The sequence below is a fragment of the Hordeum vulgare genome, chromosome 1H (assembly GCF_904849725.1).
Source record: "Hordeum vulgare subsp. vulgare chromosome 1H, MorexV3_pseudomolecules_assembly, whole genome shotgun sequence".
Lineage (NCBI taxonomy): Eukaryota > Viridiplantae > Streptophyta > Magnoliopsida > Poales > Poaceae > Hordeum > Hordeum vulgare.
Genome location: NC_058518.1, coordinates 448,968,638 through 449,040,726, shown reverse-complemented (window position 1 = coordinate 449,040,726; position 72,089 = coordinate 448,968,638). Strand labels below are relative to the sequence as shown.

General features: G+C 44.3%; 1 protein-coding gene across 1 annotated transcript; it reads left to right on the top strand.

Annotated features, from left to right (window-relative positions):
* Nucleotides 1-50,495: 50,495 nt before the first annotated feature.
* Nucleotides 50,496-51,175, top strand: LOC123413650. Its single transcript, XM_045106593.1, has 2 exons — nucleotides 50,496-50,612; nucleotides 50,703-51,175. The coding sequence occupies exons 1-2, from the start codon at nucleotides 50,543-50,545 to the stop codon at nucleotides 51,053-51,055; spliced, it is 423 nt and encodes a 140-aa protein (XP_044962528.1). The 5' UTR covers nucleotides 50,496-50,542; the 3' UTR covers nucleotides 51,056-51,175.
* The last annotated feature ends 20,914 nt before the right edge of the window (nucleotides 51,176-72,089 follow it).

Sequence of the window (72,089 nt, the reverse complement as noted above, 5' to 3'; positions counted from 1 at the left end):
TAGTGCAACCATGAAAAAAAAGATGACCGTTGGGCGAGAAAAAAGGCCTAGCCCAAACATGGTGGTCCTCAATATCCCCTGTATCATAGGAAGAAGAAGAAGCTAATGATGAAGTACTTGGTGAATCATTGGAAACAAGCAAGAGAAGGTTGCACGGGCCAAAGGCACCAACATTCCCCTCATGCTGGATCCAAAGGTGGTGTTAGACTTCATTGATCTCTAGTATAAAGATCCTCAAACCCCTATTGATGACTTGAAGCTTCCACCTGGACCAAGTCATGTGCTGACGGCTTTCATAAATGAAGAAAAATGGAAGGTTAAGAAGGCCAAACGGGCCAGAAAAGCATAGAATTAGAAAGAAAAATTTCTACAGAATAACATTCTATCTTTGACCCCCGATTAGCTCGTCTCCACACAAACTAAGATCAAAAACCTTAGTGAAGCATTCAGTCGCTTTCAAGCGGACTAGAAGGGTGCAAAGGTCAGATTTGTCAACATGGCTACCAAAGCCATCACAGACCACAAAAAAGGGTAGCAGCTTCAACGCAACAACAAATTCCTTAGGCCAGCTACACTATTGAACTGCCTAAAGAAACTAATAGGGCTGAAGAAATTCAAGCGCGTGAAGAATCTACACCTCACTAACATGTCAAGCCAGCCAAAGAAACTATTGCGCATGAAGAAACTGCTACTGCCACGGCGACTGCAATAGCCGTGCCTGAAGTATCTGCACCGGCACCAAAGTCTTCAAAAGTGAAGAAAGTGACACTTCCTTATGCATTAGAAGTGAAGAAAACTAAGGCTACTGAAAAGGAAGCAGCTAAGAAGAGAAAGGCATCAACAAGTTCAAAGTCCTCTGAAGCAAAACGCTTGAGGACTTTGACAAGTTCCTCAACTACACCTATTGACGCCCCTCCTATCAGCATGATACGCTCTTACGAGGTGGTGCCATTTGGTGTCGAACACGTCATCCTAGAAGGGGATGAAGAAATGGGAGATACTCGATCTGTTGCTTCCACACAGCAGGTTGGTGACGAAATTGAAAATAACCAAATCCTTCAATTCCTCAAGTCTCATCTCCTCTGCCTCAGCAAGGAACAGAGGCAAGAGATGAATAAAAATATGAAGATGTGGACATTGGATGCCAAACACCTATTCTGAACAATGAATATTGGGAATAAGCTCATCCCAACTCACCACTAGCGACACCACTTCCACAAAATCCTCACACCCCTGCAGTTACTGAAGAAATTCATACCGGGTATGATGACAAACATACTTCGATGAAGTCTATTTCGGAGAATGAATCAGCTGCATCAGTTGAAGAAACTTTGAATCAAACCACCACTAAAGAGACTGCTGCTCAAGAAATTGATGAATCTGCACAACATATTCCTCACGCTGATGAAAATGTGGTTGAAGAAACTGCTACTCCTCAAGGTGAGGACAATGCTGCTGAACCTCATGTTGAAAATCCCCAGTCTGCAGTGGTCGTGGCTGAAATTCCTCAAACTAAAGATCTCCAAAGACTTGTGGGCCGATTCAAGTCAAATCTTCAACCCAAGTATCGTCAGCCTTACGTGGTATAAAAATACCAAAATTCCAGAACGAGAGATTCTTTGATGCACATCGTTTCTTCATCGGTGCAAATCCGTATGATTCTCCAAGAATAAGGTGCAAGAGATTCTGGACTGGTGCACAGATGAACTACTATGGTGATGTGCTCTTTAACAAGAACAAGCTCTTTCAACACCAAAAAATTCCTCATGCAGACATGGAACTCACCCTGCTTTGGGTCAGTCCTCAGTGTCATGTTTGATGCTGGCCTACTGTCATTCTGCATGGACATCTGCGACTGGAATGAAGAACTCAGTCTTCAATTATGCGCTAGTTTGCATTTCTCGAGTGAAGCATCAAATGTAAACACTTGGGTTCTCGATTGTATGACTGAACACACTCATTACACGGCTCCTGCAACGGAATTACTTCGTGTAGTCCCAATTCCAATTCCTTCAGAAGGAGCTTGGTGCATCTATGATGAAGCTGAACTACCTGATCACCTGACGCAAGTGTTGATGAAGCATTTGGCTCCTGGCAAGCCACCCAGGACCACATTCCTCGTCAAAGAACTGATCTATGTGCCCAAGACAGTATACCCATCTTGACCAAAACCCTCAGTACCATCAAGGGACATAACTCTAAATAAGAAGACATTATGGGAATCATGAAGAATCTTCTATTCAACATCATTGATGGGATTCCAATAAATCTTCATGATTTCTTCATGAGGACTTTGGCCAACAATACTTTGTGACCTTTTGATCTTAAGCCTTATGCGTCGTGGATTATGAAATTCATCATGGCGAGATCCTCAATTCCTTACAAGGCTGACTTTCAGGATCACCTTAGCTATTTGCCCCCACTCGAAGTCTTCAAGAAATCCTTCGAGCTAATTGAAGGCAAGGGAAAATCAGTGATTGATGAGGGATCTCGGCCCCTTGATGGCCAATTTCGCAAGGCTTCATCCTACTCTACAAATGATGGCACTCCATCACAAGACTCAGCTGCAAAAGCCTCACCTAAAGCTCCTTGCGATTCTGCCCCGCGTGTGATGACTGGCCGTGAGCTACTACTCAGTCTTCATCAAAAGGTTGATCACAATCACAAGTGGGTAAAGCATCAGTTTGGAGCCATTGTGTGAAATATAAATGCGACGCAAAATGCAGTGAAGAAAAAGCAGTATTATCTTCATGAAATATTCGACCGCGCATGGGCCATTCTGTCTCACCTCAAGACTCCTAAGGAACTCACTGAAATGGAGTTTTAGCAAGACTTTGATTGGTCCTGGCCGCCTAAGAAGAAAATCAAGAAAATTCCAGTTCCTCCTTTGGTGGCTAGTTCATATTCTTCATCACGCACAACTCATGAAGCTGGAGATCTTGATGACACTGCTGCCGGTCCAATCACGACAAACGACCCCGACAACGATGGTGCTCCTCCTCCACCAACAAGCTGATATTCTTCAGGGGTGTTAGTCCTTGGTTTCATCCTTTTTCATAACTTCATGAAAAAGGGGGAGAAATCTGAGTTAGTCTTCAAGCGGGTCTACCTTATAGGCTTATGAACTATATTTCCTTTAAGGTGTAACTCTCGTTCTTCTGAAGTGTTTGGTTGTATGAGTTGTAAACTTATGCCCGGTGGTGGTTTGAAACTTTTGAATCATTTTCTTCGTATGCTTATTCCTCACGTTGATTAATGCACGCATGCTAAAAAATTTCAGACACCACTTTCCATCATGCATTTCAATTTCCTCATGATATATGTCAAATGCTTGCATGGATTACAAGATGTAGGGGGAGATCTCCATGGTATAAACCTACAATGTGCATTTCAGCCCAAAGCAAATTCCTCAAATATGCACATCTTCAAGGGGAATCTTTCTATATCTTGCAATCAAATTCCTCAAACAATATACTTACACTTCATATTATTATCCCCGTTGAAAACTTAACCTATTTGACATCAATCACCAAAAAGGGGGACATTGGAAGTGCATCTAGTGCCCCTTAGTGACTTTGGTGTATTGAATACTTATAGGTTAACAGACTAATGTGTTTATGAGTGTACACGGGCTCTATAAGTCGCTGGGGAGTTTGAGTTATTCAAAGAATATCGACCCCTAAAAATGTATGTCTTCGGCTAAAGACTTTGGTATTTCCTCGAAGACTTTGAAAGTGAGGAAATTGGTGTGTACGTGAAGAAATTGATGCGGGGACTTCGAAGCGTGAAGACTTTTGTTTTCATAGTTTCATTTCAAAGCCTAAGTAAAGGGGCACTGTCACTGAAGAATTTCTCAAATCTTTAGTGACTTATAGAGCCCGTGTAAAGGGGGTCACATTACATTTGTTTAAAGGGGGGCGAGGTAAAACTAAGGAAAGGTTTCCAAGTGATGCTCATCTCAAAGCCTACACATACCCAATCCTTCGAGTGAAGCCTTTGGAAATCTTTTACAGTTTAGTCAAATTCCTCAGTGACAGAGCCGAAGATCTTCTGGTCTCTGAGGAATTTTCTCTAACTGAGGAGTTAGGTTTTCGTCAGTGTGAATTACCTACCAGTGAGGAACATGAGATACATGCGTACTTTAACAGTTGAAACGTTCCGACCATTGCTGCACCGCGCGCCAGCTGTCCCCAACCTTATCTACATAACGGTCATATCATTGGGGCATTTATGTCAAATCATCTTGGGGATGCTCCCAGGCTATAAATAGCTGCCCCCCCCCCCCAAAAAAAACCACTAGCTGGTTGGTTGCTCTGCGAGAGAAATTGTCACTTGTCATTTGAGAGCAACCCATTCCTCGAAGACTTTGAGAGAAAATCATCAATGGGGAAAAAACACCAAAACCCAAATTAAAACCCAAAAACCCCAAAGTAATTGAGCATCAATGAAGAGATTGATCTTGTGTCAAACCGACGCTTGTTACCTTCGAGGAATGTGCATCCTCTAGACGCTTAGGCGTCATGGTCTAGAGCATCCAGCAGTCAATCGTGGATCGTCGGGTGACCGAGTTTGTGAGGGTTTGGAAGTCTGCCCTGAAGACATACCACGAGTGTTGTGCGAGGACTATGTGTTCTTAGATCAAGGAGAATACGGTAAGGACTGTGTGTCCCTTGTTTTAAATACCAAGCCGCTCCAAACCAGAAGTACAACTGCACAACAGTTGGAACTTGGTCATCAAATCACTGTCTTCAGCGAGTACCTGGTTCTATTTCCTTGACCCCTTCATTTACTCAGTTGTATGTTGATGAAATTGACCGTTACTATTTGAAGAATTTAACTTAAGACTTTCACAATTTTCTCAATCCAAATTCTTCACTTCACTTGTTCTTCACCTGCATATCCTGAACATGCTACTTGTGCAAACTGTCTGTTTCATTTCATCATGAACACTATGATATTGTTGTGTTGCACGCTTGACTGAATGCTTAATCTGCTGCCGCCGTTCGTGACTGAGGAATTTCCTCACGAGGAATTTTCTGAGTGACGAATTCATAAAAATCGCCTATTCACCCCCCCTCTAGTCAATATAATACACTTTCAGTTTATAAGTTGTTGCTTGTCGTGCACATTTCAATACATTATGCCTTCAAAATTTGATTCGGTGCAGCCATGAATATGCTAAAAGTAATACATTTGTGTTCCAAAATAAAAAAAAAAAAAATTTGCATGTCTTGAGTGTGCAACCTTCATTGTTATCGCTTCTATGAATATGTGAAGATTCAAAAATATTTTCATGAAAAATCTAATGGTGCAATTTCTAGATGACTAATATATATATATATATATATATATATATATATTAATTGATAATCAAAGATAAAGATGTTTCAGTTCATGTTTTACAAAGGAAAATTATCTTTTCTGAATGAAGGTACGTACATACATACATACATACATATGTGTGTCTTCAAAGTTTATATTTCCATGATATTATCTTCTTGCAATATGTTTCATCCTGCAATCAAATATGCACACATGTCCTATATAGAATAATATTGAATATCTACAGAGGCCATACTATTGTTAGAAAAAAGCATCATGTCAAATGCTCATATATTTACATAGGGCACTATGCTAGTTTGCATAACAACAGCACACATGTGAATTCCAATTCATTCCTCTCATGATGATAATTAATGGAGAAATGAAGGAAAAAAATAACTACTCCATTAATTGTTTTGCCAAGTAGTATATAGTATATTTTGGGCAGTATGAACAAACTGCGCATTCTTCTTGGGAAAACAAGACCCAGGTAACTAGGATGTCTAGGGAAATCGCCAAGCATTCCCTAATTTATCACCTCGTCTCCATGTAACAATCATTGTAGATCAAACTCTTGTTGACCATCGATACCAAATTTGAGGAAGAAATACAATAACAAACATTTAGATGATTGCATCTTGTGTGTGGCAAAGATTCTCAAGGCTTCTTGGCAGTGGAGACATGCTCCATGGTGGGCCTACATCTATGGAGTGTAAAATAACCCCTACTCATCGTATTTCGCTTCAGCATGACCTGATGGAATTGCAATCAACATAAATAAATGTTGTTATTCGTAGATTATTAAGTAAGCAAAAGAAACAAAAAGCTCAATTTGTTGGAATGTATTGGGAAAAGTTTCGAACACAACTCATATGTTCGACCACATGCACCCCACAAATGGATGGATAAACTAAATTTGTGAATTGCCGGTTCTTAAGAAGATTCAAATCAACAAATATATTTTTAGACATGCTTTAATGAGCACACGGTGAACAACTCGTTAATGCACCTCTGATTAGCAAGTTCGAAGATAACAAAAACCATTTTTCAAGGATACACCACAAAGAGGTGTACCAAAATCATAGAAGAAGAGGATGTCTCCTACAATGCCAAACAGTATACAACGCAACCCAAGAGGATAGCAACCATAACACACTACCACTATAACGACATACAACTCATAGTGCCCAACCTCCAACCACGAATGGCGAAGAGACACAACACATAAGAGAAACTCTAGCAGATGCGATATATCTTTATGTCTTGCAACATAACTGCCCGTATACAGGACCGGGATGACAAATCGTCCCGACTAGGTCATGTATATGGGTGCACGAGTAATTGTTTTGCGGTGACCTCCATATTTCGGCCCGCAGCCGCCAAATCTGAGCCCCCCTCATTTTTCTGCTTGCGTTATTCCCTCGCACAACTTGGCGGGAGGGAAACTACCTCCCCTTCCGCGCCACCACTGTGAATCCCTCTAGCCCAAGCCGTCACACGCCTCGTCGCGCCCCAACCGCTGTGATGGAACCATCGCAACCCCGACCTATGTTTTCCATGCGTCAGCAACCTAATTAGTGCAGCCTAATCCCACCGCTGGTCCTGCAGCCTTGTTCCCCGCTAACGAGCCTACTCCTTCCACTGCATGCGTGAAGCAAAAGTTGCAGGGCAACCACGTCATCCATGGAGCCGTGCCCGTTGGTGCACCAACCTCCATTGCGGCCATAAATATTCCCATCACGGCAACCGGCTTGCATACGGCCACCTCCTCCACCCCCTCCGTTGGACAGAAAAATACCCAAGAAAAGGGCCCAAACAAGAAGGTGGTGGCAACGGGGGGATGGGCCCCACCTCCAACCCCTGTGGCAAGCAATGAGCCATGCGATCCCATCGACATCACCGATGCTCGCAACATGCTCGATCAAACGTTGGAGAGGTAAAAAATCATTTTGCTCTGGTGAACTTTGATTGAATTTTTCTTCGGGTTCTTAGTGTTTCGGCCATCAGATTTGGTAGCTACCCCATTGATACATCATATACTGAGTTGTTGCAGGAGAATGAAGTGGACTTGGATGCTTCAGCTGACGATTTTGAACCGGGCATGCATCCGGAGGTTGAAGCCGAGGTTGAGGAGGGGATGACGGTAATGATGAAGTGGAAGAGCTTGAGGAGGAGAAGTTTGATGCTAGCCAAGCCAAATTTGGGGAAATAACTGGTAATTACACAGAGCTAGAAGACATTTGCTTTATTTGAACATGGGAGAATGTGTCCCTTGATGCGGTGACCGACAAAGATCAAAATGGCAAGAAGTATTGGCAACACATCAAGGATAAATATAACAACCTCTTGCCATTCCCATTGAGCCATTCCTTGAAATCAATCCAAGATTGGTGGGTAATGAACTAACGATCAAGAAAACTTGTAGCCGTTGGAGTGGTTGTTTGGAGCAAGTTAAAAATGCACCTCCAATTGGATGCATGATCAACAACTACGTGAGTTGCTTGTGTTTGTATTTCACGCTTGATAATCTTGATTTTGTTGATGACAAGTTGAACTCATCCTTTCTTATTTTCCAAATGTAGGATCACATTGCCAATGACTTGTTTAAGCAAAACCCGGGATTGAAGGGAAAGTCATTTGTGCTTGGACATTGTTGGCTCTTGCTTAAGGATATTGGGAAATTGAGGTTGAGGAACAAGGAGGCTCCTCCAAATAAAGGTGCACTTGTTAACTTGGAGGACGAATATGATAGTGCACCATGGTGAAGAAGAAACAAGGGCAAACCAGGTTGAAATAGGAAGGAGAAAGAGAGGGGGAAGAGGATGCCTGAGGCATCTACTTTGAGGGAGCAAATTAGTGACATGATGAAGGTCAAAGAAACTTTGTTGACCAAGCATTTGGATACCAAGGTTGCCTTGTCCAAGAATAAATACAAACATAAGGAGGAAAACCGGGAGAGAAGGTGTGCCTTTGAGTAGTGTATGACCTCCCTAGAGGAGAAGAAGAGGATGGACGAGAAGACAACCAAGGAGGACCGGTTCATGGTGATAAAACTGGATGGCATGGATGCAATAGAGTTTTGGTGGATGGGAAGAATGGATATCATGTGCTAGAGGAGGATGGAGCTTCAAAATCTTATGGTCGATGGTGGTTTTTCTTTCGGCAATGTTAAAGGGGGGTAGAGGTGGTGTTGGTGGGGTTTTTGGAGGTGGGATGACTTCGGCAATGGTGTTGTTGTTTGGATTTTTTAGAAGGTTTTCCTTTCGGTCATGATGGCCATCGCCCCCTCCTTCTTGAGGCATTTGCCTCTCAAGAGCGTGTTGTTTTTTGTTTGCTTCTCTCCAAGTTAATTTCTCTCTGTTTTTTTTTGTTTCTTCACAACTTGCAGTGTCACCCTCACCATGACGTGTTTTAATGTCTCATTACACTTTGTGGTACCAAGAATTATGTTTTTCTGCATGTTTTTTGGCCGACTGGGGCGGTACTACCGCTGCCCTCAATGGTACTACCGATGATAATAGGTAGTACCGCTGGCCGCAGCGGTACTACCGCTTATGTGACTCCGTGAGGGGGTTATGGGGCATGGAAAGGGGCATTTTCCACTCCCCATACCCATTCATCCCCACTCCTCCTCATGGGTGTCTCTCTCCAGGTGACCCAAGGGCTCCGATGGTTGCTGCTGATCTCTATTTTATGTCTTTCGTCCATGATTCCAATCGGTGGAATCTATCTCCACCCCTTCCTCTTCCGATGGATACCGGTATTGCCCCCGTCCTTCTCTTCGTTTGGTATATTTTTCAGATCTAGGTTATGGTCAATATGGGTTGTATCCCTCATTTTTAGTCCTGATTTGCAGCATGTGAAAGGTGTAGAAGGTGGCTATGGAGTAAACTTGATGTTCTTGTAGGAATTTAGTTCTCGTGGCATCCCTCGTAGTCCCATATCTGACCACTGGTGGTTTTCACCCCACAATCTCTGCCTTGAGCGGTACTTCCAATCTTTCGGGCGGTACTACCGCTCATAAGAGGTAGTACTACTCTTGGCAGCGGTACTACCGCTTTGGGATGGCATGTGCACTTCATTCCTACTATTTCATCACCTCTTTCTCACATTTATTGGTTTCCTATATCTTTTGCACATCATTCACTCTTGTGTTTTCCTCTGGTTATGTTTTGGATGTCAGGAGGTGGCAGCTTTGCTCATCAGGAGTGTAAGATGAACCCCAGCCATGAAAGCCGGAAGCATTGTTGTTCATCTAAGGCGGATAGCTCAAGTCAACCGCAGGGGTCTGTTCCTGAGGAAAGTGCTAGCCAAGCTGCTTCCAAGTCAAAGGGGAAGCGCCCTGCTGTCAGGCCCTTGAAGTCCCAACCCATGGCCTCTCTCGATGCTAAGGACTTCTGGATGTCCCGCAAGGCATATCCCTATGGCAAACCCCAGGAGCCATCTATGTGCAACCGTCCCTTTGGAATAGGAAGCAACCGCCAGTATATAATGACATTCTGAGGACAAGGGAGAACCTGTATGTTCCACATGTCAAATCCATTGATGTTGAATATTTGCAGCTGAACGCGAGGTACTTCGAGACTTCTCTTTCTGTCTGTGAAAAACTGGGCATTCTCAACATTATGCAGTTCAACAAATACTTCGATGCCGAGATTATTGTTGTCTTCTTTGCCACAGTGCATCTGGGAACTGATGAGGACATGACTTTGACTTGGATGACAAACGACAGGTTACTTTTTGCTCCCTGGAAGACATTTATGAACATGCTTAACATTGAGGACAAGGGACTTGAGAACCCTCTTGGTTTCCGTACCCACAAAGAGACTGCCGCAACCCACAAGCAAGCACTCTACAAGTACAGTACTGAGAAGATCTCCTTTACAACAGGCAAGTCCATTTGGGTGCTGGAAACATTTTTAGATACCATGCACCGCATCTTTCGTCACACTCTATTTCCTCGAGTTGGGAATCTGGATCAGGTTCACTCATACTTGGTGGATATGCTTCTTTAGTGCGAATTTCATAAGTTCAAGGTTAATGTGAAGCCATTGGATGTTTCTCATGTTATGTGGTCTGAGCTCCATTCTGCTGTTTTTGACTGTAAGTGCCCCGTCTATGGGCCCTTTCTGATGCTTCTGATTGAGAATACATGGGCAGAAACCTTCATTGGTGAGTTGTTTGAGGCTGGGGAGCTGGTATCACACAAGGTTGTGCAACTTCGGCAGAAGGACAAGTGGGCTACTCCAACTTCCCTTCAGCAGGATGTGCCAGAAGGTATGGATGAGGATTCTGATGATGAAGAGGCTGATGAGGATTTTGTGGCTTAAGATGACACTACATCCCGTGTTGTGCCCCCTACTGAAGAACCATCTTGGGCTAAGAATCTCAAGAAGAAGATGAAACACCTCTTCTGTCTGCACGCCAAGGGTCGGTACAGGGCTCATGCGGCTAAAAAGGCGGCTATCAATCATCACAATGTTCTTGGTAGGCATGTTGGTTTAACGATTGAGAGCAGTTCTGAGGATAGACTCACTGATGAGGACACCTAGATTGCTCGTCACTACCCATGGGATTCCAATGATGAGTTATCTGGCTCTCCTGCTCCTCCTGGCACCGTTCAGCGCAGCTCTGAGTCTGACGATTATTGATGTTCAGCATTACCGCCCTTCCTGGATCCTTGTTGTTCTCCCTATCCTTTTTGGCGTCCTGCTACCAAAGGGGGAGAGAGTTTGGATTTGCGAGAGTCACAAGTGCTCTTTTCATTGCCCATCTTTATTCACTCGTGAACTCTTTTATCATTTGCTTTGCTTTTTTATGTTTGTGAGACTCTTGTGAGAATATGTCATATGGTGTGAGACATATGTTGCCTTAATTTTAACATATGTCTTAAGTTTGTGAGATGCTTATCTTGTGCCCTATTGTTAATGCTGACATCACTTCTTGCATCTATATTACTTTTAGTTTCCCCTAAGTGCAAGTAGTGTCTGTCTATAAAATATAGCGGGGTGTTGATCCTAGTGTGTGCACTTTGCATTCCAAAAGCATACTTAAATAGTGCACACATCTAGGGGGAGCCTGTCCATATTTTGTAGAGAGTGGGGTTTGCATTCTATCTCATATTTATCTTCTATGCAAATCTCGTTTTGTCATCAATCCACCAAAAAGGGGGAGATTGTAAGGGCATATTTATACCCTAGTGGTTTTGGTGATTGATGACAATGCGTTTGCGGACTAATCGTGTGCACTAAGCCTTTCAGGTATTTTTTTCATTTGGCACAAAGATGATTCATGCCCCTCGATGTATTGATATGAAGACGGCTTTCTCTCTTATGTTTCATTGTCGGTGGACTTGACTCGTAGGAAAAGTCATGCTATTAAGAGGGGGTCCGCTTCGGAAAGGTTTGCGTGGAATCATCATGTACACATTCCTTCGCACACTCATTCCCGCCTCATTGGAGCATCATTCCTTGCCCTTTCCTCCCTAAAAAGATCCAAGTGGTAGTACCGCTCTGGTGAGTGGTACTACCTCTTATCATCGGTAGTACCATCCAAGCCAGTGGTAGTACTACTCCAGGGCAGAAGTGGCCTAGCTAGTGCCGCTGCTCATGGGTCTCGACACTTTTTGTGTCGGACTGAGCGGTTTCTGGAGCGGTAGTGCACGAGGTAGTACTGCCGGCGGTAGTACCGACTTTTACTACTATTCAGAAACCCTCGGTACTTCTGGGCCAGGTCCGCAGCATATCATGAGTGGATATTGGAGGCAGTACTACCTATTATGAGCGTTAGTACCGCTCCTGGCAGCGGTCATACCGCTCCGGCCATACTACTGGCACATGCCTTCCTCTCTGGTTGTTGCCCTATCCCACAACGGTAGTACCTCCCCTCTCTGGAGCGGTACTACCTCTTATCATCAGTAGTACCGCTCCCTCGAGCATTAGTACCGCTCTGGTGCAGGAAGAGAAAGTGGGTAATGGTTGGATTCATTCCCCCGCTATATAAAGGGGTTCTTCTTCCCAAAGAACCTTACCTTTTCCTAACCCTAAGCTCCATTGTTGCTCCAAGCTCCATTTTCACTCGATCTCTCTCCCTAACCAACAAAACTTGTTAATACTCTAGGGTTTGCTTGAGAGGGCCTTTCTCTACACTTCCACCAAGAGAAATTTGATTCCCTCGTTAATCCCTCACGGATCTTGTTACTCTTGGGTGTTGGAGCACCCTAGACGGTTGAGGTCACCTCGAAGCCATATTCCATTGAGATGAAGCTTCGTGGTCTTGTTGGGAGCCTCCAATTCAGTTGTGGAGATTGCCCCAACCTTGTTTGTAAAGGTTCGATCGCCGCCTTCAAGGGCACCACTAGTGTAATCAAGGCACCTCACATTGTGTCGGGGCGTGAGCATAATACGGTGGCCTTAGTGGCATCTTGGGGAGCATTGTGCCTCCACACCGCTCCAACTGAGACGTACTTCCCCTCAAAGGGAAGGAACTTCAGAAACACTTCCTCGTCTTCATGGGTTCCACTTGTGGTTACTTCTTACCTTTACTTGTATTTGTTACTTACTTGTTATTCTTGTTGCTAGCATCTTATAGGTTGCTCACATTAGTTGCATATATAGACAACCTATTTGTTGCTAATCTTAATTTATTTAAGAAAATCTTAAAAATTATTAGTTGCCTATTCACCCCCTTCTAGTCAACCATCTTCATCCTTTCACCTGTGCCTAGTGCTAGTTGTTGTTTTCTGTGTGTTTTTGGATTTCAGGAAATCAATACCAAACGAAGTCCAAATGGAATGAAACTTTTAGATGATTTTTTCTGGACAAAAATAGGACATGGAAGCTTCGGAGGGAGACCAGACGCCACAAGGTGGCGCCAAGCCAACAGGACACGCCGATGGAGGTAGGTGTGCCCCGATGGCTTGGGACCACCTATTGATGCCTCTTGCCCTAACTTCGCCTCTATAAATACTAATATGTTGTGAAAACACGAGAGAGACGCCCAAAATACTTTTTCCGCTACCGCAAGTCTCTATTCCGCCATGATACCATCTGGAGCCCTATTTTGGTGCCCTGTCGGAGGGTATGAATCTTGGAGGGCCTCTACATCAATCTTGTTGCACCCATGGCGATGTGTGAGTAGTCTACCACAGATCTACGAGTCCATAGTTAGTACCTAGATGGCTATTTCTCTCTCTATGTTCTTCAATGCAAAGTTCACCGAGATTCCCGCGATGATCTATCCTATGTAATCCTCTTTGTGGTGTGTTTGTTGGGAACCGATGAATTACGGGTTTATGTTCAGATTATTCATGAAAAGTATTTGAGTCATTTCTGAATTCTTATATGCATGATTATGATAGCTTCGTATTTCTCTCCAATCTATCGGTTTGGTTTGACCAACTAGGTTGATTTATCTTCAATGGGAGTGGTGCGTTGTGATGGGTTCAATCTTGCGGTGCTCAATCCCAGTGACAGAAGGGGACATGACATGTATTGTATTGCTGCCATTAAGGGTAAAATGACAGTTTGGTGTTTTCAGCCATGATGACTTCAACAAACAAACAAGCACACAAGCAAGCAAGAGAACCGGCAAAGGAAAACGACAAAGGAAAAAGAAAACGGCGAAGGGGAAAGGCAAATGAAAACAGCAAATGTGAAGTGGGGGAGAGGAAAACGAGAGGCAACTGGCAACAAAAGTAAATGCAAGAGAAGAATTTGTGAGACCTACTTGGATAGATCTTGATTTCTCCTCCCCGGCAACGGCGCCAAAAATGCTTCTGATGTCAGCTATGCTAATGCACAAAAGTCCTTCCAATGGCGCCAGAAACAGGTGTGTCGACGGCACGAGGAATCCTTCAGCTGCGGCTACGCCTTAAGGTACTTCCTAGGCAAGTATGCAAAGGATTTCCCCCGTGGCCTTGGAGCCTTGCGTTGGTGTTCCCTTGAAGCGGAAAGGGTGATGTAGCATAGCGACGGTAAGTATTTCCCTTAGTTTGAGAACCAAGGTATCAATCCAGTGGAGGAGTATCTCAAGATCCTGCACAAACACAAAAGCTTGCTCCCAACGCTATGAAGGGGTTGTCAATCCCTTATAGATTGTTTGCCAAGTGAGAACTGAAAGCAACAAAGTAACAAAGCAAAGTAAAAGCAGAGGTGTAAACGATGGATGTGAATAGACCCGGGGGCCGTAGTGTTTACAAGTGACTTCTCTCATGAAAGCAAGTAGACGGTGGGTGAACAAATTACTGTCGAGCAATTGATGGAATCGCGCAAAGTCGTGACAATATCTATGCAATGATTATATCTATAGGCATCACGTCCAAAACAAGTAGACCGATACTTTCTGCATCTACTACTATTACTCCACACGTCGACCGCTATCCAGCATGCATCTAGTGTATTAAGTCCATAAAAACAGAGTAACGCCTTAAGCAAGATGACATGATGTAGAGGGATAATCTCAAACCAATGATAAAAACCCCATCTTTTTACCCTTGATGGCAACTACTTGATGTGTGCCTTGCTTCCCCTACTGTCACTGGGAAAGGTCACCACATGGTAGAACCCAAAACCAAGCACTTCTCCCATTGCAAGAATCATAGATCTAGTTGGCCAAACAAAACCCAAGACTCGAAGAGACTTACAAGGATATCAAATCATGCATATAAGAAATCAGCAAATACTCAACTATATATCATAGATAATCTAATCACAAATCCACAATTCATCGGATCTCGACAAACACACCGCCAAAGAAGGTTACATCGGATAGATCTCCCTAAAGATTATGGAGAACTTTGTATTGAAGATCCAAGAGAGAGAAGAAGCCATCTAGCTACTAACTACGGACCCGTAGGTCTGAAGTGAACTACTCACGAGTCATTGGAGGGGCGATGATGATGATGATGAAGAAGCCCTCCTACTCCAAAGTCCCCTCCGGCAGGGCGCCGGGAAGGGTCTCCAGATGAGATCTCGTGGAAACGGAAGCTTGCGGCGGCGGAAAAGTATTTTCGAGGCTCCCCTGATTTTTTTGCAGAATATTTGGGAATATATAGGCCAAGGATCTAGGTCAGGGGGCGGCCAGGGAGGCCACAAGCCTGCCCACCGCCGCCTCCCCCTGGTGGCGGAGTGGGGGCTTGTGGGCTCCCTGGAGCCCATCTGGCTTGGCCCAAAGGCCCCCTCATCTTCTTCCGTTCGGGAAAAAATCATTTCGGGGTTTTTCTTCCGTTTGGACTCCGTTCCAAAATCAGATCTGAAAAGAGTCAAAAACACGGAAAAAACAGGAAGTGACACTTGGCACTGAATTAATAAGTTAGTCCCAAAAAAGATATAAAAGGTACATAAAACAACCAAAGAAAACAAGATAACAGCGTGAAACCATCAAAAATTGTAGATAAGTTTGAGACGTATTAGTAACCCTACGCCACCCTATGTCTGGCGAGAGGAGGACCGACCCCCTCCTCTAGTAAATCTCGCATGGGCTTTGCTTGACGGCGCATACGACAATGGCGAGGGGAGGGGGTGGGGAGAGAAGCCTAGCCGACATCTAGGTTTTGGTTTCTAGGTCCCCCGCGGGGAGCGATCCACCAAGGAGCAGGAGAGAGTCTCCTCGTTCTAACCACAAACCATGGTCGCTTGGGTACCAAGAATAAAACACGAGATTTTGGTAAACGAGTTTTTGGAATACTGGTTCGGTTAGTTCTTTTCTCAAGGTAAGTATATGAAAAAAAATGGATGGGTCATACATTGTTGCAATTTACTATACACAAAGGTTGATTCCATAAATATGTCTATTAGTACTTTTTCTAAAAGCTAGCTTTTCTTTCTTCTGTAAAACCAAGTTTTACATGTCCATGGGTTGGTTAGATAACGCAAGCGAGGTTTGAGTTTGTTACACCATAGATCATGCTTACATAGAACTTATTCTTATAATCCTTCAAATTTTAACATGAAAAACAATAAATGTCAAGATTGCAAACCTATCATGTAGTTGCCCATTATTCAAACACTGCATAATATTGATGATATACCGTGGATAGTTATCCTACTAGAAAATGTTGTATGTGCAATGCACGTTGATATTTGAAAAAATTAATTGTATGTATATTCAATGCACGTTGGAGTAGGATATCAATTACGTACATGTTGATGACGTGGATAATGTGGTTGTTGACATGTGGCATGATATTAATTGCATGCTAAACATGTTGATCACTCATCATTGAAGCAATATAAACGTTGGGTCAACATGGCTTAATGGTCTAGATTTGTTGAATCTATCCCCTTGGGTCTTTTTATATTGGTAATTTGGTATAGATATGGCCATGATGAATCAAATTAATACTTCACAATCACAATCTTACATAAGATTTAAATTCTCGCGCTATGTAGCAATAGCGGTACTTCCTAAAATTAATACAACGTTTATCCATGGGTTATAATAACACAAATAAAAGACTTCCTCAATTTCACCACACGGTGGGCTATAAAAATTGGCTGTGATGCAGAAAAAAACATACTAATACAGTAGTAGTATAGGTCAACCGTGACAACATCTCGGTGATCAGCATGGAGGCCAAGATCATGGTGGTCCTTGCGACCTGCATGCTGATTTCCTTCAGCAATACAGGTACATGAACTATTTTTGCACACAAGGAACTTGGTATATCTATCCGGACACCAAAACAGGAAGTAACAATTGGATGATGAAGGTGATGCACAACCGTGCACACTGTCGGATCTCCTCGTCAACCACACCACCATGTCGGGGAAGTTCGGAGGGCACCCGCATTACGTGGTGACGGTGGAGAACAGGTGCATGTGCACGCAGCTCATCGTGAAGCTGGCGTGCGTGGGGTTCAACTCCATCGTCAACGTCGACCCAACAGGCGTGGTCGCGCCCAACGGGGACGACGGTCAGATCCCGTTGGTGATTTCGCAAGAATTGAGTAGATCGAATGGGGAGAAAAGAAAGAGTATCGGCTAAGCATTGGAGCCATCGTATATATTAAGCCTATAGGAGTATATTCGCTAGTCTTAGCAATAGGATAGAAATGACGGGATACCCCTTTCCAGCCACAGCCCGACTGTTATAACCATAACCGAGCAACATGTGTAAAGTAATCTAATCTCTACCGTACATAGATACGAGATCCAACGGTAGGAACGCCCCAGATGTAAGTCAATTTTTACATTGCCCCCTTCTAAAGAACCGACGAGACCTCACGGCATTCTTGATCTGCTCTCCACACTTCGGTTCTTGTTTTGAAAAAGTCTGGGAAGGTATACTTGATGAAATCTTCATCTTCCCATGTGGCTTCCTTTGGTTATAAGTTGATCCATTAGATGTGCCATTGTACCACTAGTATCTTGTTCCTAGGTACCTACCTTACCTGCAACACTGCCTCAGGACCAGTCTTTATAGTCCCATCATTGTTGACCATTGGCAGATTAGGACTAGGTATGGACTTCTGCCCAATATGTTTCTTCAGCTCACCGACATGAAACACTGGATGTATCAGTTGGAAATATGCCCTGGAGACAATAATAACGTGGTTATTATTATATTTCCTAGTTCATGATAATTGACTATTATTCATGCTATAATTGTATTAACCGGAAATTGTAATACATGTGTTAATATATAGATCACAATGTGTCCCTAGTGAGCCTCTAGTTGACTAGCTCGTTGATCAATAGATGATCGTGGTTTCCTGATCATGGACATTGGATGTCATTGATAATGGGATCACATCATTGGGGAATGATGTGATGGACAAGACCCAATCCTAAGCATAGCACTAGATCGTGTTGTTCGTCTACTAAAGTTTTTCTAATGTTAAGTATCATTTCCTTAGACCATGAGATTGTGCAACTCCTGGATACCATAGGAGTGATTTGGGTGTATCAAACATCACAACGTAACTGAGTGATTATAAAGGTGCACTACAGGTATCTCCAAAAGTATCTGTTGGGTTGTATGAATCGAGACTGGGATTTGTCACTCCGTGTGATTGAGAGGTATCTATGGGCCCACTCGGTAATAAATCATCATATTGAGCTCAGTGTGACTAAGGAGTTAGCCACGGGATGATGTGTTACGGAATGAGTAAAGTGACTTGCCGGTAACGAGATTGAACAAGGTATAGGGATACCGACGATCGAATCTCGGGCAAGTATCATACCGGTAGACAAAGGGAATTGCATACGGGATTGATCGAATCCCCGACGTCGTGGTTCATGCGATGAGATCATCGAGGAACATGCGGGAACCAACATGCATATCCAGACACCGCTGTTGGTTATTCACCGGAGAGGTGTCTCGGTCATGTCTGCATGCTTCCCGAACCCGTAGGGTCTACACACTTAAGGTTCGATGACGCTAGGGTTATATGGGAATAGTATACGTGGTTACCGAAGGTTGTTCAAAGTCCTGGATGAGATCTCGGACGTCACAAGGATCTCCGGAATGGTCCGGCGGTAAAGATTCATATATAGGAAGTGAGGATTTGATCACCGGAAGTGTTGCGGGCGTCACCGGTAATGTACCAGGACCACCGGAAGGGTTCCAGGGGTCCACCGGGAAGGGCCATCAACCCCAAAGTGATACGTGGGCGAAGAGTGGAAGGGAACCAGCCCTAGATGGGCTGGTGCGCCTCCCATCTCAGCCCAAGGCGTGCAGGGGGTGGGAGGGGCAAAACCCTAGGCGTGGAGGGGCTGCCTTGGGCCTCAAGGCCCACCCTAGGGCGCCTGCACCCTTGGCCGCCGCCCCTTGCCCATCTAGGGCTGCCGCACCCTTTAGGGTGGAAACCCTAAGGGTGGTCACCCTCCTCCCTCTCCTCCTATATATAGTGGGGGTGTGGGGCTCTTTTGAGACACAATCTCTCTCTCTCTCTCGGCGCAGCCCTACTCCTCGTCCTCCGTAGTGCTTCGCGTAGCCATGTCGGAGTACCACAAAGCTTCGCCGTCACCACGCCATCATGCTACCGGAGCTCTGCCTCAACTTCTCCTCCCTCCTTGTTGTATCAAGGCGTTGGAGACGTCACCGGGCTGCACATGTGTTGAACGCAGAGGCGCCGTTGTTCGACGCATAGATTGGAATCCACCGCGATATGAATTGCTGCGAGTACGACTCCATCAACCGTGTTCTAGCAACACTTCCGCTTAGTGATAACCCACAAGTATAGGGGATCATAACAGTTTTTCGAGGGTAGAGTATTCAACCCAAATTTTTTGATTAGACTCAAGGGGAAGCGAAAGAATATTCTCAAGTATTAGCAGCTGAGTTGTCAATTTAACCACACCAGAAAGATTTAGTGTATGCAGCAAGGTATCAGTAGCAAGGTGGTATGATAGCAGCAGTAGCAACAGTAACCAGTAGCAGTAGAGTAATAGCAGTAGCAACAGAGTAATAGCAGCAGCAACAAAGTAGCGTAGCAAGGACCAGTAGTAAAAGACTCGCAGGCATTGGATCGGTGATGGATGATTGTGTGGATGTGATTCATCATGTAACAGCTATAACACGGAGAGATAAGTAACTAGCTCCCGTTCGTCAATCTAATGTAGGCATGTATTCCGTATGTAGTCATACGTGCTTAGGGAAAAGAACTTGCATGACATCTATTGTCCATCCCTCCCGTGGCAGCGGGGTCCTAATGGAAACTACGGGATATTAAGGTCTCCTTTTAATAAAGAACCGGACCAACGCATTAACACTTGGTGAATACATGAACTCCTCATACTATGGTCATCTCCGGGAGTGGTTTCGGTTATTGTCACTCCGGGATTGTCGGGTCATAACACATAGTACGTGACTACAACTTGCAAGATAGGATCAAGAACACACATATATTGACGACAACATAATAGGTTCAGATCTAAAATTATGACACTCGGGCCCTAGTGACCAGCATTAAGCATGCCAAAGTAGTAGCAACATCAATCTCAGAACATAGTGGATACTAGGGATCAATCCCTGTCAAAACTAACTCGATTACATGATAGATCTCATCCAACTCATCACCGTCCAGCAAGCCTACGATGAGATTACTCACAAACAGTGAAGAGCATCATGGAATTGGCGATGAAGGAAGGTTGATGATGACGATGGCGACGATCTCCCCTCTCCGGAGCCCAGAACGGACTCCAGATCTGCCCTCCAGATGAAGAATAGGAGGTGGCGGCGCCTCCGTATCGTAAAACGCGATGAACTCTTCTCCTTGATTTTTTTCGGGCGAGACAGACTAAATAGAGCTGAGTTTGAAGGCGGTGGAGCAACATGGGCCCCACAAGCCTGGTAGGCGCGACAAGGGGGGTGGTCGCACCTCCTGGGCTTGTGGCCCACTGACTCACCTCCTCCGGTGGATCTTTGCGTAGGTATTTTTCATTAATTCCAGAAAAAATCTCCGTAAATTTTCAGGTCATTCCGAGAACTTTTATTTCTGCACAAAAACAACAACATGGCAATTCTGCTGAAAACAGTGTTAGTCCGGGTTAGTTCCATTCAAATCATGCAAATTAGAGTCCAAAACAAGGGCAAAAGAGTTCGGAAAAGTAGATACGACGGAGGCGTATCACTTAGCGATCTTCAAAGGTATGAAGATGCTCTACCCCTTTGCTCGTTGTTGGTTTCTCCATAGATAGATCCTTGTGTGACGTAGGATTTTTTTTGAAATTACTACGTTCCCCATCAGTGGCATCCGAGCCAATGTTCTATGTGTAGATTGTATGCACGAGTAGAACACAAAAGTTGTGGGCGCTGATTTGTCAATTGCTTGTCGTTACTAGTCTTATCTTTTTTCGGCGGTATTGTGGGATGAAGTGGCCCGGACCGACCTTACACGTACACTTATGTTAGATTGGTTCCCCGACTGACATGCACTTGGTGTATAAGGTGGCTAGTGGGTGTTTGTCTCTCCCACTTTAGTCGAATTGGATTCGATGAAGAGGGTCCTTATGAAGGGTAAATAGCATTGGCATATCAACGTTGTGGCTGTCACGTAGCTAAGAAGCGTTCTTGCTAGAAACCCTAATCAGCCACGTAAAACTTGCAACAACAATTAGAGGACGTCTAACTTGTTTTTGCAGGGTATTCTATGTGATGTGATATGGCCAAAAGGATGTGATGTTACATATGTGATGTACGAGATTGATCATGTTCTTGTAATAGGATTCACGACTTGCATGCCGATGAGTATGACAACCGGCAGGAGCCATAGGAGTTGTCTTAATTTATTGTATGAGATGCAACGCCATGTGATTACTTTACTTTATTGCTAAACCATTAGCTATAGTAGTAGAAGTAATAGTTCGCGAGACGACTTCGCGACGACACAATGATGGAGATCATGGTGTCATGCCGGAGACAATGATGATCATGGTGCCCCGAAGATGGAGATCAAAGGAGCAAGATGATATTGGCCATATCATGTCACTATATGATTGCATGTGATGTTTATCATGTTTTTCTTCTTATTGCTTAGATCGACGGTAGCAAAGATAAGATGATCCCTCATTAAAATCTCGAGATGTGTATTCCCCTAAGAGTTCACGCTGCAAAGGATCATTGTCTCGAAGCACCACATGATGATCGGGTGTGATAGATTCTAACGTTCGCATACAACGGGTGTAAGCCAGTTTACACACGCAAAACACTTAGGTTGACTCAACGAGCCTAGCATGTACAGACATGGCCTCAAATACGGGAGACCGAAAGGTCGAACATGAGTCGTATGGTTGATACGATCAGCATGGAGATGCTCACCATTGATGATTAGTTCGTCTCACGTGATGATTGGACACGAGCTAGTCGACGTGGATCATGTAACACTTGGATGACTAGAGGGATGTCTATCTAAGTGGTAGTTCATTAGTAATTTGATTAGATGAACTTAAATCTCATGAACTTAGTCTAAAATTGTCTTTACAAATATTGTAGATCCAATGGCCAATGCAAATGTCTCATTCAATTTCAACGCGTTCCTAGAGAAAACCAAGCTGAAAGATGATGGGAGCAACTATGCGGATTGGGCTCGTAACTTAAAGCTCATCCTCACTGCTTCCAAGAAGGCATGTGTACATAATGCACCGCTAGGTGAGCCTCCCAGTCCCGCGGCAACCCAGGATGTTAGGAACGTCTGGCAGTCGCGGAGTGATGACTACTCTCTAGTTCAGAGCGGCATGCTTTACAGTTTAGAACCGAGGCTCCAAAGGCGTTTTGAGAAACACAGAGCATATGAGATGTTCGAGGAGATGAAACTTGTTTTTCAAGCTCATGCCCGGGTTGAGAGATATGAAGTCTCCGACAAGTTCTTTAGCTGTAAGATAGAAGAGAATAGTTCTGTCAGTGAGCACATACTCAGAATGTCTGGGTTGCACAACCGCTTGACTCAGCTGGGAGTTGAACTTCCGGATGATGCGGTCATTGACAGAATCCTCCAGTTGCTTCCACCTAGCTATAAAGGCTTTGTGATGAATTACAACATGCAAGGGATGGAAAAGACTATTCCCGAGTTGTATTCAATGCTGAAATATGCAGAGGTAGAAATCAGGAAAGAACATCAAGTGTTGATGGTTAATAAGACCACCAGTTTCAAGAAGGGCAAGTGTAAGAAGAACTTCAAGAAAGACGGCAAAGCAGTTGCCGCGCCTGGTAAACCAGTTGCCGGGAAGAAGCCAAAGAAAGGACCCAAGCCTGAGACTGAGTGCTATTACTGCAAGGGAATCGATCACTGGAAGCGGAATTGCCCCAAGTACTTAGCGGATAAGAAGGCCAGCAACGTCAAAGGTATATATGATATACTTGTTATTGATGTGTACCTTACCAGTGCTCGTAGTAGCTCCTCTGTATTTGATACTGGTGCTTTTGCTCACATTGCAACTCTAAACAGGAACTACGGAACAATCAAAGGCTGTCAAAGGACGAGGTAATGATGCGCGTCGGGAATGGTTCCAAGGTCGATGTGATCGTCGTCGGCACGCTACCTCTGCATCTACCTTCGGGATTAGTTTTAAACCTTAATAATTGTTATTTAGTACCAGCTTTGAGCAAGAACATTGTATCAGGATCTAGCTTGATGCAAGATGGCTACTCATTTAAATCTGACAATAATGGTTGTTCTATTTATATGAGTGGTATGTTTTATGGTCATGCCCCGCTGGTCAATGGTTTATTCTTGATGAATCTTGATCGTGATGTTACACATATTCATAGTGTGAGTACCAAAAGATGTAAAGTTGATAATGATAGTCCCACATACTTGTGGCACTGCCGCCTTGGTCATATCGGTGTCAAGCACATGAAGAAACTCCATACAAATCGACTTTCTGAGTCTCTTGATTTTGAATCATTTGACACATGCGAACCGTGCCTCATGGGCAAGATGACCAAGACTCTGTTCTCTGGAACAATGGAGCGAGCAACCAACTTATTGGAAATAATACAAACCGATGTATGTCGTCCAATGAGCGTTGAGGCTCGCGGTGGCTATCGTTATGTTCTCACCCTCACTGATGATTTAACTACATATGGGTATGTCTACTTAATGAAGCACAAGTCTGAAACCTTTGAAAGGTTCAAGGAATTTCAGAGTGAGATGGAGAATCAACGTGACAAGAAAATAATGTTCTTACGATCAGATCATGGAGGAGAATATTTGAGTCATGAGTTTGGCACACACCTAAGGAAATGTGGGATTGTTTCACAACTCATGCCGCCTCGCAAACCGTAGCGTAACGGTGTGTCTGAACGTCGTAATCGCACCCTATTGGATATGGTGCGATCTATGATGTCTCTTACGGATTTACCACTATCATTTTGGGGATATGCATTGGAAACTGTCGCATTCACTTTAAATAGGGCACCGTCTAAATCCGTTGAGACGACACCGTATGAATTATGGTTTGGCAAGAAACCTAAGCTGTTGTTTCTGAAAACTTCAACCCAAAGCGGAAAAATGTGTCTTCATAGGATACCCTAAGGAAACTATTGGGTATACCTTCTATCTTAGATCTGAAGGCAAAGTCTTTGTTGCCAAGAACAGATCCTTTCTAGAGAAAGAGTTTCTCTTGAAAGAAATAAGTGGGAAGAAAATAGAACTTGATGAGGTAATTGTACCTCCTCTCGAACCGGAGAGTAGCACACCGCAAGGAAATGTTTCTGAGGCGCCTGCACCGGCTAGAGAAGAAGTTAATGATGATGATCATGAAACTTTAGATCAAGTTGCTATTGAACCTCGAAGGTCCACAAGGGTACGTTCCACACCAGAGTGGTACGGCAACCCTGTCATGGAAATCATGTTGTTGGACCATAGTGAACCTTCGAACTATGAAGAAGCGATGGCATGCCCGGATTCCAACAAATGGCTTGAGGCCATGAAATCCGAGATAGGATCCATGTATGAGAACAAAGTATGGACTTTGGTGGACTTGCTTGATGATCGGTGAGCCATAGAAAATAAATGGATCTTTAGGAAGATGACTAACGCGGATGGTAATGTGACCGTCTATAAGGCTCGACTTGTTGCTAAGGGTTATCGACAAGTTCAAGGGATTGACTACGATGAGACCTTCTCACCCGTAGCGATGCTGAAGTCGGTCCGAATCATGTTAGCAGTTTTTGCATTTTATGATTATGAAATATGGCAAATGGACGTCAAAACGGCATTCCTGAACGACTTTCTTAAGGAAGAATTATATATGATACAGCCGGAAGGTTTTGTCGACCCTAATAATGCTGAGAAGGTATGCAAGCTCCATCGCTCCATCTATGGGATGGTGCAAGCATCTCGGAGTTGGAACATTCGCTTTGATGAGGTGATCAAAGCGTTTGGGTTTGTACGGACTTATGGAGAAGCATGTATTTACAAGAAAGTGAGTGGGAGCTCTGTAGCATTTCTTGTTGGGGAACGTCGCATGGGAAACAAAAAATTTCCTACGCGCACGAAGACCTATCATGGTGATGTTCATCTACGAGAGGAGATTTCCGATCTACGTACCCTTGTAGATCGCACAGCAGAAGCGTTAGTGAACGCGGTTGATGTAGTGGAACGTCCTCACGTCCCTCGATCCGCCCCGCGAACCGTCCCACGAACCGTCCCGCGATCCGTCCCACGATCTAGTGCCGAACGGACGGCACCTTCGCGTTCAGCACACGTACAGCTCGACAATGATCTCGGCCTTCTTGATCCAGCAAGAGAGACGGAGAGGTAGATGAGTTCTCTGGCAGCGTGATGGCGCTCCAGAGGTTGGTGATGATCTAATCTCGGCAGGGCTCCGCCCGAGCTCCGCAGAGACGCGATCTAGAGGTAAAACCGTGGAGGTATATGGTCGGGCTGCCTTGAAAAAGTTGTCTCAAATCAGCCCTAATAGCTCCATATATATAGGAGGAGGGGAGGGGAGGCTTGCCTTGAGGCTCAAGGAGCCCCAAGGGCTGCGCCACCAAGGGAGGAGGAGTCCTCCTCCAATCCTAGTCCAACTAGGATTGGAAGGTGGAGTCCTTCTCTCCTTTCCCACCTCCTTTTTTTTATTTTCTCTTTGATTTTCTTCCTATGGCGCATAGGGCCTTCTTGGGCTGTCCCAGCAGCCCACAAAGGGCTTGTGCGCCACCCCCAAGGCCTATGGGCTTCCCCGGGGTGGGTTGCCCCCCCCCCCCCGATGAACACCCGGAACCCATTCATCATTCCCGGTAACTCCAAAAACCTTCCGGTAATCAAATGAGGTCATCCTATATATCAATCTTCATTTTCGGACCATTTCGGAAACCCTCGTGACGTCCGTGATCTCATCCGGGACTCCGAACAACATTCGGTAACCAACCATATAACTCAAATACGCATAAAACAACGTCGAACCTTAAGTGTGCAGACCCTGCGGGTTCGAGAACTATGTAGACATGACCCGAGTGACTCCTCGGTCAATATCCAATAGCGGGACCTGGATGCCCATATTGGATCCTACATATTCTATGAATATCTTATCGTTTGAACCTCAGTGCCAAGGATTCATATAATCCCATATGTCATTCCCTTTGTCCTTCGGTATGTTACTTGCCCGAGATTCGATCGTCAGTATCCGCATACCTATTTCAATCTCGTTTACCGGCAAGTCTCTTTACTCGTTCCGTAATACAAGATCCTGCAACTTACACTATGTCACATTGCTTGTAAGGCTTGTGTGTGATGTTGTATTACCGAGTGGGCCCCGAGATACCTCTTTGTCACACAGAGTGACAAATCCCATTCTTGATCCATACTAACTCAACGAACACCTTCGGAGATACCTGTAGAGCATCTTTATAGTCATCCAGTTACGTTGCAACGTTTGATACACACAAAGCATTCCTCCGGTGTCAGTGAGTTATATGATCTCATGGTCATAGGAACAAATACTTGACACGCAGAAAACAGTAGCAACAAAATGACACGATCAACATGCTACGTCTATTAGTTTGGGTCTAGTCCATCACATGATTCTCCTAATGATGTGATCCCGTTACCAAGTAACAACACTTGCCTATGGCCAGGAAACCTTGACCATCTTTGATCAACGAGCTAGTCAACTAGAGGCTTACTAGGGACAATGTTTTGTCTATGTATCCACACAAGTATTGTGTTTCCAATCAATACAATTATAGCATGGATAATAAACGATTATCATGAACAAAGAAATATAATAATAACTAATTATTATTGCCTCTAGGGCATATTTCCAACAGTCTCCCACTTGCACTAGAGTCAATAATCTAGTTCACATTACCATGTGATTTCAACGAATCCAACACCCATATAGTTCTGGGGTCTGATCACGTCTTGCTTGTGAGAGAGGTTTTAGTCAACGGTTCTGAAACTTTCAGATCCGTGCGTTCTTTACAAATCTTTATGTCATCTTATAGATGCTGCTACTACGTGCTATTCAGAAATGCTCCAAATATCTACTCTACTATACGAATTCGTTTCACTACTCATAGTTATTCGGATTAATGTCAAAGCTTGTATCGACGTAACCCTTTACGACGAACTCTTTAACCACCTCCATAATCGAGAAAAATTTCTTAGTCCATCAGTTACTAAGGATAAATTTTGACCGCTTCTAGTGATTCAATCATGGATCACTTTCTGTACCTCTCAACAGACTTTGAGTCAAGGCACACATCAGGTGCGGTACCCAGCATGGCATAATTCAGATTCTACGGCCAAGGCATAGAAGACGACCTTCGTCTATTCTCTTTATTCTGCCGGGGTCGGGTTTTGAGTCTTACTCAAATTCACACTTTACAACGCAACCAAGAACTCCTTTGCTGATCTATTTTGAACTCCTTCAAAAACTTGTCAAGGCATGCACCTTGTTGAAACTTCTATTAAGCGCTTTCGATCTATCTCCATAGATCTTTGATGCTTAACGTTCAAGTAGCGCAATCTAGGTATTCCTTTGAAAACTCCTTTCAAACAACCTTGTATGCTTTACAGAAATTCTACATAACTTCCGATCCACAATATGTCAACCACATATACTTATCAGAAATTCTATAGTGCTCCCACTCACTTCTTTGGAAATACAAGTTTCTCATAAACCTTGTACAAACCCAAAATCTTTGATCATCTCATCAAAGTGTATATTCCAACTCCGAGATGCTTGCACCAGTCCATTGAAGAATCGTTGGAGCTTACATACTTGCTAGTATCTTTAGGATCGACAAAACCTCCTGGTTGTATCACATACAATGTTTGCCCAAGGAAACCGTCGAGGAAACAATGTTTTGACATCCTATGTGCAATATTTCATAAATAATGCAGCAACTACTAACATAATTCTAACAGACTTTTAGCATCGCTACGAGTGAGAAAGTCTCATCATAGTCAACTGTTTGATCTTGTCGGAAACATTTTTGCGACAAGTCGAGCTTTTCTTAATAGTGACTTATCACCATCATCGTTTGTCTTCCTTTTAAAGATCCATCTTTACTCAATAGTCCAATGACCATCAAGTAGTTCTTCCAAAGTCTACACTTTGTTTTCAAACATGGATCCTCTCTCGGATTTCATGGCTTCCAGCCATTTGTCGGAATCCGGGCCCACCATTGCTTTCTCCATAACTCGTAGGTTCACTGTTGCTCAACAACATGACCACCAAGACAGGGTTACCGTACCACTCTGCAGTAGTACGCGACCTTGTCAACCTACAAGGTTTGTAGTAACTTGATCCGATGCCCGATGATCACCATCATCAGCTTTCACTTCAATTGGTGTAGGCGCCACAGGAACAACTTCCTGCGCCCTGCTACACACTGGTTGAAGTGATGGTTCAATAACCTCATCAAGTTCTACCACCCTCCCACTCAATTCTTTCGAGAGAAACCTTTCCTCGAGAAAAGGATCCGTTTCTAGAAACAAACACTTTGCTTTCGGATCTGAGATAGGAGATGTACCCAACTGTTTTGGATATCCTATGAAGATGCATTTATCCGTTTTGGGTTCGAGCTTACCAGACTGAAACTTTTTCACATAAGTGTCGAAGCCCCAAACTTTCAAGAAACGACAGTTTAGATTTCTCTAAACCTCAGTCTATACTGTGTCATCTCAACGGAAATACGCGGTGCCCTATTTAAAGTGAATGCGCTTGTCTCTAATGCATAACCCATAAACGATAGTGGTAATTCGATAAGAGACATCATAGCATGCACCATACCAAATAGTGCATGGCTATGACGTTCAGACACATCAGCACACTATGATGTTCCAGGTGGCATGAACTGCGAAACAATTTCCACATTGTCTTAACTGCGTACCAAAACTCGTAACTCAGATATTCATTTCTGTGATCATATCGTAGACCGTTTATCCTCTTGTTATGATGAACTTCATTCCGAAACAGAATCGAACTTTTCAATATTTCAGACTTGTGATTCATTAAGTAAATACTCTTGTATCTACTCAAATCGTCATTGAAGTAAGAACATAATGATATCCACTGCGTGCCTCAGCACCCATTGGACTGCATACATCAAAATGTATCACTTCCAACAAGTTACTATCTTGTTTCATCTCAATGAAAACAAGGCTTTGCTCATGTGGTATGATTTGCATGTCACTAGTGATTCAAAATCAAGTGAGTATAAAGATCCATCAGCATGGAGCCTCTTCATGCAATTTATACCAACATGACTCAAGCGGTAGTGCCACAAGTAAGTGGTACTATCATCATTACCTCGTATCTTTTGGCACCAATATTATGAACATGTGTAACACTACGATCGAGATTCAATAAACCATTGAAGGTGATTTATTCAAGCAAATAGAGTAACCATTATTCTCTTTAAATGAATAATCGTATTGCAATAAACACGATCCAATCATGTTCATGCTTAACGCAAGCACCAAATAACAATTATTTAGGTTTAACACCAATCCCGATGGTAGATGGAGTGTGCGACGTTTGATCATATCAACCTTGGAAACACTTCCAACACGTATCGTCACCTCGCCTTTAGCTAGTCTCCGTTTATGCCGTAGCTTTCATTTCGTGTTACTAATCACTTAGCAACCGAACCGGTATCCAATACCCTCGTGCTACTAGGATTACTAGTAAAGTACACATCAACATCATGTATATCAAATATACTTCTTTCGACTTTTGCCAGCCTTCTTATCTACCAAGTATCTAGAGTTGCTCCGCCTCAGTGACTGTTCCCCTCATTACAGAAGCACTTAGTCTTGGGTTTGGGTTTAATCTTGGGTCTCTTCATTAGTGCAGCAATTGTTTTGCCGTTTCACGAAGTATCCCTTCTAGCCCTTGCCTTTCTTGAAACTTAGTGGTTTTACTAACCATCAACTATTGATGCTCCTTCTTGATTTCTACTTTCGCAGTGTCAAACATCGTGAATCGCTCAAGGATCATTGTATCTATCCTTGATATGTTATAGTTCATCACGAAGCTCTCACAGCTTGGTGGCAGTGACTTTGGAGAACCATCACTATCTCATCTGGAAGATTAACTCCCACTTGATTCAAGCGATTGTCGTACTCAGACAATCTGAGCACATGCTCAACGATTGAGCTTTTCTCCTTTACTTTGTGGACAAAGAATCTTGTCTGAGGTCTCGTACCTCTTAACAAGGGCACAAACATGAAATCACAATTTCATCTCTTTAGAACATCACTTATGTTCCGTGACGTTTCAAAACGTCTTCGGCGCCTTGCTTCTAAGCCATTAAGTATTTTGCACTGAACTATCGTGTAGTCATCAGAAACGTGTATGTCGGATGTACACAGCATCCACAGACGACGCTCGAGGTGCAGCACACCGAGTGGTGCATTAAGGACATAAGCCTTCTGCGCAGCAACGAGGACAATCCTCTGCAAAGTTTGCTACTATTAACTTTCAAGTAAATTTTCTCTAGGAACATAAAAAACAATAGACCTATAGCGCAAGCTACATCGTAATTCGCAAAGACCATTAGACTATGTTCATGACAATTAGTTCAATTAATCATATTACTTAAGAACTCCCACTCAAAAAGTACATCTCTCTAGTCATTTGAGTGGTACATGATCCAAATCCACTATCTCAAGTCCGATCATCACGTGAGTCGAGAATAGTTTCAGTGGTAAGCATCTCTATGCTAATCATATCAACTATACGATTCATGCTCGACCTTTCGGTCTCATGTGTTCCGAGGCCATGTCTGCACATGCTAGGCTCGTCAAGCTTAACCCGAGTGTTCCGCGTGTGCAACTGTTTTGCACCCGTTGTATGTGAACGTTGAGTCTATCACACCCGATCATCACGTGGTCTCTCGAAACGAAGAACTGTCGCAACGATGCACAGTCGGGGAGAACACAATTTCGTCTTGAAATTTTTAGTGAGAGATCACCTCATAATGCTACCGTCGTTCTAAGCAAGATAAGGTGCATAAAGGATTAACATCACATGCAATTCATAAGTGACATGATATGGCCATCATCATGTGCTTCTTGATCTCCATCACCAAAGCACCGGCACGATCTTCTTGTCACCAGCGTCATACCATGATCTCCATCAACGTGTCGCCATCCGGGTTGTCGTTCTACTCATGCTATTACTACTAAAGCTACGTCCTAGCAATATAGTAAACACATCTGCAAGCACAAACGTTAGTTTAAAGACAACCCTATGGCTCCTGCCGGTTGTTGTACCATCGACGTGCAAGTCGATATTAACTATTACAACATGATCATTTCATACATCCAATATATCACATCACATCGTTGGCCATATCACATCACAAGCATACCCTGCAAAAACAAGTTAGACGTCCTCTAATTGTTGTTGCATGTTTTACGTGGTGACCATGGGTATCTAGTAGGATCGCATCTTACTTATGCAAACACCAGAACGGAGATATATGAATTGCTATTTAACCTCATCCAAGGACCTCCTCGGTCAAATCCGATTCAACTAAAGTTGGAGAAACCGACACTCCCCGGTCATCTTTGAGCAATGGAGTTACTCGTAGCGATGAAACCAGTCTCTCGTAAGCGTACGAGTAATGTCGGTCCGAGCCGCTTCGATCCAACAATACCGCGGAATCAAGAAAAGACTAAGGAGGGCAGCAAAATGAACATCACCACCCACAAAAACTTTTGTGTTCTACTCAAGATTACATCTACGCATGAACCTAGCTCATGATGCCACTGTTGGGGAACGTCGCATGGGAAAAAAAATCCTACGCGCACGAAGACCTATCATGGTGATGTTCATCTACGAGAGGGGATTTCCGATCTACGTACCCTTGTAGATTGCATAGCAGAAGTGTTAGTGAACGCGGTTGATGTAGTGGAACATCCTCACGTCCCTCGATCTGCCCCGCGAACCGTCCCACGAACCGTCCCGCGATCCGTCCCACGATCTAGTGCCGAACGGACGGCACCTTCGCGTTCAGCACACGTACAGCTCGACGATGATCTCGGCCTTCTTGATCCAGCAAGAGAGACGGAGAGGTAGATGAGTTCTCCGGCAGCGTGACGGTGCTCCGGAGGTTGGTGATGATCTAATCTCGGCAGGGCTCCGCCCGAGCTCCGCAGAGACGCGATCTAGAGGTAAAACCGTGGAGGTATGTGGTCGGGCTGCCTTGAAGAAGTTGTCTCAAATCATCCCTAATAGCTCCATATATATAGGAGGAGGGGAGGGGAGGCTTGCCTTGAGGCTCAAGGAGCCCCAAGGGCTGCGCCACCAAGGGAGCAGGAGTCCTCCTCCAATCCTAGTCCAACTAGGATTGGAAGGTGGAGTCTTTCTCTCCTTTCCCACCTCCTTTTTTTTCTTTTCTCTTTGATTTTCTTCCTATGGCGCATAGGGCCTTCTTGGACTGTCCCAGCAGCCCACAAAGGGCTGGTGCGCCACCCCCAAGGCCTATGGGCTTCCCCGGGGTGGGTTGCCCCCCCCCCCCCGGTGAACACCCGGAACCCATTCGTCATTCCCGGTACATTCCCGGTAACTCCGAAAACCTTCCGCTAATCAAATGAGGTCATCCTATATATCAATCTTCATTTACGGACCATTTCGGAAATCCTCGTGACGTCCGTGATCTCATCCGGGACTCCGAACAACATTCGGTAACCAACCATATAACTCAAATACACATAAAACAACGTCGAACATTAAGTGTGCAGACCCTGCGGGTTCGAGAACTATGTAGACATGACCCGAGTGACTCCTCGGTCAATATCCAATAACGGGACCTGGATGCCCATATTGGATCCTACATATTCTACGAAGATCTTATCGTTTGAACCTCGGTGCCAAGGATTCGTATAATCCCATATGTCATTCCCTTTGTCCTTCGGTATGTTACTTGCCCGAGATTCGATCGTCAGTATCCGCATACCTATTTCAATCTCGTTTACCGGCAAGTCTCTTTACTCGTTCCGTAATACAAGATCCTTCAACTTACACTAAGTCACATTGCTTGCGAGGCTTGTGTGTGATGTTGTATTACCGAGTGGGCCCCGAGATACCTCTCTGTCACACAGAGTGATAAATCCCAGTCTCGATCCGTACTAACTCAACGAACACCTTCGGAGATACCTGTAGAGCATCTTTATAGTCATCCAGTTACGTTGCGACGTTTGATACACACAAAGCATTCCTCCGGTGTCAGTGAGTTATATGATCTCATGGTCATAGGAACAAATACTTGACACGCAGAAAACAGTAGCAACAAAATGACACGATCAACATACTACGTCTATTAGTTTGGGTCTAGTCCATCACATGATTCTCCTAATGATGTGATCCCGTTATCAAGTAACAACACTTGCATATGGTCAGGAAACCTTGACCATCTTTGATCAACGAGCTAGTCAACTAGAGGCTTACTAGGGACAATGTTTTGTCTATGTATCCACACAAGTATTGTGTTTCCAATTAATACAATTATAGCATGGATAATAAACGATTATCATGAACAAAGAAATATAATAATAACTAATTATTGTTGCCTCTAGGGCATATTTCCAACATTTCTCATATTATATGTGGATGACATATTGTTGATGGGAAATGATACATAACTATTGGAAAGCATAAAGGCCTATTTGAATAAGAGTTTTTCAATGAAGGACCTTGGAGAAGCTGCTTACATATTAGGCATCAAGATCTATAGAGATAGATCGAGACGCCTCATAGGTCTTTCACAAAGCACATACCTTGATAAGATATTGAAGATGTTCAATATGGATAAGGCTAAGAAGGGGTTCTTGCCTGTATTACAAGGTGTGAGGTTGAGTACGACTCAATGCCCGACCACGGCAGAAGATAGAGAAAAGATGAGTACCGTCCCCTATGCTTCAGCGATAGGCTCTATTATGTATGCCATGTTGTGTACCAGACCTGATGTGAACCTTGCCATAAGTTTGGTAGGGAGGTACCTCAGTGATCCACGAGTGGATCACTAGACAACGGTCAAGAACATCCTTAAGTACCTGAAAAGTACTAAAGATATGTTTCTCATTTATGAAATGCAGGTGCCGAAGAGCTCGTCGTAAAGGGTTACGTCGATGCTAGCTTCGACACAAATCCGGATGACTCCAAGTCACAAACCGGATACGTCTATATTTTGAATAATGGGGCAGTTAGCTGGTGCAGTTGCAAGCAAGGCGTCGTGACGGCATCTACATGTGAAGCGGAGTACATAGCTGATTTGGAAGCAGCACAGGAAGGAGTCTGGATGAAGGAGTTCATCACCGACCTAGGAGTGATTCCAAGTGCGTCGGGCCCGATGACTCTATTTTGTGACAACACTAGAGCTATTGCTATTACAAAGGAGCACAAGTTTCACAAGAAGACCAAGCACATCAAGCGTCGCTTCAACTCCATTCATGGATACATCCAGGATGGATATATAGATATTTGTAAAGTACATACGGATCTGAATGCCGCAAATCCGTTGACTAAACCTCTTCCACGAGCGAAACATGATTAGCACCAGAACTCTATGGGTGTTTGATTCATCACAATGTAACTAGATTATTGACTGTAGTGCAAGTGGGAGACTGTTGGAAATATACCCTAGGGGCAATAATAAAGTGGTTATTATTATATTTCCTAGTTCATGATAATTGTCTATTATTCTTGCTATAATTGTATTAATCGGAAACTGTAATACAGGTGTGAATATATAGATCACAATGTGTCCCTAGTAAGCCTCTAGTTGGCTAGCTCGTTTATCAATAGATGATCGTGTTTTCGTGATCATGGACATTGGATGCCATTGATAACGGGATCACATCATTGGGGAATGATGTGATGGACAAGACCCAATCCTAAGCATAGCACTAGATCGTGTTGTTCGTCTGCTAAAGCTTTTCGAATGTCAAGTATCATTTCCTTAGACAATGAGATTGTGCAACTCCCTGATACCGTAGGAGTGCTTTGGGTGTATCAAACGTCACAACATAACTGGGTGATTATAAAGGTGCACTACAGGTATCTCCTAAAGTATCTGTTGGGTTGTACGAATCGAGACTGGGGTTTGTCACTCCGTGTGATGGAGAGGTATCTCTGGGCCCACTCGGTAATTGATACGTCTCAAACATATCTATAATTTCTGCTTGTTCCATGATCTTTTGGGTCACATTATTATATGTTTTGCTACACTTTTATATCTTTTTACACATATTTGGACTAACCTACTAATTCAGTGCACCCAGTGTCAGTTTCTGTCTGCTGATGTCTTTTTTGCATGGGCTTTTACCCAAATTTCCAGAGCCCCAAAAATCCTGAGAAAATATATATAAATCAGCGTGACGGAAGCTTCCATACGCCCAAAGGAGAGCCGAAGGGGGGCCACCTGTCACCCAGGCGTCCTGCCCGCGCGGCCTAGGGGGAGGCCATGCCAGGAGGCCGCCTGAGCGACTGGGACGACCCCTGGTGCCCTCCTTTGGCCTATAGTTAGCCCCCGTCGAGGAAACCCTGATTCCGGAACCCTTTTTTCCAGAAGCAATGCCGATCTCCACCGCCATCGCTGACAAGTTTCGGGGGACGGAATTCCTGTGCCGGCACCCTGCCGGGACGGGGAAGTGCCCCGTGATTCATCTCCATCGATGTTGCTTCCTCCATCCATGAAGCGGGAGTAGTTCCTCCTCGGGGCCGAGGTATTCTACAGTAGCTATGTGGTTAATTCTCTCTCTCTCTCATGATGTGATCTTGATTGTGATCATGGGATATGTTAATCTAGGATGATCCCATGATGTTTCCCCTTCTTCTATGTATTGGATTGATGTACTCACTTGATCTTATCTAGTATAATCCCCGAGACCATGGTGACAGCGGTCTATTACACATGGGTTTAGAAGAATATTTTCATGAGTGATTTCCTCTTTTGTGAATTGATTGAAGATTGAGAGTCTCTTGGTGCTTGTCTTTGACTATACTTGAGATATGTTCTGGTGATTGTGGTACTCTCTTTGGATAGCCGCGGTGACATTGGGAAATCCATAGAGAGAACTACGAACTCTGAGGTGTGATTTTGTAGCCCTACATAATTCTCGTCCTCTCTTGATCACAAAGGAACGACCTCCGAGTACGTCTCCATTGCATGTTTTAGTGGAAATATCATGTGATTAGACTATGTTAATATTGTTGGGAGTTGCCACTAGTGAAATTATGAAGCCTAGGCCCTATTTCTCACCATTATTACACCATTTATGCTCACTTTTGTCACTTGCTACCTTGCTGCCATTTTTACTTCAGATTTATATTACCTTGCTTTGCCACACCTATCACCCATATTTTACCATCTGTTCGCCGAACTAGTGCACCTATACAATTTACCATTGTATTAGATGTGTTGGGGACACAAGAGACTTCTTGTATCTTAATTGCAGGATTGCTTGAGAGAGACCATCTTCAACCTCTACTTCCCTGAGTTCGATAAACCTTAGGTCATCCACTTGAGGGCAATTGCTGCTGTCCTACAAACCTCTGCGCTTGGAGGCCCAACATAGCCTACAAGAATAGAAGTGTGCGTACACATCAGTAATCCACCATCATATTGAGCTCAGTGTGACTAAGGAGTTAGCCATGAGATGATGTGTTACGGAACGAGTAAAGTGACTTGCCGGTAACGAGATTGAACAAGGCATAGGGATAGCGACGATCGAATCTCGGACAAGTATCATACCGGTAGACAAAGGGAATTGCATACGAGATTGATCGAATCCCCGACATCGCGGTTCATTCGATGAGATCACCGAGGAACATGCGGGAACCAACATGGATATCCAGACCTCGCTGTTGGTTACTGACCAGAGAGGTGTCTCGGTCATGTCTGCATGCTTCCCGAACCCGTAGGGTCTACACACTTAAGGTTCGATGATGCTAGGGTTATATGGGAATAGTATACGTGGTTACCGAAGGTTGTTTGGAGTCCTGGGTGAGATCTCAGACGTCACGAGGAGCTCCGAAATGGTCTGGAGGTAAAGATTCATATATAGGAAATGAGGATCTGATCGCTGGAAGTGTTTCGGGCATCACGGGTAATGTACCGGCACCATCGGAAGGGTTCTGGGTGTCCACCGAGAAGGGCCACCAGCCCCAAAGCACTACATGGGCCAAGAGTGGAAGGGAGCCAGCCCCTAGATGGGCTGGTGCGCCTCCCATCTCAGCCCAAGGCGCACAAGGGGTGGAGAGGGGCAAAACCCTAGGCGTGGAGGGGCTGCCTTGGGCCTCAAGGCCCACCCTAGGGCGCCTCCACCCTCTACCGCCGCCACTTGCACATCTACAGCTTTCGCACCCTTTAGGGTGTGTCGGCGGATGCGAGGTCTACACCTATGGGAATCAACGTGAAACCCCTGTGATCGTAGGGCGAGGATAGGTGACGTGAAGAGAAGAGCTAACAATCAGCACCCGGCAAGCCTTTTTACCCAGGTTCAGGCCGTTTACGTGTAAAACCCTACGTCCTGCTTGTTTGGTTGTATTAAGAGTTTTGATGTTGACCGTTACAATGACCGTTGATGATCGCCTTATGGGTCGATGTCCAAAAAGTCTAACCCCTTTTATAGGCAAAAGGGTCACCTACAGTGCTTGGTGGTAGGTTCATGAGGAATTACAGTGAACCTAGGGCGGTGCTTATCCATCTACCGTTGTCAGGTGCATTAAATCCACGTCTTGTCCTTGTTTGCGATGTGCTGGTGAAGACACGTAGCCAGGTGTTTCGACACCTGGACATTGTGCTGGTGCATGCGGAATGCGCTGGAACTTTGGGGGCGGTGGCACTGTGGCAAGGGCGGTTGCCCACCAGTGTCCAGCCCCTTCATCCCGGCAAGGAGCTTGACAGGGCCTTGGGTCTTCGTCCTGGCAAGGGAGCTTGTCGGGGGCTTCAGTCATCATCCCGGCAAGGGAGATTGTCGGGGTCTTGTACTTGGCGAGTTCATCACCCCCACTGAATGGGCGCGGCCTTCGTCATCTTCCCGGCAAAGCGGTCTTGCCGAGGCCTTGATAATCTTGGGGGATGTATCTTGACTGGGTCCTGCCACGCCCTGCCGGCAGGGGCTCTTCGCGCGTGTGCACAAGTCTGGGGCACTAGGGACCCCAGTCTTTAGTGCATCGACAGGGTGGAAACCCTAAGGGTGGGCACCCTCCTCCCTCTCCTCCTATATATAGTGTAGGGTTTGGGGCTGTTTTGAGACACAATCTTTCTCTCTCTCTCTCTCTCGGCGCAGCCCTACTCCTCCTTCTCCTCGTCCTCTGTAGTGCTTGGCGAAGCCCTGTCGGAGTGCCACGTAGCTCCACCGTCACCACGCCGTCGTGCTGCCGGAGCTCTCCCTCAACTTCTCCTCCCTCCTTGTTTGATCAAGGCGTTGGAGATGTCACCGGGCTGCACGTGTGTTGAACGCGGAGGCACCGTTGTTCTGCGCATACATCGGAAGCCACCGCGAGCTGAATCGTCGCGAGTACGACTCCATCAATCGTGTTCTAGCAACGCTTCCTCTTAGCGATCTTCAAAGGTATGAAGATGCTCTACCCCTTTGCTCGTTGATGGTTTCTCCATAGATAGATCCATGTGTGAAGTAGGAATGTTTTTGAAATTACTACATTCCCCAACAGTATCTTCACATGTTGAGGAAATTGGAGTTTGTAAGCAGATTTGCCCACTTTTTGAATAATCAAAAATGGGCCATAGTATCTATGTTGTAATTTGAGATCTCCTCTTAACCCAATGCTGCTAGTGTGTATGGTGCCATCTTGACATAGACCATGTCCCCGATATCAAAAACTCTTTCCACTCTTTTTAAATCAGCATAGCACTTCATTTTGTTCTGAGCTTTGTGCCAGTTTTCTTTCAAATGCTCCAGCATCTATTGTTTAGCTAGCAAGAAGTTTTGTGCCTCTTCATCTTCACAACCAGGTAGAGCCAGTTCAGAAATTAATGGAGGGGCAAAACCATGCAAAGCTTGAAATGGTGACATTTTTATAGCAGTGTGATATGTGGTGTTGTACTAGTATTCAGCTAGAGAAATCCATGAACTCCATTTGGTTGGATGTGAGTGAGTCATGCAGCTGAGATATGATTCCACACATTGGTTCACTCTCTCGGTCTGTCCATCAGTTTGAGGATGATAAGAAGTATTGTATCTGGGCTAACTTTTCCACGCAGAAAAGATATCTTTCCACAGTTTGCTAGTAAAGTTTCCGTATCTATCTGAGATAATGAGTTGTGGAGGTCCATGAAATGTGAGGATGTTATCCACAAAGGCTTGAGCAACAGTCGGCACTATGTAAGGATGAGACAATGGGATAAAATGTTCATACTGTTGGAATTATGCCCTAGAGGCAATAATAAATATAGTTATTATTATAATTCCTGTATCAAGATAATCGTTTATTATCCATGCTATAATTATATTGAATGAAGACTTATATACATGTGTGGATTCATAGACAAAACACTGTCCCTAGCAAGCCTCTAGTTGGCTAGCCAGTTGATCAAAGATAGTCAGTGTCTTCTGATTATGAACAAGGTGTTGTTGCTTGATAACTGGATCACGTCATTAGGAGAATCACGTGATGGACTAGACCCAAACTAATAGACGTAGCATGTTGATCGTGTCATTTTATTGCTACTGTTTTCTGCGTGTCAAGTATTTGTTCCTATGACCATGAGATCATATAACTCACTGACACCGGAGGAATACTTTGTGTGTATCAAACGTCGCAACGTAACTGGGTGACTATAAAGATGCTCTACAGGTATCTCCGAAGGTGTTCATTGAGTTAGTATGGATCGAGACTGGGATTTGTCACTCCGTGTGACGGAGAGGTATCTCGGGGCCAACTCGGTAATACAACATCACACACAAGCCTTGCAAGCAATGTGACTTAGTGTAAGTTGCGGGATCTTGTATTACGGAACGAGTAAAGAGACTTGCCGGTAAACGAGATTGAAATAGGTATGCGGATACTGACGATCGAATCTCGGGCAAGTAACATACCGAAGGACAAAGGGAATGACATACGAGATTATATGAATCCTTGGCACTAAGGTTCAAACGATAAGATCTTCGTAGAATATGTAGGATCGAATATGGGCATCCAGGTCCCGCTATTGGATATTGACCGAGGAGTCTCTCGGGTCATGTCTACATAGTTCTCGAGCCCGCACGGTCTGCACACTTAAGGTTAGACGTTGTATTATGTGTATTTGAGTTATATGGTTGGTTACCGAATGTTGTTCGGAGTCCCGGATGAGATCACGGACGTCACGAGGGTTTCCGGAATGGTCCGGAAACGAAGATTGATATATAGGATGACCTCATTTGATTAGCGGAAGGTTTTCGGAGTTACCGGGAATGTACCGGGAATGACGAATGGGTTCCGGGTGTTCACCGGGGGGGCAACCCACCCCGGGGAAGCCCATAGGCCTTGGGGGTGGCGCACCGGCCCTTAGTGGGCTGGTGGGACAGCCCAAGAAGGCCCTATGCGCCATAGGAAGAAAATCAAAGAGAAAAGAAAAAAAAGAGGAGGTGGGAAAAGGGGGAAGGACTCCTCCTTCCATACCTAGTTGGACTCGGTTTGGAAGGGGAGGGTTGCCCCCCTTGGCTCGGCCGAAGTCCTTGGGGGTCCTTGGACCCCAAGGCAAGGCTCCCCCTCTTCCCCCTATATATACGGAGGTTTTAGGGCTGATTTGAGACAACTTTGCCACAGCAGCCCGACCACATATCTGCACGGTTTTACCTCTAGATCGCGTTTCTGCGGAGCTCGGGCGGAGCCCTGCTGAGATAAGATCACCACCAACCTCCGGAGCGCCGTCACGCTGCCGTAGAACTCATCTACCTCTTCGTCTCTCTTGCTGGATCAAGAAGGCCGAGATCATCGTCGAGTTGTACGTGTGCTGAACGCGGAGGTGTCGTACGTTCGGCACTAGATCGTGGGACTGATCGCGGGACGGTTCGCGGGGCGGATCGAGGGACGTGAGGACGTTCCACTACATCAACCGCGTTTCTTAACGCTTCTACTGTGCGGTCTACAAGGGTACGTATATCGAACATCCCCTCTCGTAGATGGACATCACCATGATAGGTCTTCGTGCGTGTAGGAAATTTTTTGTTTCCCATGCGACGTTCCCCAACACATACTTGGTCAATCTTTCAACCACCACTAATATCACTTCCTTTCCCTATGACTTGGGCAGTCCTTGAATAAAATCCATTGAAATATGTTGCCATGCCATGTCAGCTATAGGAAGAGGGTCCAATAACCCAGGTTGCAAACACTTTTCATGTTTAGCTCTTTGACAAATGGGGCAGGCTGTAATAAAAGTTTCCACTTCATGTTTCATACCAGGCCAATAAAAGATGCTCTTAACTCTTTGATATGTAGCTCTCAAGCCTGAATGACCCCCAACTGGAGAGATGTGCAGAGCTTCTAGTAACCATATTTTCAATTCTTGGACATTACCAACTAAGATTCTTCCTCTGTATCTGATAATACCTTCTACCAATTAGTGATCCTCAATAGTATGTGAAGGTTGAAGCACAAGTTTTTCCAGCAATTGTTTTGATACAAGGTCATGTTGGTAGCTATCCACTAACTCTTGTGCCCATAGAGGTGTTACAGTAGATAATGCCATGCAAGATGGTATTACTTTGTATAGAGCATCATCCACTTTGTTCATCACTCCTTTCTTATACTGGATCTTGAAATTAAATTCCAACAATTTCATCATTAACTTATGTTGAACCCCTTCAGTGATCTTTTGATCTGTAATGAATTTGAGAGATTGTTGGTCAGTCTTTATCACTAATTCTCTTCCTAACAGATAATGTCTCCATCTTTTCAGGGCTTCCAAGATTGCCAATCATTCTTTTTCATATGTGGACATAGCAGCATTTCTTGGGCATAAGGTTGCGCTGTAAAAAGCTATTGGTTTGCCTTGTTGCATTAATACTGGTCCAATGCCTTTGCGTGATGCATCAGTTTCCAAAATGAAGGGTTGTTAAAAATCAGGTAGAGCTAATACAGGAGCAGTAATGAGTGCTTTTTGGACTTGGTGGAATGCTTGAGTATGAATTTCTGACCAACAAAATTGGCCTTTCTTCAATAAGTCGTGCAAAGGTCTACAGGTCAGGCCATAATTTTTGATAAATCTTCTGCAATACCTAGCTAAGCCCAAAAAACTTCTCAGCTCGGTAGCATTATCTAGAGTAGGCTAGTCCATTATAGCTTGTATTTTCTTTGGATATGTTGCCACTCCTTCTGCATATATAACATGTCCTAAGTATTCCACTTGTTCCACACCAAACACACATTTGGACAATTTTGCACACAACTGGTTATGTTTGAGAATCTATAAAATTGTTTGTATGTGTGCTAAATGATCTTTGAGTGTTTTACTCTAGATGAGTATATCATCAAAGAAAACCAAGACAAACTTCCTCAGATAAGGGCCAAATATATCATTCATAACTGCCTCAAAGGTACCTCATGCATTGGAAAGACCAAATGGCATGACCAAATATTCAAAGTGGCCTAAGAATGTTCTGAAAGCTATTTTAGGGACATCTTCAGGGTGCATCCTTATCTGATGATAGCATGCTCTGAAGTCCAATTTGGAGAAGTATTTAGCTCCATGTAGTTCATCCAACAGATCCTCTATGACAAGTATAGGGAATTTGTTCTTGATTGTAGGAGCATTTAATTTTTTGAAATCGGTACACAGCCTCATTGAACCATCTTTCTTTTTTACTAATAGAACAAGGGCTACATATGGACTCTCGTTGTGTCTAATAAATTGAGCAGCTAGCAATTTCTTGATTTGCTCTTCCATTTCTTGCTTTTGATGCCGAGGAACACTATAAGGTCTTGAATGGGGAGTAGTTTTAGAGGAATTGTGTGGTCAAACTCCTATGAGGAGGGAGTGATGCAGGCTCTTCAAACAGATCAGCATAGCCAAGAGTAATTTTTGTAGCTGAGGAGTAGTTTGGAAACCCTTTGGTGCTTCCAAAACTATATTGTGCATTTGCAAAAAAAATCCTTCTGCTCCTTTTTCCAAGATTTTACTAGCTGTTTTGCTGGCACTTCTTTGACTGTCTCAGCATTGTTATAGATAGCAGTGGATATAGTTTTCTTTCCTTGGAAAGTGAAACTTAAAGTATTTGCTAGAATGTTGAAAGCAACAGGACTGAAAGTGGCAAACCAATCATACCCTAAGATTGTATCATGACTAGGGAGTGGAAGTACCCTGAAATCATGGAAAATTTTGAGCTTAGCTAATTGAAATGCACACTTTGGAGCTACAGGAGTAGACATGAGTTTGCCACCTCGAACAACAGCAATAGCTCTTGGTTTAACTAGAATTAAGTCACAGTTACATTTGATAGCAAAATCCTGGCTAAGGAAAGAAGTTGTACTGCCAGAATCCAGTAATGCTACTCCTCTTTTTCCATTGATGTGCACAATGACTGTTGGTGTTGTGGTAGGAAACTGATGCCCAATAGCATGAGCAAAAACAAACATTACATGTTCCTCCTCTTCATTGATTTCTTCTTGTTGTATGATCTCCTCAGCCATATCCTCATGATCTGTATTTTCTTGTTGCATTAAATGGACATTGGGAATTAGCTTACACTTGTGACCATGTACCCATTTGTAACCACATCTCCAACATTCTCCAGGTTTTCTGAATGTTTGGTTGCTGAAAAAAGTTGTCTCACGTTGTTTTGCCGGTGCTCGGTATTGCGGAGTAGCAGAAGTTGAAGACTTATTATGTATGTTGACCTGCTGTTTCTGAAAGAAATTGTTATAAAAAAAACTAGGCTTCTTTGTTTGAAGAACCATAGGAGGATGGCAGGGTTCCACCTCTTTTGCTAAACAATAGGCATATGTGAGTGTTTGTGGTTCGTGAGGTCTGATCTGATATTTGATTCCATCTCTTAGTCCATTTACAAAACATTTGACAAACCAAAGTTCACCCAGCTCTCGATTTTCTTCCTGTACTTCTGCCATTAAATCTTTAGACAACTTGGTATATTCATACACTGAATTGTTCCCATGTTTGAGAGTGTTGAATTTTTCAGTTAAATCATAGGATCCTTAACTTGAGAATCTTTTTACCACTTCTCTAAATTATTTCCACGACAATTGTTTCTTTAGGAGGCCAGATCTTCTTAACAATGTATCAGCTTCATCAATGATATACATCTGAGCTAAGGAGACCTTATATTCTTCAGGTGCAACTGACATTTGGAAGTATTTGTTGCACTGCCTAATCCATCCCATAGGATCTTCACTAGAGAACCTAGGGAAATCCAACTTTGGACCCTTGGTTATGGACTTCATGAACTGTGCTTGCATTTCCTGTTCATAGGTTGTGTGGTATCCTTGCCACATTTGTCTATCCTTGGTTGGATTATAGTACTTGTTGAAGATGGGAGTGTTTCCTGCATCTCTAGCAATCATTGGAGTGGCCACTCTACTTGTTTGGTCTTGTCTCTGCTGAACATCATAACCAGGAGGAACTGTTTGTCTGTTCACTCGAATGGGAGGTAAATTCTGCAATTGCAATTCTTCTATTATTCTTGTTTTTCCTTTTTCTTACTCCAGTTATTTCCTAAGAAGATCTGCTCTATTATGGTGAACACCGATATACTCTTGTTGTAAAGTGGGAGACTTAACCAATTGACTCGAACTTGGGTGATGATCTTCTCCTTGGTGCATCTCGCTAGATTGCTTCATATTGTTTAAGGCAGAACTGATTGGTGATAACTATTTGCTCAGATCAAATACTGCTTCATCAATGCCTCCAACTTGCTGAGAAATCTCTGCCTATTTGGACCCAATAGATTGCACATCTACCTACAATTTAGATACCTTTGCACGCATCAGTGAGCTATCCTTCTACAGCACGCCAAAATCATCACACGGGGACAACACCTCCTAAAGATCCGCATTGTCAATCGCCTTCAGACGCCCCATCGCCTTGATCTGAAAAAAAGAGAGAGGGAATTGTACTGCCTGAATTCTACCAGTAATGAGTCTCTCTTCCCAAATCCTGCCACCTTCTCAATCCACACCTCCAAAACTGCACGAACCAGCAACGGATCAGGAATTTTACCGCTAGAGAAGTGATCTCTAGCAACCCATCCTCACTACTGATTTGGAGCCGAACGGTTCACCGCCACCAACTCCGCCCTGGTTCAGATCACCGCCCCCAGCATTGCCATAGCATATCATGCTCAGATCAGGTCAACACAGAGCATCGGTAGGGTAGTTGGGTGGGAATCTCTCCTCACGAAAAAGAGGGGAAATTTTGGCTCAGGAAAGCCTTGCTCTGAATACCAATTTGTCAGATCCCGCTAGTGATTTCGCAAGAACTGAGTAGATCGAATGGGGAATCGAGAGAGAAAACCAAGAGTATCGGCTAAGCACATGATCCATTGTATCTATTAAGCATATGTGAGTATATTCGCTAGTCTTGGTAATAGGATAGAAATGACAGGATACCCCATTCCAGCAACATCCCGGTTGTTATAAGCATAGCCCAGCAACAACTATAAAGTAATCTAATCTCTACAATACGTACATACGAGATCCAACTGTGGGAATGCCCCAGCTGTAAGTCAGTCTTGACAACGATGCGCTCTGCACCCTCAATGACGACCAACCCGTGCATGCAAACGAGACGGTTTTGTTCACGTACGCGTCGAGCATGAAAATCAGCTTCACGCCCATCTCGGTGTACATCGACTACTCCATCGCCCCCTCACCGGCTGTGCAGGCCGCGTGACGTTCACATAGACTCTAAAAACTATGAAACGGTACCGCTTTAGAAGGTGGCACCAACGATCTTGTTTCGTAAAATCTCTCATAAATAAGCAACAGTCCTTTCAGAATTCTTGGAGTATGAAGCATAAACTTTACTGAAAATCAACAAACTATGTTCTCAGTCATTAGGGCAATCATAATTCATCATAATCCAGAGGAGAGTCTATGTAATAGCTTTATTTTTGGCAAGTTCACATACTCAACTATCATTTAATCATCTATGATTGCTCACATTCAAGGCATATTTTTGGAGCTCATGTTTCTGTAGGACACATAGGAAGATGGGGGCTTAAGTGATTTTCCACCCAACTTATTTATCTCAAGGATAATGTCAAGAATAATAAATCATGATCATGTGCATTCACTTGGATACATAAATCTGAATCTTTCCTCGACACATGATGTTTACCACTATAGAATTATTAGGTTAGAAGAGGAACAAACTTAATTGACTCAAGCACGGAGTTAAACTCCTGCAAGTAAAAGATAGGCCCTTCGTAGAGGGAATCCGAGGTTGTCATGCACTTTTAATTTTTTTGGATGTGTGAACTCTTAATGCAAGGGAACGTCGCTTTATATTGCCCCTTATGATAGCAAACTTTATTATGCACTTTGTCGCTTTTATTTCTTTGCCATCACAAGATAGTACACAGTTTATTTTCCCTTGCAACAAAAGATTATACATATTTAGGAGCAATTTTTATTTCTTGATGCACCAATGACAACTTACTTGAAGGATCTTACTCAATCCATAGGTAGGTATTGTGGACTCTCTTAGCAAGAAACTGGGTTTCACAATTATGGATGCACACGTAGTATCTCTACTTTGTGCATAATTTTTGGGCTAGCAAATGATCTAAGGCAAGCATCACATGTTGAAGGATCCAAGACGATATAACTTCTATGTGAATATAAACTATCATGATCATTACGCTGCCTTCCATGTCCAACATCAACACTTGATCATTATATAATATTTGATGAAGGCTCACAATCATAAAAGATGTTTAGGATAGTGTATTTGTATGTGAGTCTCCCCTCCTCTATCATAATTTTGCTTAGATTGCAACAATAAAAATTACTATGTTTGTTTATTATCAACAACTTTTATCACTTATACCTTTTTTGTGTGATGTCATTACTTCTCATGGGATGAGCATGTGATCTATATCTTTCTTTTTATTGACATGCTATGATGATGGGTGCCCATGGGTAAACCACAAAAGCTCAACTAATCTTTATTATATATCTCGCATACATGATTGCAAGGATAGATGAAACTCAAAGCAAAAATCCTCAGCAAAGAAAATCTGGAATTTATTTCTCTAAATCACAAAAAAACTAAGGATCGAACTAAAATAGATAGTAATGATGGAAGTGATGGTGATACGATACTGGGGCACCCCCAAGCTTGGAACAAGCCAAGGGTGGTGCCCATACCCAAATACTCAAGCGTCCTCCTTGGGTGATGGTGGTGGTCTAGCGGGAGTGTCCTTAGTACTGCACGGTGTAGACTCCCTGTCATAGAAATAAATTTTTGTCTCATGAGTCCTGAAACCAGCAGCAAAGCTCATCCTTTGAAACCTAGATTCATACTCATAGTTTTGACCTTGGAGGTGATCGATCCGATCTTAAATCTTAGAGATAATCTCCCCCCACATTCTTGGTGTCCAGCTTATTTTATCGAATGAAATCCGTGATCATGGAGTGGTTAGCACTCACACCACACTCCGCCATCCCTTGGCACTTGAAGATCTCCTGTTCCACCGTTGCAAGCTTGGCCTTCTCGCTTCCCTCCTTCTTGGGAGCTTGAACATACCGGATGTGAAGCACCCCCTCATGCATCTCAATGGCTTGAGGGTTCTTCATCACCTCCGACAGGTAGGGCTTGATGACCTTCTCAAAGAACTTGTCCTTGGAAGGGCTTCGTGAAGTCATGGTGATCTAAATCTGTCCTTAAAATAGCTCGAAACAAGAACAGAGGAAAATCTCGTGATGCGGTGGTAAAAACACCCGGGAGTATATATAATGAATTTTTCCACGTAATAATACATGCTCAAGAAGAATTCGGATTTCGGGAGGCGCACGAGGGCCCCACAAGCTATTAGTGCGCGACCGGGGGGCGCCTTGTTACCAAAACTAGTAAAAATATATATATTAGATTTTTTGGAGTCGGTTTACTTACCGTACCACGTACTTGCCCCTTTTTCAGGTTTTTGGAGTGTTCTAGAAAACTTCCTTTACGTGTTCCTCCGGTGTTATGACTTGGATGACATTAGTTTCCTCATTAATGGGTGTACCTGCAATATATTGTTTGATTATTTGCCCGTTCACCACTCTTGGGTTTTTACCTTCGAAATTCTGTGTTTTTATAGCACCAGAGCGATAAACCTCCTTGGTAACATAGGGTCCTTCCCATTTGGAGAGTATTTTCCCTGCAAAAAATCTAAAACGAGAATTGTACAAAAGCACTAAGTCTCCGACATTGGATTCTCGTTTTTGAATTCTTTTGTCATGCCATCTTTTAACTTTTTCCTTAAACAACTTAGCATTTTCATAAGGTTGTGTCCTCCGTTCATTGAGTGAGCTAATATCGAATAACCTTTTCTCACCGGCAAGTTTAAAATAATAATTAAGTTCTTTAATTTCCCAATAAGCTTTATGTTCTAACTCAAGAGGTAAATGACAAGCTTTTCCATAGACCATTTTATATGGGGACATCCCCATGGGATTCTTATAAGCGGTCCTATAAGCGCACAAAGCATCATCAAGTTTCTTAGACCTATTCTTTCTAGACCTATTGATAGTCTTTTAAAATTAATTTGATTTGATGATTGCTAGTTCAACTTCACGACTAGACTCAGGATGATAAGGTGATGCAATTTTATGGTTAACATCATACTTAGCTAGCATTTTACGGAAAGCACCATGAATAAAATGTGAACCACCATCACTCATTAAATATCTAGGAACACAAAACCTCGGAAAGATAATATCTAGGAACACCAAGGTTGCCTCGCCGTGTAACACATCCTCAATTTGGTAGCCCACAATCCTGGATCTAGGAACCAAACAACCGAACGTGAGATCCACGCGCCGCTCGGGGAAGAGTGTCGTCGTGAGCCAGAGGCAGACAGGGAGAGGGTCACCACGAGATCTCGGAGCCACCACGTGGTCGCCCCGTCGTCATGCACAACGACCATGTGTTCAGCGCAACATGGCGCCACCACGCCTCCGCTAGAGAGACCACCTACGCACTGTGCCTCTACCACACTGCGTAACCCCCACTCCACCCTATGTCTGGCGAGAGGAGGACCTACCCCCTCCCCTAGTAAATCTCGTGTGGGATTTGCCAGACGGCACATACGACAACAACGAGGGGAGGGGTAGGGAAAGAAGCCTAGCCGGCGCCTAGGGTTTGGCTTCCAGGTCGCCCGTGGGGAGGGATCCACCGAGGAGAAGGAGAGGGTCTCCTCGTTCTAACCACAAACCATGGTCGCTTGGGTTCCAAGAATAAAACACGGGATATTGGTAAATGAGTTTTTGGAATGCCGTTTGGTTAGTTTTGTCGATGTAAGTATATGAAAAAATGGATGGGACATAGATTGTTGTAATTTACTATACAAAAATGCTGATTCTATAAATATGTATTAGTAGTTTTTCTAAAAGCTAGCTTTTCTTTCTTTTGTAAAACACAGTTTCACATGTCCATGGGCTGGTCAGATAATGCAAGCAAGGTTTGAGTTTGTTACACCATAGATCATGCTTACAGAGAACTAATTCCTATAGTCCTTCAAATTTTAACATGAAAAGCAATGAATGCCAAGACTGAAAACCCATCGGGTAGTTGCCCATTATTCAAACATTGCATAATATTGATGATATACTGGGGACAGTTACCTTACTAGAAAATGTCGTATGTGCAATGCATGTAGATATTTGAAAGAAATTGATTGTATGCATGTGGAATGCACGTTGGAGTAGGATATCAATTACGTACATGTTGATTACGTAGATAATGTAGATGTTGATATGTGGCATGATATTAATTGCATGCTAAACATATTGATCACTCGTCATTGAAGCAATATAAGCGTTGGATCAACATGGTTTAATGGTCGAGATTTGTTGAATCTATCCCTTTGGGTCTTTTTATATTCGTAATTAATTTGGTATAGATATGGACATGATGAATTAAATTAATACTTCACAATCACAGTCTTACATAATATTTAAATGACTTCCTAATTTGGTAAGTAGCAATAGCGGTACTTCCTAAAATTAACATAACGTTTATCCATGGGTTATAATAACCACAAATAAAAGACTTCCTCAATTTCACCACACAGTGGGCTATAAAAATTGACTGTGATGCAGAACAGAAACATACAAATATAGTAGTAGTATAGATTAACCGTGACAACATCTCGATGATCAGGATGGAGGCCAAGCTCGTGGTGATCCTTGCGGCCTGCATGCTGTTTTCCTTTAGCAACATAGGTACGCATGTACGCGAACTGTTTTTGCACACAAGGAACTCAGTATCTCTATCCGGACACCAAAAGAGTAAGTAACAATTGGATGATGCAGGCAATGCACAGCCGTGCACACCGTCGGATCTCCTCGTCAACCACACCACCATGCCAGGGAAGTTCGGAGGGCACCCGCATTACCTGGTGACAGTGGAGAACAGGTGCATATGCACGCAGCTTGGCGTGAAGCTGGCGTGCGCGGGGTTCAACTCCACCGTCAGTGTCGGCCCGGTCGGCGTGATCACGCCCAACGGGGACGACGCGCTCTGCACCCTCAACAGCGGCCAACCCATGCATGCAAACGAGACGGTCTTGTTCACGTACGCGTCGAGCATGAAAATCAGCTTCATGCCCATCTCGTCGTATGTCGACTGCTCCATCGCCCCCTCGCCGGCTCCGCAGGCCGCGTGACGTTTAGATAGACTCTGAAAACCATGAAACGGTACCACTTTAGAAGGTGGCACTAGCAATCTTGTTTTGTTTTTTGCGGGGGAGCAATCTTGTTTCGTTGTTCGCCCTCGCCACAGCATACTGCAACAGGTGGCTTTTTTTCAGAGCAAACAAATTATGTATCATATTTTTATAGAAGAAAGATGTTTAATATAAGATCCTAACAAGATGCGAATATCGTCATAGGAACACCCACTCAGAACTAACTAAGCTACTTGATAGAGGCGAGGGTCCCGATCTTTCGATGAGATGATGGCTATCGATTTGGTGGAGACGACTTTGACGATCCGACTACAAACATGCACGACTAATGTCTACGCACGCTTCTATTCTTGTAGACTATGTTGGGCCTTCATGTGCAAAGGTTTGTAGGACAACAGCAATTTCCCTCAAGTGGATGACCTAAGGTTTATCGAACTCGGGAAAGTAGAGGTTGAAGATGGTCTCTCTCAAGCAACCCTGCAATTAAGAAACGAGAAGTCTCATGTGTCCCCAACACACCTAATACAATGGTAAGTTGTATAGGTGCACTAGTTCGGCGAAGAGATGGTAAAATATGGGTGATAGGTGTGGCCAAGCAAGGTAATACAAATCTGAGATAAAAATGGCAGCAAGGTAGCAAGTGACAAAAGTGAGCATAAACGGTGTAACAATGGTGAGAAACATGGCCTAGGCTTCATACTTTCACTAGTGGCAATTTCCAACAATGTTAACATAGTCTAATCACATGATATTTCCACTAAAAGATGCAATGGAGACGTACTCGGAGGTCATTCCTTTGTGATCAAGAGAGGACGAGAATTATGTAGGGCTACAAAAGCACACCTCAGAGTTCGTAGTTCTCTCTATGGATTTCCCAATGTCATCGCGGCCATCCAAAGAGAGTACCACAATCACCACAACGTATCTCAAGGATAGTCAAAGACAAGTACTAAGAGACTCTCAATCTTCAATCAATTCACAAAGGAGGAAATCACTCATGAAAATATTCTTCTAATCCATGTCCAATAGGCCACTGTCACCATGGTCTCGGGGATTATACTAGATAAGATCAAGTGAGTACATCAATCCAATGCATAGAAGAAGGGGAAACATCATGGGATCACCCTAGATTAACATAGCCCATGATCACAATCAAGATCACGTCATGAGAGAGAGAATTAACCACATAGCTACTGTAGAAGACCTCATCCCCGAGGAGGAACTACTCCCGCTTCATGGAGGGAGGAAGCAACGTCGATGGAGATGAATCCGGGGGTACTTCTCCGTCCTGGCACGGTGCCGGCACAGGAATTCTGGTCCCCCGAAACTTGTTGGCAGTGGCGGCCGAGATCAGAATTGCTTCTGGAGAAAAGGGTTTCGGGCTCAGGGTTTCTCCACGGGGGGTAAATATAGGCCAAAGGATGGCGCCAGAGGGTGTGGGGCCCACCCGGGCGACCTGTTGGCGCGGCCAGGGGCTAGGCCTCGCTGGGAGGCCGCCTGGGCAGCCCATGGCTCCCCTCTGGCCCATCTTCGGTGATCTGGAACCTTCCGTCACACTGATTTTTATATATTTTTCTCGGGATTTTTGGGGCTCTGGAAATTTGGGTAAAAGCCCCTGCAAAAACGACATCAGCAGACAGAAACTGTCACTGGGTGCACTGAGTTAGTAGGTTAGTCCAAATATGTGTAAAAAGATATAAAAGTGTAGCAAAACATATAACAATGTCACCCAAAAGATCATGGAACAAGCAGAAATTATAGATACGTTTGGGACGTATCAACGACGTTGCGCCTTCACAATCGCTAAACCAACTCCAAAAGGTTATTCACCACGTCGGAGCACGATCAACCTGACCACGAAGGTCTCTTCCTGCAAGCAATTGAAGAACAAGCAAGAATATGATAAAAGCAATCTGAATATTGCAAATATATATATGAAGTATTGATAAGGGTGGAAATTCGAAAGCGATCTTGGTCTGGTCATGGACACAACACTACTGGAATCCAGAAATTTGCCGTCAGCCAGTTCTTTACCGTCTGCTGGCTGACGGCAAAGAACCTCTTTGCCATCAGTTGACACAATACAGACGGCAAAGAACTGACACATGGCAAAAATACTATTTGCCATGTGTGGGTCCTTTGCCGTCTGCCAGCGGACGGCAAAGAGCCCCAGGGCAGACGGCAAAGGGGACGTGTGGGCCCCATGCCTGCCGCGTCCGAAATCCGGGCCCTTTGCCGTCCGCGGGCCTTTGCCGTCAGCCGTAAGGCCCTTTGCCGTCTGCCTTACGTCCCTTTGCCGTCGGGGGGCGGACGGCAAAGGGGCCTCCCTATAACGGCCGTTACCCCCCACCTCGCTCACTGTCTCTCTCTCTCTCTCTCACCCCGACCACTCTCACCCCTGCCGGCGAGATCCCCTCCCCGCGGCGAGCCTACCCCCCGGCGAGCCCACCCCCCCGGCTACCCCCTTCCCGCGGCGACCCACCCCCGCCCCCTGCCGCCGCCGCCCCCTGCCGCGCGCCGCCCCCTGCCGCCGCCCCCTGCCGCGCGCCGCCCCCTGCCGCCGCCCCCTGCCGCGCGCCGCCCCCTGCTGCCGCCGCCCCCTGCCGCCGCCCCCTGCCGCCGACGCCCCCTGCGGCGAGCCCCCAGCCGCGCGCCCCCGTGCCGCCGGCGCCCCCTGCCGCCGCCCCCTGCCGGTGAGTTTTTTTTGTTTTTTTTTTAAAAAAAGTTAATTACTTTAGTTAGTTTATTAGGTTAGTTTTTTATTATATATAGGGTAATTTAGTTAGTTAGTTAGTTAGTTAGGCTAATTAGGTTAGTTAGTTAGGTTAGAAGAAAAAAAGCAGAAGGAAAAAAAGCAGGAGAAGAAGAAGAAGAAGAAGAAGAAGAAGAAGAGGAGGAGGAGGAGGAGAAAAAAGAAGAAGAAGAAGAAGAAGAAGAAGAAGAAGAAGAAGAAGAAGAAGAAGAAGAGGAGAGGAGGAGGAGGAGAAAGAGGAGGAGAAAGAAGAAGAAGAAGAAAAAGAAGAAGAAGAAGAAGAAGAAAAAGAATAGAAGGAGAAAAAGAGGAGGGGGAGTAGGAGGAGAAAAAAGAAGAAGAAGAAGAAGAAGAAGAAGAAGAAGAAGAAAAAGAGGAGAGAGGAGAAGAAGAAAGAAGAGGAAAAGGGAACCCCGGCACCCCGAAACTGACCCTCGACCCCCGACCCCTGACGCCCGACGCCACTGACCCCCGACCATCGACCTCCGACGCCACTGACCCCCGACCCCCGACCCCCGACGCCACTGACCCCCGACGCCACTAACCCTCGACCCCCGACGCCACTGCCCCCGACCCAGCCCCTCGGCCCACGACTCCCGACCCCCGACGCTCGACGCCACCAACCCCCGACCCCCGAGGCCACTGACACCCGACGTCACTGACCCTGGACCCCCGACGCACTAACCCTGGACCCCCGACGCCACTAACCCTGGACCCCCGACGCCACTGACCCCCGACCATCGACCTCCGACGCCACTGACCCCCGACCCCCGACCCCCGACGCCACTGACCCCCGACGCCACTAACCCTCGACCCCCGACGCTCGACGCCACCAACCCCCGACCCCCGAGGCCACTGACACCCGACGCCACTAACCCTGGACCCCCGACGCCACTAACCCTGGACCCCCGACGCCACTGACCCCCGACCACCGATGCCACCGACCCTCGACGGCACTGACTCCCGACGCCACCTATAGTTAGCTAGGGTTCCACCTAAATGACATAATTAGCTTAGTTAGCTCCAAAATGGCCTATTTAATAATAAATGACCTATACTTAGCTAATTATCCTCGAAATGACATAATTAGCTCCAAAAAGGCATTCTTAGCCAATTTAGCCCGAAGAAGGGGACAAGAATAGAAAAAGAGGAAAATGAAAGCAAGGAAGAGGAAAAAGGAGAAGAAGAAGGAGGAGAGGGAGGAGGATAAGAAGAAGGGGACAAAAGGATAAGAAGAAGAAGGAGAAGAAGGAGAAGGAGAAGGAGAAGGAGAAGGAGCTCCCGCTCCTTCTCCTTCTCCTTCTCCTTCTTCTTCTCCTTCTTCTCCTTCTCCTCTTCCTTCTCCTTCTCCTCCTCCTCCTCCTCCTTTTTCTTCTTCTTCTCCTCTTCCTCCTCCTCCTCCTTCTTTTACTTCTTCTTCTCTTTCTCTTCTCCTATAGTTAGCTAGGGTTCCACCTAAATGACATAATTAGCTTAGTTAGCTCCAAAATGGCCTATTTAATAATAAATGACCTATACTTAGCTAATTATCCTCGAAATGACATAATTAGCTCCAAAAAGGCATTCTTAGCCAATTTAGCCCGAAGAAGGGGACAAGAATAGAAAAAGAGGAAAATGAAAGCAAGGAAGAGGAAAAAGGAGAAGAAGAAGGAGGAGAGGGAGGAGGAGAAGAAGAAGGGGACAAAAGGATAAGAAGAAGAAGGAGAAGAAGGAGAAGGAGAAGGAGAAGGAGCTCCCGCTCCTTCTCCTTCTTCTTCTCCTTCTTCCCCTTCTTCTCCTTCTCCTCTTCCTTCTCCTTCTCCTCCTCCTCCTCCTCCTCCTTTTTCTTCTTCTTCTCCTCTTCCTCCTCCTCCTCCTTCTTTTATTTCTTCTTCTCTTTCTCTTCTCCTATAGTTAGCTAGGGTTCCACCTAAATGACATAATTAGCTTAGTTAGCTCCAAAATGGCCTATTTAATAATAAATGACCTATACTTAGCTAATTATCCTCGAAATGACCTAATTAGCTCCAAAAAGGCATTCTTAGCCAATTTAGCCCGAAGAAGGGGACAAGAATAGAAAAAGAGGAAAATGAAAGCAAGGAAGAGGAAAAAGGAGGAGAAGAAGGAGGAGAGGGAGGAGGAGAAGAAGAAGGGGACAAAAGGATAAGAAGAAGAAGGAGAAGAAGGAGAAGGAGAAGGAGAAGGAGCTCCCGCTCCTTCTCCTTCTCCTTCTTCTTCTCCTTCTTCTCCTTCTCCTCTTCCTTCTCCTTCTCCTCCTCCTCCTCCTCCTCCTTTTTCTTCTTCTTCTCCTCTTCCTCCTCCTCCTCCTTCTTTTACTTCTTCTTCTCTTTCTCTTCTCCTATAGTTAGCTAGGGTTCCACCTAAATGACATAATTAGCTTAGTTAGCTCCTAAATGGCCTATTTAATAAAAAATGACCTATACTTAGCTAATTATCCTCGAAATGACATAATTAGCTCCAAAAAGGCATTCTTAGCCAATTTAGCCCGAAGAAGGGGACAAGAATAGAAAAAGAGGAAAATGAAAGCAAGGAAGAGGAAAAAGGAGAAGAAGAAGGAGGAGAGGGAGGAGGAGAAGAAGAAGGGGACAAAAGGATAAGAAGAAGAAGGAGAAGAAGGAGAAGGAGAAGGAGAAGGAGCTCCCGCTCCTTCTCCTTCTCCTTCTCCTTCTTCTTCTCCTTCTTCTCCTTCTCCTCTTCCTTCTCCTTCTCCTCCTCCTCCTCCTCCTCCTTTTTCTTCTTCTTCTCCTCTTCCTCCTCCTCCTCCTTCTTTTACTTCTTCTTCTCTTTCTCTTCTCCTATAGTTAGCTAGGGTTCCACCTAAATGACATAATTAGCTTAGTTAGCTCCAAAATGGCCTATTTAATAAAAAATGACCTATACTTAGCTAATTATCCTCGAAATGACATAATTAGCTCCAAAAAGGCATTCTTAGCCAATTTAGCCCGAAGAAGGGGACAAGAATAGAAAAAGAGGAAAATGAAAGCAAGGAAGAGGAAAAAGGAGAAGAAGAAGGAGGAGAGGGAGGAGGAGAAGAAGAAGGGGACAAAAGGATAAGAAGAAGAAGGAGAAGAAGGAGAAGGAGAAGGAGAAGGAGCTCCCGTTCCTTCTCCTTCTCCTTCTCCTTCTTCTTCTCCTTCTTCTCCTTCTCCTCTTCCTTCTCCTTCTCCTCCTCCTCCTCCTCCTCCTTTTTCTTCTTCTTCTCCTCTTCCTCCTCCTCCTCCTTCTTTTATTTCTTCTTCTCTTTCTCTTCTCCTATAGTTAGCTAGGGTTCCACCTAAATGACATAATTAGCTTAGTTAGCTCCTAAATGGCCTATTTAATAAAAAATGACCTATACTTAGCTAATTATCCTCGAAATGACATAATTAGCTCCAAAAAGGCATTCTTAGCCAATTTAGCCCGAAGAAGGGGACAAGAATAGAAAAAGAGGAAAATGAAAGCAAGGAAGAGGAAAAAGGAAAAGAAGAAGGAGGAGAGGGAGGAGGAGAAGAAGAAGGGGACAAAAGGATAAGAAGAAGAAGGAGAAGAAGGAGAAGGAGAAGGAGAAGGAGCTCCCGCTCCTTCTCCTTCTCCTTCTCCTTCTCCTTCTTCTTCTCCTTCTTCCCCTTCTTCTCCTTCTCCTCTTCCTTCTCCTTCTCCTCCTCCTCCTCCTCCTCCTTTTTCTTCTTCTTCTCCTCTTCCTCCTCCTCCTCCTTCTTTTATTTCTTCTTCTCTTTCTCTTCTCCTATAGTTAGCTAGGGTTCCACCTAAATGACATAATTAGCTTAGTTAGCTCCAAAATGGCCTATTTAATAATAAATGACCTATACTTAGCTAATTATCCTCGAAATGACATAATTAGCTCCAAAAAGGCATTCTTAGCCAATTTAGCCCGAAGAAGGGGACAAGAATAGAAAAAGAGGAAAATGAAAGCAAGGAAGAGGAAAAAGGAAAAGAAGAAGGAGGAGAGGGAGGAGGAGAAGAAGAAGGGGACAAAAGGATAAGAAGAAGAAGGAGAAGAAGGAGAAGGAGAAGGAGAAGGAGCTCCCGCTCCTTCTCCTTCTCCTTCTCCTTCTCCTTCTTCTTCTCCTTCTTCCCCTTCTTCTCCTTCTCCTCTTCCTTCTCCTTCTCCTCCTCCTCCTCCTCCTCCTTTTTCTTCTTCTTCTCCTCTTCCTCCTCCTCCTCCTTCTTTTACTTCTTCTTCTCTTTCTCTTCTCCTATAGTTAGCTAGGGTTCCACCTAAATGACATAATTAGCTTAGTTAGCTCCTAAATGGTCTATACTTAGCTAATTTCTCTCCGAAATAACCTATATATACACTACTTCATCTAGTATTATTTTTCTAACTTTCTTATTTGTCATTTTGCAGATTACCTTCACTTCATGGGAAGCTTGGTTGATGGAATGCTTGAAGACGATTTCTTGTACCATGTGTTGTATTGAAACTATTGTAGTATATGAAACTTTGTATGCACGTGGATGAAACTAGTGTAATATATGGTTTGGTACGGATGTAACTTCCATAATATGTATGCACTATGGATGAGAGTTATTTTAATATGGTTATGAGTACGGAAAGATATTTATTTATGTCAAATATATATATATATCCTGATTATTGTTAAAAATGCTGGATATAACAAAAAACAAATAAAAAAGGGGTTGGTTCCCCTCTTTGCCGTCTGCCCCCGCATGGCAAAGGGGGGGAGGCAGACGGCAAAGGGGGGAATCTGCCCCCCTCTCTCCCCTCTTTGCCGTCTGCCACCACATGGCAAAGGGGGGGAGGCAGACGACAAAGGGGGGAATCTGCCCCCCTCTCTCCCCTCTTTGCCGTCTGCCACCACATGGCAAAGGGGGGGGAGGCAGACGGCAAAGGGGGGAATCTGCCCCCCTCTCTCCCCTCTTTGCCGTCTGCCACCACATGGCAAAGGGGGGGAGGCAGACGGCAAAGGGGGGAGGCCTCCGTTAACACTTAACGGGGACGTTGCAATATATGCCGTCCCACTTATTTTGCCGTCCGCCCCCTCATGGCAAAGATTCTTTGCCGTCCGCTTTGTGAAAGCAGACGGCAAAGAGCCTCTTCACCGGATTTTTTTTTACCGTCTACTTTGCCGTCTGCTGACCGACGGCAAATCCTTTGCCGTCCGTGGTAGCCACCTTTGCCGTCCGCCTTGGTAGACGGCAAATTTCTGAATTTCAGTAGTGCAAACAAAGTACACGAAGTTGCAATGGATAACTTTTAACTAAACAAATCACAAGCAAAAAGCTACTAGGTTGATCTACTTATATGGAAGCAAGGGAAGGCGTCCAAGGAGGTGGGAGGACGTCCCAAGACAGCCTAAAACTAACCCTATGTCGTACAAGGCATATGGGCTCAAGTGGAGGTGATGCAACACCTTTGGACTTGTAGTTTGACTCAGATTCTGGTGCAACGTCAGATTGTTTCGTCAATATCTTCCCGCTCCGAATGCATTTTAAGTTGATTCTAATTGGGTTGGAAGGTACATAAAATCTAATTTCCAAGAAAAAAATGAATCACCCAATTTGGAGTCCGTATGAAAAAGTTGTTGATGTTTTGAGACAGGTATGTCTGTGTAGTCCGAATCTGAGTTCAGAACGTGAGAGACTTGGACTTTATCTTTTTTTGGGCTAAAAGTGACATGAGAAAAACTTATTGAACAACACATAATCATTTCCTTTGATGTGAGAGGACTTCTTGAAGAACACTTAATCATTTCCTCTTCCTTTATCTTTACACGTGGTTCGTGCAAGCATTCGACAATTCTGCATCTAGGCATGGAATAAAAGTAGGTGAAGTAATTTTGTTCCGGATAACATAAATAAATTATTGCATAATTACTATAAGAAATTACCTCATAAATATGTAAATATGAAATATTTTTGGTCGTATACAAGGTAGTCATGTCCTCATCACTACTCTTTCACAAAATGACTTAAACCTCGTACTCCGCTACAAGTCGTTCTTCACTCCTTGACCTCATCTAGAATCATTGTAGCGAGAGATCCGGCTTCAATTTGTTGTTGCACTCGATTGAATACACGAGCGTTACATTGCTTCCACATCGACTAGGCAGTGAAGACTATGAATGAGTCGAAGCACCTCCTCCCATATTTCCTGAATACCCGGTGATGCATTATGAATGAGTGAATTCCGGTTTTGCTAGGGTTTGGACACGTTTGGAGGAAGAAGAAGAAAAAAAAGATGGGGGAATCTACCTCCTTCATCGGGCTACTTGTAGCCGCCAGGGTGCCATACGACCGCCCCAAAATCGCTCGTATAAAAGGCCGTCATCAACGCTGGTGGCTTACTTGTGCCCATGCATACCTCAAACAACTGCTGGAACGGGTGGGAGCGTCCTCATAGAACGCCATTGAACGCTCTGGAATTCTTCTTCTTCTGGTCGAGGATGTCATATAACCGCTCAAATGGGCATCTGCGCTAGTGTCGAACGCCGATGAATGCTCTTGATTTCTTGCTTGTTTCTTGAAAGATGTCAAACGACCGTTGGAACGGGTGGCATAGCCCGTATGATACGTCGTCGTTCAACCTCTTTCCTCTGATTGTTTTCTGCTCGAACCTGATACTTCCAAAACGTATCTATAATTTCTGCTTGTTCCATGATCTTTTGGGTGACATTTTTATATGTTTTGCTACACTTTTATAGCATTTAACACATATTTGGACTAACCTACTAACTCAGTGCACCCAGTGCCAGTTTCTATCTATTGATGTCTATTTTGCAGGGGCTTTTACCCAATTTTACGAAGCCCGGAAAATTCCAGAAAAAATATATAAAAAAATCAGCAAAACAGAAGCTTCCGGATCACCGAGGATGGGCCAGAGGGGGCCCAGGGGCCTCCCAGGCGGCCTGGTGGCGCGGCCAGGCCCTAGGTCGCGCCAGGAGGTCGCCTGGGTGGGTCCAACCTCCTCCGGTGCCCTCCTTTGACCTATATTTAGAATCCTGAGAGGAAACCATTACAGAACTTCTGTAATTGCGAATTTCTCCATCGTTCCACCGCCACAGCGCTTCCGAGATCGGGAGCGTCAGGAGACTTCTTCCCGGCACCCTGCCGGAGGGAGGATTGACCTCCAGGAGCTTCTCCACCGCCATGGACGCTTCCCGTACGTGCCGTGAGTAGTCTTCCTTGGACCATGAGTCCATTGACCAGTAGTTATGTGATGTCTTCTCTCCAGTCTTGTGCTTCAATGGTTAGTCCTTGTGAGGTGCCCTACATGATCAAGGCATCTATGTAATTCTCTTGCTATTGCTATGCTCGGTTTGTTGGGATCCGATGGACTATGAGGTTATGTTCAGATTGTTATGAGTTATATATTTGATTATCCTTTTATATTATGGTCCTTAGTGATTCATGCATGTTCTCCGTTGCTATTTATTGCTTTGTCCAAGAAGTAGATTGTAACTCCAAGAGGGAGTGTTATGCCTGATTATGGGTTCATGCCCCTTGATGTCTGGCTTGAGTGACAGAAACATGAGACTAGGGGATGTGCTTGTTGCCACCAGGGAGAAAACAACGGTGCTTGTGACCACGGTTGCAAGGATTGTTTACCTTACGCATAGTTCGTTAATGCAGTTGTCCGTTGCTTTGGGTTTACACTTTGGGTGGGGCTCACAAATTAATACTGGCGAGATGTTCTAGATAGATATCTTAAGGTGGATGATTAGTAAGTAGTTGCTGATGAATAAACGGTCTACTTGTCTTGGCGTACTGCCCATTACTATTGAACCTCTAACTATCAAGTAGCATAATTAGCATTGCGGTACGATCATAATTCTGTCAATTTCCCTACTGTGATTTGTTTACCCAAGCATAGTTTTTATCGTCTTTTGGGAGAGAGACATCACTAGTGAACATCATGTGACTCCGGTCCATATCACCATCATTGTTTACACCTCCATCATTTACCACTTTCATTTACTTTTCCGTTGCAATCACTATTACTTTCCCGCTTGTGTTTTGATCCTTTGCCAACTACAAGGCCGGAGAGGTTGACAACCTCTTTGTACTCGTTGGGAGCAAAGTTATTTGTTGTGTGTGCAGGTCCACGTCTTCTGCTAGCGCCAGGGTGGAAGACACCTACTTGTTGAGCCTATGAGTCCTCTGGTTCGATAAACCTTACAGTCTCCGTGTAAGGGAAATCTGTTGCTGGCTACATCTCCACCTTCCACTTGGTATAACCAATGAGGGGCGAGAAATATATCCATCAACTCGTCATCAGAACCGTTAGCAGGTCATACGACCGCCGACAGTTTTTTGATTTGTTTCTTTCAAAACTTTTCTTTTCATTTATTCTCTTATGTGGGTAGTTCCAACACACTACATAAGTATATTTTCACGCACTCAAACGTTAGTACAATATATTTAATTTGCACAAAGCAAAGCCCTCATTAGAACGAGTCTTCCAAACTAAATTCTTTATCTAGGATTTCAATCACTTTATATTAGAACAAAAAGAAAAACTTACTTATCTACTTTATTTGCATGGGTTGCCTCCCACGAAGCGTTTGTTTTTGGTCGGTTAGCTCGACCGTAGTGGTGATCAAAATGGTGCTAGGACACCAAGACTGTAGTTTCTAGTATTTAGAATGATGCCATTTGTTGTGTAGGTCTTCATTCTCATTTTTCAGGAGAAACATCTCATAAAAGGATCTTTAGCTGGTAAGTCTAATCTAACATTCCCCTCAAACACATTTATTACAGTTTTGATAGTCCTTGAAAAAGGTCTAACGATAATTATAAGAGCAATAGGACCTTCAGGTATATCAACTATCACAAAATCAATGATGGTAGGGCAATTATTTATTTGAATTATAACCCCATGCTTAATTCCTACTACCTAAGTGAAAATAGAATTAGACATATTCAAAATAATCTGAGTAGTATCATAATGACCTAGATTAAGACTAACATAAACAAATTTAGGGATAGTGGAAACACTAGCCCCAAGATCACATAAAATACTGAATTTATTTAAACTAGTCTTAATTTCTATAGTAGGCTCAAAAGCATCTTCTTGTTTTGCAGTTGATTTATCGTAAAGCTTCTTTATTTCATCATCTAACTCATGTACCTTGGCTACAACTTGATCAACGAAAACATTACATGTCTGATTATTAGATACCTCTGGTAGTGGGTACTTCATTGATATCATCTTTACAAAATCTGCAACGGTATAGTTATGTTCTAACACATGGCTTGTATCTGGTCATTCTGCCTTCTGTTCGCTGCTTCTCATCATCTTGCCATCTTCAACCATATTACGTTCAGGTTTACCTTCAAACTTAACTAAGATCAATGTTTGGATCTGTGTAATTTTAACCACTTGTGCTTACATATTCTTGGATCTTTCTTCGAGTATTTGCACATAATTTGTTAATCCAGCAATCTTACTCATCAATTGACCAAGTAAGTTATCATGATTCTTCAAAATATTTTTGAAGTTCTCGTTTTGCTCAGTTTGACTAGCAATAAAACTTTTGAGAGTTTCTTCAAGAGTATTTCTATTGCTGCTATTAGCTCCATTAAAATTATGTGGTGCTCCATTATTATTGGGATAAGGAAGTCTGGAAGCATATCCATTATTTTTCCATTTGGGATTATAGGTATTACGAGAAATAAAATTCACATCACTGCCTTCTTCAGTAGTGATGGCATTAACGTTTATCTCTTATCTACCTTTCATGGCGGAGATAAGTTCAATCAAGCTTGGTTGTGAGCTCCGCATTATTTTCTTAAATAGCATTCACCTCTTGGTGGTGGTTCTCTCAACATGCCGTTGGGTATGGTTCTCTTGCATATCATTGTAATGCCCAAGATGCGGTCCTATCCTTATTTTGGCGCGAGGGCCTCGACAGGGATATAAACGCATCTCGTCGTTTCATAAGAATGGATATCGTTACAAGTACATGTACTGAAAAGATGAGTATAAGGAGTTGGCTTACACTCGCCACAAGCTACATCAGATTCACATCAGTACAATACATACAATAATCATGAAGAAGAGTAGGGTCCGTCTATGGATGAAAACAAACAATAAAAGAATGACGTCCATCCTTGCTATCCCAGGCTGCCGGTCTGGAACCCATCCTAGATCGATGAAGAAGAAGAAGAAACTCCAAATGAACAATCATCACGCTCATGCCTTAATATCACTTTACCTGTACCTACAACTGGTGTTGTAGTAATCTGTGAGCCACACGGTCTCAGCAATCTCATTTCGAAAGGTATCAAGACTAGCAAAGCTTAATGGGTGAGGTATGGTTAAGTGTGAAAGGGATCGAGATGGACCTAGAGGGGGGTGAATAGGTACAGTTACATTTTTTATCGGTTACTTAGCAATTTTAGGCAATAATGCGGAATATGAAAATGAGACTAAAAATTGCAAGGGTGAAGGGATATAATAAATCACAAGTAAATAACCAAAGGACTAACAACAAGAAGGAAGTTAAGGTTAGGGATAACCGCAACTCTGAGAGACAAGGATGTATCCTGATGTTTACTTCCTTGGAGGGAAGCTACGTCACCTTTTAGAGAGGTGGGTGTTACCACGAAGGCTCACCCTATTCTCTCCTTGAGACAACACCACGAAGGCGTTCCTCAACCACTAGTGGTAAGCCTTTGAGGTGGCTACCAAACCCTCACAAACTTTCCGGGGAAATCACAATGGTTTGATTCCTCTCTGAAGAACTCCTACCGCCTAGGAGTCTCCAACCTCCAAGAGTAACAATATCACCGGGACTGCTCAAAATTTGCTCAAATCACAAATAGCTTGGGTTGAGAGGAGGAGAGGGAGACGATCTATCTTTTGATTGGAACAACACTCAAAGGGGCTCACAAATGCTCTTGGGGTCTAGAATTTGGTGTAAGCAAATGGGAGTGAGAGAGAAAGATATTCTTAGAGTGTTTCAGCTGTGTTGAGCCACCCCCACTCGAGGTGGCGGAAGACTATATATAGTGGTGGTAGAAAACTCGCCGTTAGAGCCACTTATGTTGTCTAGTTGCCGGACGTCCGGCAGTTCACGGTCGTCCGGCCACCCACGAAGATTCGGACGTACGACGGTGGTCGGTTGTCCGAAGATGGAGATGGCATCTGATTACCATAGTATTTTGTGGAGAGGTAACCAGCATACGGTCGCCCCGAGCTCGTCGGTCGTCCGAAGACACAGAAGATATTAGGTCAGCATCAAGTGAAAAGGTAAATAGCGCACGGACAATCGAAGGGCATCGACCGTCCGAGGCATGGTCGCCCGGAAAGGTCGGAAGTCCGACATTTTGGATCTGTTGGGTGGCAACGGAATTCCTACGGTACCCAGACGCCAGGTCCTCGGACGACCGTAGGGGGCCGGAAGTCCGACATTTTAGATCTGTTGGGTGGCTCAGGATTTCCGCATGGCATCGGCCATCCGGGGTCTGGACGCCCGAGAACCACGGGATGACCGGACAGGAGCAGATCAACCATGAAGATGGAGAGAGGAATTTCTAATAGTTTTGAGCAAGTTTCTCGCGAGACTCGGTGATCCCCTCTTAATAGTGCAGGGTCCCTACACTCAAGAAAGACAGGAAAAATGATAGACCGCTTTGTCTTGTTTCTTGGTTTTGAGCCTCCTGGACAAATTAGTCATGATCCATACAGAAACTCTCATGGGAACAAAACCTAAGATACACTTTATTAATATGATTAGTTTCCTATATGTGTGTTGTCAGCAACATCAAAATATGATTAAGGGCATGATTGCACTTTCAATCTCCCCCTTTTTGGTAGTTGATGACAACATACATATAGCTCTCAAAAAAGTAAAGTAGGCATATGTAGCTTAGGAGAGATTTGTTATGGAGCTCCCCCTGATTATATGCATGGTAAAGTAATTATGGTCGGGACCTACCCCTTACTTGATAATGAGTGCATCGAATATATCATATGGATCAATAAAATAGCATGATAACACATCATCATATGGATCAATAAAATAGCATGATAACACATCATAATAGTTCAACATAACATGATAACACATCATCCATAAGTAGCATTACATGATAACACATCATAATAGTTCAACATACTGTATCATCCATACATTAAGGGTAGCAAGTCGAATGCTAAGATAATCTCCTCCCCCTTTGGCATCAAGTACCAAAAAAGGGAAGGACCAGGTCATGCCACCACACACTCAGAGACCACTGTCATCATCATCATCACCATGGGTGCCACTGCCACCGGCCTTGTCAAGGAAATCATCCCACTCAGGGCCAGAGGGAAAACCGAAGTCGGAAGGAGGAGCAGGGGGAAGAGCCTCATCGTCACTCACATCAGTTGCACCCGAGCCTCTCAGACGAGCCTTGAGGGCATTCTTAGAGGAGATCATGCGAGTGACCACATCGTGGTTTTGCGAGCACTAAAAGGTGAAAGCCTTCATCATGGCAGAATGTGCTATCCCAAGAAAACTAGCAAAGCGACCATAGGAGACAGAGCTAGATGAGAGGGACCTAGAACGAGCAGCAGCCCGTCGAGTAGGAGCGGATGAGGATTTCTTGGGAGCCCAATCATCCGCCATGTGAGGGGGAATGACCCATTTTTATGCACATGAGTGCAAGCAACAGAAAAAGGGGCCACGTGTTCAATGAGAGCCTGAATAAAGGGGGCATGAGGAAAGGCTCGCTTGTATTGAAAACTAGCGAGGCGAATCTCATGCCATAAAAAGTGAGGGGCATTGATCTTCCTTTTAGGATGTTCATTGAGATGGGTTATGATATCAATGAAATATGCGCTACAGGTTCCCCTGTCACCCATCTTGGGATAGATGGTGCGGTTGACGCACTGGAAAAGAATGAAGAAGGGAGATCTCCAAATAGAAACTTGATTGATATATTTCCTCTTTTCCTCTTCATCAAGCTCATCAAGGCTCTTTAAAAGATAGTCACATGCTTCAATGGCCCTAGGTGCATGATTTGGGTCACTCTTATGGATTTTAAAACCGGTGTCTCGAAAACCAAGAGCAACGACAAACTGGGCATAAGAGGCCGAGAGCTCAGCGTCGGACATCATCCAAGTGACGGTGTTAACTGGACCAAAAAACAAGTTGCATAGAACTGATGAATGGCAGCATGGTTGAAGTCATGCTGAAAAGCAAAGGGAGTAGCAAGACCAGATGACTCTATGAGATTAATGGCACCCGGATATTTCGCCGGGTGAGTGCGAATATGCTCTAAGTCAATGTACTGATGAACCGATAGACCTTTTGGAACAATGACAGTGGAGAAAATGCCTACCTGAACATTTGTGTGAAAACGTGAGTCCCTGGAATCACGCACAACAAAGAATTGATCAGTGTCGGGACGAACCTTAAGATAGGCAGATTTAGGGACCTTGGTGAAATCCTTAATTTCGCGACCTAGAGAAGGAGGGGGTTCAAGAGAGATGCGACGAGCATCACCTTAAGGCTAATCCAGAAGCGGAGAAGGCATGTACGACGGTCTCTGAGTGTCGGGCTTTGGAAGTTTTCTTCGAACCCCAACAAATTCAGCCCGTTCTTCATACTCGAGCTCTTCTTGATAGTCAGAACCATCCGAAGATGAGACGGTTCCACGAACGAGATTCTTGGTGACGCATTTGAAGGGATGAGCCCATTCTTGAGAGTAGTCGGACCCCGCACCATGGGCGGCACGAGAGGACGAACCGACAGGGGTCTTGCGTGTGGAGTGTTTGATATTTGGCATGGCGAAAACTCCTACAACCATGTTTGAGAGAATCTAGGTCATGGACCGGATGCATTGGGATACCCACAGGCAGAGCTTTGGGGAAGGAATCAATTGAAGAAATTGTTTGAAAGAGAGGAGGAGGTTACCTCGGGGCCCAAGGAGAGAGGGGCTCCGGCCGGAGAAGCGGTCGAAGGGAGGCCTAGCGACGGCCCGGCGACGGCCTGCGATGTAGGGCCGGAGGGAGGCCTGACGGCGGCCTGGCGATGCACAGGAGAGGAACGAAGGGGAGGAGGCGGCGCGGAGAGTTAGGGCAAATGCCCAGACATGTGGGCCTACAGAAATTATATGGGGCCGAATCATCGGACGACCGGAGGATAGTAAATCATCGAGTGACCGACTCTTGTCGGACGTCCGGACATCAGAGGTCACCGGTCGACCGAAACACGTTGGACGTCCGAGAGGGGCAAACAAGAGGCAGAGGCAAACATGAGAGTTTTTCTATTTTCTGTGTCACCCATGATAGTGAGATGATGAAGAGTATCCTAGCACATGTAACACCCAAGGTTATCTCAAATAGTGACCATACTTGCTAAACAGCTCTAACGATGGTGTGGGCGGTGGTTTTACCCACCATGTTTGAGTAAACGTGGGATGGCACTGCGAAGATAACTTGAGCCCATCACCACAACTCCATTATTTAAAGCACCAAGTCACCAAGGTGAGCAAAGTAACTTTGAGAGTGTTGGGTTGATTTATGCATCATATAGGGTGGGAGAACTCATGAATTGAATGTCTCCCCCTAAATACATGCCTACACCTAGACAAAACATGAAGTAGGTGTATGTAGATGTACAAGATTTCACATAATGTTATCAAGATCCAAGATACCAAGTTCACGCCTGAGTAGACAAAACCTTGCTTCGTCCAATGGCTTGGTGAAGATGTCTGCTAGTTGCATATTTGTACCCACATGAGCAATATCAATGTCACCCTTTTGCACATGATCTCTCAAGAAGTGATACCTAATATTATTGTGTTTTGTGCGAGGGTGATCAATGGGGTCCTCAGCAATCTTGATGGTACTTTCATTATCACATAAAAGAGGCACATGTCTATAGGTGATACCATAATCCTTTAAAGTTTGTCTCATCCATAGCAATTGAGTTGCACAGCTTGCAGTTGCAATGTATTTAGCTTCGGCAGTGGAGAGGGAACACAATTATGCTTCTTCGAGGACAAACTTACCAAGGAGCGTCTAAGAAACTGACATGCACCGGAAGTGGATTTCCGTCCCACTTTGTCACCAGCCCAATCCGCATCTGTGTACCCAATGAGGTCAAACTTTGCATCCTTGGGGTACCATAGGCCCAACTTCGGGGTGTGAACAAGGTATCTAAGGATATGATTAACCACCTATGATGGCTTTCCCTAGGGGAAGCTTGAAATCTTGCACATATGCCTACACTTAACATGATGTCTCGTCTAGATACACAAAGATAAAGTAATGAACCAATCATAGAGCGGTAGATAGATGGGTCAAAAGGAATACCGTAGGTGTCTTCAATAAGAACAAGCTTTGTGGACATGGGTGACTTACATGGTTTAGCATTTTTCATGTCAAACTTCTCTAGAATGTCCTTCAGGTATTTTGTTTGAGACAAGAAAATTCCTTCTTGAAATTGTTGTATTTGAAATCCGAGAAAGAAATTCAAGTCCGTGTTGAGTGACATTTCAAAGGTCTTGGTCATGGAGGCCGCAAACTTCTTGCACAAATGAATGTTAGGAGAACCAAAGATGATTTCATCCACATAGATTTGGCATAAGATCAAATCACCATTATCCCTCTTAGTAAAAAGAGTGGGATCAATCACCCCTTTCACAAAGCCATCATCGAGTAGAAACTTCTTAAGATGATCATACCAAGCACGTGGTGCTTGTTTGAGGCCATACAAAGCCTTGTGAAGTTTATACACATGGTTTTGGGATCAGGATCAATAAATCCAGGTGGTTGTGATACATATACTTCTTGTTGTAGAGGACCGTTAAGGAAAGCACTCTTCACATCCATTTGATGCAACGTAAAACCATTGAAAGCAGCATAAGCTAGTAAAATGTGAATAGACTCAAGACGAGCAACACGAGCAAAGGTCTCACCAAAGTCCAAACCTTCAATTTGGGAGTACCCTTGTGCCACTAACCTTGCCTTGTTGTGGATGACTATGCCATTCTCATCTTGTTTGTTCTTAAGAATCCATTTTGTTCCAATGACATTGTGTTCCTCACGTGGTCTTTCGACTAATGACCATACTTTATTGCGTGTAAAACTGTTCAACTCTTCTTGCATAGCAACGAGCCAATCATTGTCCCACAATGCATCTTGTACCTTGAGTGGCACAACACTAGAGACAAATGAAAAGTGAGCACAAAAGTTTGTTAATTGTTTATGTCGGGGATATACCCCGCGGTGTAACCCGGCTTTAAGTATGACCCGGCTGGGACTTGACGATCCACTGGTGACTCATCAGTGACCTGGCGGGTGACTCATACTTGACCCCGTAGGCGACTCACACAAACGATGAAGGCCCAAGGCCCGGCGTACACCCTGGCATAAAGCGACTCATAGAGAGGCTAGGAGGGCCGGCTCACAAGAGAAGGCCCAAGAAGAGGAAAAACTCCCTCACAAAGGAAACAAGACCCGGATTAGGATTCAAGAGAGACTAGTCATATTCCTACTCCTAGTACGACTCTACATGTAAACCTACCCCTTCCACCTATATAAGGAGGGGTAAGGCGCCCAAAGAGGGACAAGATTCATATGTTCAAGTCATTAGAGATAGACAGATTAGACACCCTCGAGATTAGAGGTAGCGATTCCGCACCCTTGTAATCGAGATCATCACCTTCGTCAATGAAGCACAAGCAGAACATAGGCTTTTACCTCCATCGGAGGGGCCGAACCTGGGTAAACTCGCGTCTCTCGATTCCGACCAACCCCTCTCAAGCCGCCACACAGCTGTGGTGGCCTCACACCTAAGTTCTGTCACGAGGACAAATGCCGTGACAAAACCACGACAGTTTATGAGTGACTCTACCTTCCGATATGTCGGTAACAATTTTATCAACATTGACACGACCGACCACTCGTGGCATGATGAAGGTTAGGGTTTCACGGGGTTCAACCTCATTTACATCATCTATATCCTCAACATATGGATCATTAATGTGTGGTGGAAGATATGCTTCTTCATGTTGAAACTGTTGAGGTTCATCATCAATGATAGCATTTTCTTGGTCTAGCTCTTGACGATGATCTTGTTATTGAATGTGATCGTGGTGAAGGATGTGTTCTCCTTCTTGATCCTGAACAACTGGCACGGTTTGAGCACTAGGATCTTGTGGAGGTATGGGTGTTGAGTCAACTTGAGGATGAGGGAAACTTCCATCTTCTTCATCATCATCATGAGGTTCTTGTTCCATTGGAAGAAGGGCACCAACACCCATGGTCAAAATGTCTTGAGATGGATCTTCTTCACCTGCATCACTTAGATCAACTTGCTCCCCATGGGAGCCGTTAAATTCATCAAACATCACGTCACAAGTTTCTACAACACATCCATTGGATTTGTTGTAGACTCTATAGGCGTGAGAGTTTGATCCATAACCAACAAATATCCCCTCAGTTGTCTTGGATTGAAATTTTCCTAACCGTTCTCGTTTGTTTAGGATGAAACACTTGCACCCGAATACACGAAAGTACTGACATTTGGCTTGTTCCTGGTTAGGAGCTCATATGGAGTCTTCTCCAATATTGGGAGGAGGAAGAGTCGGTTTGATGCATGGCATGTTGTGTTGACAGCCTCAGCCCAAAAACTATGTGGTGACTTATATTCGTCCAACATGGACCTTGCCATTTCCACAAGTGTACGGTTCTTCCTCTCGGCTACACCATTTTGTTGAGGAGTGTAGGGTGCGGAATATTGATGCCCAATCCCCTCATCACTAAGAAATTCTTCCAAGGTGTAGTTCTTGAACTCGGAGCCATTGTCACTTCTTATTGCCAAGATAGCTTTGTCAAACTTGCATTGGGCTTGCTTGGCAAAATCAATGAAGGTGATCTTCGTCTCGTCCTTGGACTTGAGGAAAAACACTCATGTATATCTTGAGTAATCATCAACAATGACAAGTCCATACTTTTTCCCACCAAGACTATCCCATGACGGAGGCCCAAAAAGATCCACATGAAGGAGCTCCAAAGGCCTTGAAGTAGATACAATATTCTTGGGTGGGTGCTTTGATTGATGTTGTTTCCCAGCTATGCATGCACTACACACACTATATTTCTCAAAAGATACATTGGTTAGTCCAAGGATGTTATTACCCTTTAAGAGATTTTGAAGATTTCTCATGCCGACATGGGCTAGCCGGAGATGCCATGGCCATCCCATATCGGCCATGGCCATTAGACAAGTTGCATGGAATGTGTTCTCTTTCCAGAAATCAATCGTGTAAAGGTTGCCATCCAACTCTCCAACAAAAGCCACT

Bases quoted from the DNA above. Each gene is read 5' to 3' on its own strand.
- LOC123413650 (XM_045106593.1), top strand. From the start codon at position 50,543: ATGATCAGGATGGAGGCCAAGCTCGTGGTGATCCTTGCGGCCTGCATG. The intron at 50,613-50,702 runs GTACGCATGTAC...TGGATGATGCAG, and splicing joins GTTTTCCTTTAGCAACATAG to GCAATGCACAGCCGTGCACA.